This window comes from Gossypium hirsutum, chromosome A06 (assembly GCF_007990345.1).
Source record: "Gossypium hirsutum isolate 1008001.06 chromosome A06, Gossypium_hirsutum_v2.1, whole genome shotgun sequence".
Lineage (NCBI taxonomy): Eukaryota > Viridiplantae > Streptophyta > Magnoliopsida > Malvales > Malvaceae > Gossypium > Gossypium hirsutum.
Window position 1 is genome coordinate 24,181,529 of NC_053429.1, and position 72,089 is coordinate 24,253,617.

The following is a 72,089-nucleotide window of genomic DNA, read 5'->3' on the forward strand; positions in this document are numbered from 1 at the left end:
GCCACATGGGCAGGGCCAATTTGGGAGTGTGGGCCGTACGGGCATGCTACACGAGGATATGGACCCAAATTTCTGAATTTTTCCCCAGGGTCGTACACGTCGTTCTGATTGGCTGTTGGCCTTCCGTGGGATCAGTATAGGCTTAGATAAGCCATTAAAGCATGAGGTTTGATAAACTGTTTGTATGGTGTCTAGGATAAGAAATACTTAAATGTATGATATGTAATGATAAATGTGTGATCTGTTATCTGTATGCATGTTTGTTATCTGTTATACGAGCATATTAGATATGATAGTTCTGGTATTTGACATCTGGTAATTCTGTTTTATCTGATATTCTGTTGTATCTGATTGTGGGGCGGGATATGTGATATGTGGAGGAAGTATTCTGTGAGGCATTATATCGCTGATATACTGGCAGCACGGCTGCGATTACTCTGAAAAGTGTCATATAGACACTATGTGGTGTGTAGAGCTAGGTGGGTGTTTTACACCCCAGATGGTGTATTGAGATGGTCGGAGTTGGTGTGTAGAGGATATGGGTAGGACTTTGTATATCTATATTTGTATGAGTTTATTGATAATATGATTCTGTTAAAGGACTTATGTTTGTATCTGTTCTGTTATGTGATAAAATCTAGATTTACGTTTCCGTTGAGTTACACACTGAATTTTTTTTCAAAACCCACTTTTTGTCAGTTTGTTCTGTTCATGTAACCCTCAGATTTAGGTGGGTCAATACGACGGAGGCTTCGTTGTGGCCACTTGTCCGTAAACCATATTTACTTAAAAAGTTTACTTAATTTTCAGGTTTTCTTTTGAGATTTTTGTAATTTTGGGACTCTCTAGACTTTTGGGTTTAATTTTTGGATTTGAATCTAGTTTGAGATTTCTTACAACTTATGACAAACAAAACACAAAACGAACTGTTTTATGCGATCAAACGCTCTCGATAAAATAAACTTGATTTTCAAAATATAACGAATTTTAAACTTCCGCTGTAAATTATTGTTTAAATTGAAAGAAAAATCAATAGGTGGTTTTCACTAAGGAGTACAACAACATATTTTTAAAATAAAGCGGTATGATGTTTTTCATAAGGGGACGATTTTTGAACTATTCTTCGTAACATTCTCGGATTTAGCCATAACATCTGGGCCGAGTTTGGGGTGTTACAAGAAGCATCAACCAAACCCCTAGTGAAAGGTTATGTCTTTCCAAAGTGAATCAATGATGATTGTCTGTAGGTTTAGGGACACATGGTCTCCCATACGGGCGTGTGGACCACACGACCACCACATGGTCATGTACAATTGTAGAATTTATGGACTTCGTGAGCCACACGGCCTCAACTGTTACACAGCTTGCCACATGGTCATGTCCCTCTTGTAAGATAATTTATCATTTTCTACACAGCATTAAGCTATTACACGGCCTGGCCACACGACTATGTAACCCTTCTACATGGCAGTGTGACCTTTTTTTTATAGTTTTACCAAAAAAATTATGATATGTTTAGTTTAGTCCTTGTAGATCCCTTGAATTGTTTTTTAGAGTTTTTATTAGTTCAATTAAGTCCCTAATATTGTGCTTATTCTATAATATGTGATTTAATGACTAAATTGCTATTGTTATATCGTATGAGATGTGAATGTTACATGCCTACTGTCACTGTGATATTGATAAACTATGAGTGTTAATATTGTTATTGCCCTACTAAGTCCATGTTAAGCTTGTCAACTACCACTGTTGAACTAAATACATGTTAAACATGTCTAATGATCTTGCATTGTTCTGTTACAAGCATGTCACATTATATTGCACGGGGAGGGACAATATGTATAGAGGAAGAGTGATAGTTTAACAGTCTACAAACAAGTGGTGGCTCGTCCACAAACCAAGTGGCAGTTTATCTGCAAATCAGTGGTTGTTTATCCACAGCCCGATGTGTATGGATGGATGAGTTCTTGGGAACTCATAGTGTGGTGTGTAGCGGAGTTGGGTAGGACATTTTCTAATAAACTAAAATTGCATTGTCATTCATAAGCATGTGCATATAAAACTGTGAATTCTGAAATGTTGTAGTGATGTGCTGATTTGGAAAACTGATACTATGAATTGCTATATGATTGCGATTATTCTAAGAACTGTTATTTTGTATGCTTTGTCTATTGCTTTACATGATTTTCTTCAGATTGGACTCATACTGAGCTTCTTAAGCTCACCCTATTTATTTTTCATCTTTATAGATAACCTACAAGGTTAGGACATGGACTTGACATCTAAAAGGTCTCGACTCGTATTAATATTTTTCATTAAAAGTATTTTAGACTTAATATTATAATTTATGTTAATTAGAATTGTATTGTTTTATTTGAACTGTGGCATGGAACCTAAGTTTTGAGTTTATTTGGAATGCATGACATTTAAATTGATTTTAGGATATTGAGACATGGATTTTGAATCTATTAGGCATACGATTCTGGTTTAGCTTCAATAAAACTATTTTAAATATCACTTTCCGCTGTGATATCATGTAAATGAGTTTTTGAAAGTAAGTAAATTGGAAATGAACGTTTACTAAATAAACTTCAAAATCTATCATTTTTGTGAAAATTTTATCTTTTAGTTAAAAGAAAAGCATGCTATGTTTTTCTTCAAAAATAAGTAAATGTTTTAAATGGTTGTTTTATAGACTCCGATAGTGTTTTTAGGCCATTTCGGTGGCTATTGTAATCTTTCAAATTCAACTGTAACATCTAGGCCGAGTTAGGGGGTTTATAAATATTTTATTAATTTTTTTAAAATTTTCAATATTGTTTCTTATTGTTTTAGATTTGTTCCATTCATTAATAGAACAACACTATTCAATTTTTTTCAAATACATGATAATAAATAAGACTAACCTATTATATGTAACAAATATCAAACAATAATTTTATTTTAAAGGAGTAATATTTACAATATATATAAAAGTACGAAGTTATATTTTTTATTAATTATAATATTATTAATTATTACATAATCACTGTTAGAATGTATAATTATTAATTGCCATCCAACCAATCATTGAATGCTTTGGAATATGATAAGGAACCACAACAGCTTGCACCAATTTACCTTGGTTACTCTACCTCTATATCCATTGTAATTTTCACTTACAATATTTTTGTCTTGGGATAGTGAGTTCACCCGATTGAGGATCTCTAATCAACCCAATCCAACACCTTAATTTGAGAAGTTTCCTCCAGCTCCAACTACTCATCTAAAAAGGAGAAACTTTCATCAAATCCCTACCCCTAAGAACATAAGTTTGGATTTAAACAACCCAAAGAGATCTTGCTTGAATCAAAATAGTCCACAAATTTTGCATAATGCAAGCTTGATTCCAACTATCAAGCTCATTCAAACCTAACTCTTCCTCTGATCTAGGTTTGCGAATTGCATGCCATCCCACTCTTGCACCCTTAGAATCCATATTTTGCCCTTTTCAAAAAAACTTGAGGCAAAGTTGATTAATAGTTTTAAGAATACCTTTTGGGAGAATAAATGTCTACACAAAAAATTTTACATGTTGAATAAAATAGACTAAATGAGTTGAAATCTTCCAGGATAAGAAAGATGTTTAGCTATCCATCCTTTAATCCTATGATTTATCTTCTCAATCCATGGAGAGCAATCAACCACTACCAATTTTCTAGCTATTAATGGAACTTCTAAGTACCTTACTAGAAGCATTTCTGTTTTAAACCCAATAAGATTTCATATATGTTGAAGATCCTCTTCTAAGATTTTTGAAGAAAAAATCTCACTCTAGCCAGGATTAAATTGTTGGCCTGAGAAGAAATAAAGCTATTGCAAGACACATTGTATTCCCACTACTGACTCCAAATTTCCTTTAGAGAAAATTAATAAGTCATCAAAAAAGTTTAAATGAGACCACCTAAGATTATGGCATTTCCGATAGTAGCTAAACATCAAGTAATTTCGACAGAACATGCATGGCAATCACAAAAAGGTAAGGGGAAAGTGGATACCCTTTTCTTACTCTTCTAACACCTCTAAAATAGCCAATCAAACCCTATTTACTAAAATTGAAAATCAAGGCTTAGTGATGCACTTCTCTATCCAGTTAACAAATTGACTAGGGAATCCCAAAGTAGCCAAAACAACAAGAATAAAGTACCAATTAAGAAAGGCAAAGGCTTTTTGGACATTAATTTTCAAAATACATCTAGGTGACAAGGTGTATCAATTATAACCCCTAACAAGCTCTTGGGCTAACAGTATATTGTCACTAATGCTCCTCCCAAAAACAAAAGCACTTTGGTTTCTAGTAATAAAAATATTTAATTTTTTTGAGAAAAATACTCTAGACTAGTCCAAATCTAAGAAATTCTGAACCATAATAACAGGAGACTCAAAAAAATTAACTCTAGAGGATAAAGCTTCTTTCACCATACAATCAGCTACTTCATTTTGCCCCCTGGGAATATAATGCAGTACCCATAAATTATCTTGAGCCAGAATAGTCTAGATTTGCCGAATCAAAGTAGAATTCGATGTTGCTATAGTACTACCTTGAATGGCTTGAACAATGTCCAGACAATCCGAGAGAATTATTATACAACGTGACCTCTTCGTTGAACCAACTTAAGTCCTTCAAAAATGGCCCAAAGTTCATCATAAAAAATTGAGCACTTTCCAAGGTATCGATTAAAATCAAGAGCCATTGCCTATTCATATCTCTCACAACCCCCCAGCATATGTATTTCCGGTATCCAAACGCACTGCCCCATCAGTATTGAGGAAAATCTTAGAGCCATCAACTTGGTCTACCAAAGTGAGGCTCAAACCTCCACTTGGAGCCGCTCTAGAGGATGAAAAACTTTGATAAGCCCAACAATATGAATTGTTGACTATCTTTCTCGAGCTCCAAACATGACCTCGAAAAATAAAAAGGTTACTATTCTTCCAGAGGCGCCAAATCAGAATTCCAAAACGACAAGCCCAACTCGTTCCTTCTTCCGAGACCAAAGAAGCATCCTGCACATTAAAGAGAATCTAGTCTTATAAGTTAAGAGAAAATAAATTTGTTAAACGGTTTCCTGTAATAACCTGGCTCCACACATCCTTAGCTGCATTTTAATATCTGAGAATATGAAGAATATCTTCCGAATGGAAACCACATATCGAACATGAAGACTCAACTGCTAAACCTCTATTAATCCTTTCGACATTATTGATGAGACGCTGCTTAAGAACCAATCAAATAAAGAAATGAACTCTTTCTGGTCCTGGGGTCTTCCAAACGCTCTTCCATTTCTCATTCTTCAAATTCCAAGCATCACCCTTACAAATCTTATAAGCACTTTTATCCAAAAACTTTCCAGACGAAGTATGGCTCCAAGTGATTTTGTCTGGCCCCTCAGAAGAAAGAAGAGGGCGGATGCCCATAATCAACTTGATCACCTACTTCGGAAGCCAAAGCCTGAACAAATCTAGGTTCCATGAACCATCCTCAGTGACAATATCGCTAATACAGCACCCAGAGCCAATATTGACATTTGTCGAGATAAACTTGATCAGTTGTCCCACACTAGGAATCCACACATCTTCCCAACAGTAGATTTGGCACCCATTTCCAACAGACCAACATAAATTTTCTCGAAGTAACGGCCAAATTTCAGTAAAATCACTCCAAAGAAAAGAACTTCTTGTTTGTGTAATACAGTTAGGAAGAATATCACTCATACGGTATTTAGCCTTGATAACTTGAACCTAAACGGCCTCTTTGTCAGTCACGATATTATATCCTAGCTTTATTAAGAACGGGATATTCTGGTCTCGTAATTTCCATAAGCCAAGACCTCCACAACATTTAGGTTGACAAATGGAATCCCACCCAACCAGAGACATATTCTTTTTAAACTCAAAAGATCCCTAAATGAACTGCTTCACCAAACTCTCAATTTCATCGCAAACTTTTCTAGGAATCATCATGGGTTGTATAAAGTAGCTTGGAATAGACATGAGAACCAACTGGGCCAAAGTGATTCAGCCAGCAATAGATAGTCTTTTTGCATCCCAACTTAGGAGCTTAAACTTTTTCAACAACGAAATGCAAAGTACTGTTGGTCACCCTCCGATGAAAAAGCTGAACTCCAAGATAATAACCAAGATTCTGCACTTTTTGGAAACCAAATAGAGAACTAATTGAGGCTACCACAATTGCATCCACTCTTTTAGTGAAAAAAATGTTCGTTTTCCTAGCATTAATTTTGTGTCCAAAAAAGTCACAAAAACTGCCCAGAATATCTTTGATAATCCCACTATGTTCCAGATCTGCTTTGCTAAAAATAACTAATCATCTACAAAGAATAAATGAAGGATAGGACCAGACCGAGAAAGACAAATGGGGTTCCAATTACCCTCTGATATAGCTGAGTGAATCACCTGGTTAAGCCAATCCATACATAAAACAAAAAGATAAGGGGAGAGCGGCCATCCTTGTCGAATCCCTCTAGCTAGCTTAAATTTAGACACACGTACTCCGTTCTAAAAAGACTTGTATTGTAGAGTTAGAAATAGAGGACATAATAACATTAATGAGAAAGTTAGGAATACCGGCTACATGAAGAGAAGCTTTAGTGAAGTCCCATCGTACTCTGTCATAGGCTTTCTCTAAGTCTATCTTAATAGTCATTCACTTTCTTTTAGGTTGACTCCACATCGAGTGAATAACCTCTTTGGCAATAATGACATTGTTAGTGATATTCCTACCTGCAATAAACCCAACTTGCTCTGGACCAATAATCTTTGGAAAAATGATCTTGAAGCGATTTGTTATAATCTTCATCACAAGCAGAGACTAATTGGACGATACTGAGTAAAATCCTCAGGACCAGCAACCTTGGGAATGAGTACAAGTAGTGTATTGTTCAACTCAGTGTCGATATTGCCTCCATTGAAAATACTTCTGACCCAATTACAAACCGGTTCTCCAATAAAATTCCACTACTTTTAGAAGAAAAGTGCATGAAAGCCATCACTATTGGGAGCTTTGAGAGGAGCCATATCAAGAAGAGCCACCTTGATTTCCTCATTAGTAATCTGCTTTCCCAAAAAAGAAATATCATCATGATCAAGACAAGGAAATTTACTCGGAGGTAAACTTCTCATAGGGCCAGGATGCTCCCTGTACAGATTCTGGAAAAAATTATTAGCCTCAGCTTCAATAGCTTCTGAATCATACAACCAATCTCCACAATCATTGTTGATCGCTGTAATACGACTATTCTTCCTTTGATGCAACGTACGAGCATGAAAGAACTTAGTATTTTGATCTCTAAGATGAAGCCAATCACAGTGGGCCTTCTGTTTCCAAAAAAGTTCTTCATGTCTAAGAACATTCTCCAACTCATGCCGAATCTTTAACTCTACTTGAGCTAAACGATTAGAACTAGAGAAATCCATAATCCTCTGAAATGTAGCAAGCTCTCTAACAAGAAACTTTTTACGAGAAGTGATATGACCATAGACTGACTTATTTCATTCCTTAAGATCATGAGCAAACGTACTTAAGGTATCAGCCATATTACTCGAGAAGCCCTATTTATCTTCCACAAATTTTCCAAAATGAGTGTGTTCGACCCATCCTGTTAGAAAACGAAAAGGCCTACCTTTTGGGAGAATAGTCTTCTGGTTTAAGGAAAGGGGAAGAGGCCTCTGATCTGATTTAATTTTAGGCCTCTGTTTCCCATAGCCTGATCAAGCCTCTCGAAAAGCAAACCCCTGAGCCAAGTAAAGGGGGGCCTTTATAACCTAAATCATGAAGCTCTGCCTGCTCCACGAAATCTCCAAAGTAAGGGCATCTCCTACCTTTAGACATGCCACCTGATTTCTTAGAGGAAGAGAGAATAGCGTTGAAATCACCAATTGTAACCCACAGGGAATTCTCTATAGGAATCAAAAGTTTCAAATTATCCCACAAATCTTTATGTTTCTTCTTATTCAGACTTTCATAAACAAACAAGATAAAGACTGAAATTGAGGAAGATGTAGAACCAACTCAAGCCAGAATAAACTGAGAATGATTAAAAATGATCTCAAGACTGACAGAATCTTTCCAACCAATCCAAATACCTCTCGAAAAACTAATCATTTCGACATGGTGTGAATAAGGGAAACCCAATTTTGCAATAATATTATCAGCTTTGGCACCATTAACTCTTGTCTTAAGTAGACTAATAATATCAGGACTATGCACCCGATTATATTCTCAAAAAATGCGAGGAAACTTATCACTAGCACAACCTTGATAATTCGAAGAAAAAATAGTGAAATTCATAATAAAACACAAGAATAAAGAATGTACCATTACTGTCGAGAGACAGTATCCTTGTCCGTGATCAAGGCTGCACCTTCCAATCCATAATTGAGATCATTACTAAGCTTTGGATTGGAAATGAATTTAGCCATTTCCTTCATAGATTCGGCTAACGGTACTCTGGGACTTTCGGAAGCTTTGAAACGACTCCTCCGACCCCGCAACGTGTTGGAAGTTTTACGACTACTATGGCCCTTAGAATCCTTTCCTCTATGTCTTTCTTTAGAAACGAAAATTCCTTCTCCTAGCCTTCCCTGGGCAAGGTTAACTGAGCTACCATTTTCTTTTTTGTCACAATTATCTTTGAAGATTATTGTTGAATGTTTTCCGGGATACAAAACACCATCATAAATAGAAATAATGATAACCCCAGAACCTTGAAAGGCAAGATTAAAATTAGCTTTAATATTGGAAAAATTCCCAGCATTTAAATCCCTTTGGATCTCAATGGATAAACCACCATGATTTTCAACGTCCAAACTCACTTCCTTTCCCAAAGAGAAAAGATGTGAAGTTCTTGCAACATCAAAATATAATTTAGAATTAGAAGTAAAATTACCAATATTAAAATCCTCACTAAAATTCTGATCAGTAACACTACCTAACATAGGCATTTTTTTGAAAATTGTCCCAATCTGCCTATTGACAGACCGGCCCGATGAAGCTTCCTCCCTAAGACCCAATGATTTTGGCTTAGCAATCTCCACAATAGGCCCACCATATGTAAAAGCCCGATTTAGGGCCTAGTCGGAATAGTTGCCTTGGTACCACAAATTCGATGTTAAGAAAATTATTCTTGTATTATTTTAATGTATTAGCATGTTTTTAAGAGTATGTGAAAAATTTGGTGAGTCAATTTTAGCGTTTGGAAGCCTAATTGAGAAAAAGGACTAAATCACATAAAGTGAAAAAGTCTTAAATTGATAGCTAAGGGTGTTAAATTGCCATTAAACCTAAATTGGGGGTCTTTAAAGGGCAAATAGACCTTATAAAGGATGCTAGCTGGCCATAGGGGACATAAGAAAGAGAAATGGTCAAAATTAGGTGGGTTGGTGACTAATTTTTGACTAAAATAAAAAAAATAAGGAGAAAAAGATATCGTCTTTTCCTCTTCTTCTTCATCACCAAAAAATACAGCCATTAGAGGGTTATTGAGCTTCAAAATTTTCAGCCACTTAGTCTCTCTACAAGTAAGTGATTTTAATGAGTTTTCTTGATGATTTTACAATTTTGAGACCCTTGTGTCATGAGCTTTCTAATGAGGGTACTATTTTGCAAAATGATTAAGATTTTAGGGTTTTGAAATGAAAGAATTCGTGATGTTTCTGAGTTTTTATGGAAGAAAATGCGTCTTGGGTGTCTTATAAACAACTTTTGTGAAAGGTGTTAGCATGAAAACACCTAAAAGGACTACATTGCATAAGTTGTAAAATAGATATTAAATATGTGAAATAGTGGGAATTTAGAGTTGCGATCAGAGCAAAAAGAGTTTGGCTAGTCTTAAGAGCAGAAGAAACTCGATAAAAAAATCGATTTTCAAGCCTAAGGGTAAAATGGGCATTTTACCAAAGATGTGAATTTTCGATTGCTTAATTTTATTTAGTGACTAAATGAGTACATTTCAGTATTATAGATCAAGAATTACCAAATTCAAACCTAGAACAGGAAAAAGCCAAGCAAATTGACTAAATCGACTAGTTGCTATATTTTGTAATCCGATGTAAGTTGTACGTAAATAATACAACTACATCGCTAATGTATATGTGTTTAATTGTATTTGAATTAATATAGCATGAATTGCTTGATTTTGAAATTGACAAAATATGATGATAATAGAGATAGTAGAGTTCCCGTTCGAACCTAGGAAACATATCGGATATTCATGATATGACATATAGGTTATTGTGGGCTAGTGTAAGACATGTCTAGGACATGCATCAGGCACATTGTGAGAGCTAGTGCAAGACATGTCTGGGACATGCATCAGCTACATTGTGAGAGCTAGTGCAAGACATGTCTGGGACATGCCTTAGTTACGAGATTATACTCAGTGTAAGACCATGTCTGGGACAAGGCATCGACATGAGATATGAGCTAGTATAAGACCGTGTCTGGCACATGGCATCGGCACCTTACCCACCTTTGAGGCTTAATGAATATCCTGTAGTGTTCTGAATGGTTCAATAGTGAGTATTATAACTTTAAGTTAATGAGCATGGTATAACCGTATTGTGAGTGGTACAGGTACCCAATTGAAATGTATGAGATATAAGCTCAATATATGCTATGAGATTTATATGGATAGTGATGAGTAAGTTATGCTTGCGCCTACTTTTGTGTTATGAGCATGTTAATGAATGGTAAAATTGTTGTTGTATATTTATTTATATGCAACATACTAAGCTTTATGCTTACTCCTTCTCCTTTCCTTTTTCTTATAGTGCCGCCTATCTAGCTCAAGGATCAACGGAAGTCAGAGATATCGATTACACTATCAATCGAAGCATTCGATATAGTTTGATTTATATTTTTGAATGTGACATGTATAGGGAACTAGACTTATGTTTTGTGTTGATATTAACTTAGCCAATTGTGTTAGATTAGGATAAATCCATCATTTTGTATTAAACCTCAAATTATGGCTAATGTTAAATTTTGATTTGTATGGAATGAAGTTATTTTCATAGTTGACTAAAATGCGTAAATGGAATGTTGTTTATTGTGGATGATTTGGTTGCTTGAGATAGTCTTATATTGGATTGGGTGGTTATTGTGTAGGTTGTGTAAGTGGGGGTGGCAAAGAGGCTTGGTAAATAGCCTTATATCGTCTACACGGGTAGACACACAGGCGTGCGTATAGGCCGCGTGTGACACACTACCAGCCCCATGGGCGTGTTGTCCAGTCGTGTGTCCCCTGCACGTAAAAATTTCAAGTCAATATGCATCGTTGTAAAAACACGGGCAAAGACACGACCGTGTGTCTCAACCGTGTGAGGGACACGACCTAGCACACGGGCGTGTGCCTTGGTCATGTCACATTTTGGGTTTGCTAATGTCAGAAATAGAATGCCCATATTTTTGCACACGGGATAGGACACGGGTATGTCATGGCTGTGTGAAGGACATGGGCCAAGGACATGGGCGTGTGCCAAGCCGTGTGAAAACCCCTGTAGGCGTGCATTTAGAATTAATTTGACACGGGTGAAGGACACGGGCATGTCCCTGTTTTACTTAGGCTGTGTGAGACACACGGGCCATCAACACGACGAGGTCGAAATGGTCACACGGGTGTGTTGTCGTTCCACATGAGCATGTGCCCTTGTGTCAAGTGTCAATTTTTTATAGTTGGCTTAAGGGCCCAGGTTGATCCCAGATAGTTTCTTATGGTCGGTTTGAGGATCGTAGGCCTATGACAATAAGCTTAAAGTAGAAATTGAAACTTTTTTAAATTGAGCAGAGTTTTGGTGACTCGAAAATGTTTGTTAGCATGAATTTAAAGTTAGGTAATACCTCGTATTTCGTCCCGACGAAGGGTTCAGGTGTGGGGTGTTACATTTAGTGGTATTAGAGCTATGGTTTAGTCAGTTCTAGGACTAACCTAGCATGAGTACAAGTTTAGCTATTCATGCCATAACTGTTTATTGATAGTGTGATGACTCCTGACGATTAAATTATGTTTTTATATAGTAAATGGATCCTAATAAAGTCACAGCAGATGACGTGGAGAGTAACACGCCAGCTCCCACTGAATGGACGACGCCAGTAGAGAGTGAAACTGTAACTATGGGCCAAGGTGGAGGGGCTAGAGAAGCCTATCTCCGTATGATGGACGCTTGGTGCACGAAGTTCGTCCGTGCGAATCCAAATACTGCATCTCCCCCACCTCCCTTGATTCCTCAGTATGCCTCAGTAGCTCCGCAAGGCGTGGATGTGTTTAGGAGAGAGAAGCTTCCGGTAGACAAGATTCAAAAATAAGGGGCCGAGGAATTTCGGACTAACATAAATGACGACCCAGAGAAAGCAAAGTTTTGGTTAGAGAATACCATCAGAGTGTTTAATGAACTGTCGTGCATGCCTGAGGAGTGCATGAAGTGTGTAGTATCGCTCTTGCGAGATTCAGCCGACCAGTGGTGGGGCACTATCATGTTTGTGGTATCGAGAGAGAGAGAGAGTAACATGGGAATTTTTCCAAGAAGAGTTTCGAAAGAAGTATATTAGTCAGGGGTTTATAGAACAAAAGAGGAAGGAATTTCTAGAGTTAAAGCAAGGTCGTATGATAGTAGCAGAATATGAATGTGAGTTTGTGAGGCTTAGCAAGTATGCGCAGGAGTGCGTATCTACAGAAGCCACCATGTGTAAGATGTTTGAGGACAGACTCAATGAAGATATTCTAGTGTTTGTTTGTATCTTAGAGCTGTGGGAATTTGTAGCACTTGTTGAAAGAGCCTATAAGGCCAAAGAGCTGATTAAAGAAAGGAGGAAAGTGACTTTTGAGTAACGGGATAAAAAGAAAAGACAGATGGAAAGTCACATCAGTCCCCATCAAAAAGATTAAGAGAGTTCACGACCCGATCGAATGCTTCGGTAGGGTTCTCGAATAGAAACAAAAACAAACAGAACATGACATCTTGAGCCCAGACCGCTTCTATAGCGAGTGTCGGTAGTGCCCGGCCAAATAGGCCTGAATGTTCACAATGTGGTAGGCGTCATTTTAGCGAGTGTCGAGGTAATGAAAGGGGCTATTTCAAGTGTGAATCATTAGAACATTTCATCTGAGATTGTCCCGAAGTGGAAGAGAGAGAGAAAAACAGTAAGAAGGGAAAGCAAGTAGTGCTCCTTTGAAGGGTAGATCACAAAAGAACCCTGAAAGTGGGACTAGCGGTAGAGGCATGCCAAGAGATATTGCGGTAAGGTCCGAGGGCAGAGCACCTGCAAGGACTTATGCTATTCGTGCCCGAGAAGAGGCAGAGTCTCCCGATGTGATCACAGGTATGTTTTTTATCCATGAAATATCTGTTGTTGCTTTAATTGACTCGGGGTCTACCCATTCTTATATTTGTATGGATTTGATACCTCATATGAACATGATAGTAAAGTCCACTGAGTTTGTGATAAAAGTGTCCAACCCTTTAGGCAGACATGTGCTAGTTGATCAAGTGTGTAGAAATTGTCCTTTGACAATTAGAGGTCATTGTTTTCTTGCTAACCTAATGTTATTGCCGTTTAATAAATTCAATATAATTCTTGGGATGGATTGGTTGACCTCTTATAGTGTTGTAGTGGATTGTGGGAGAAAGGTTATCTAACAAAAATATGAAGACGGGAATATCCTTCGAGTTGGACCAGATGAATCGAATAATTTGCCTGTAATAGTATCATCTTTGACTACTGAGAAATATTTGAGAAAAGGATATGAGGCTTACCTAACTGTTGTGCTGAATATTCAAGTGTCCGAGTTGAAGATTGAATTGGTACCAGTGGTTTGTGAGTTTACAGACGCGTTTCCGGAGGAATTACTAGGATTACCTCTAGTGAGGGAAGTTGAGTTTGGAATCAAGTCGGTCCCCGAAATGGTACCCATCTCGATCGCTCCGTATAGGATGGCTCTGATGAAATTGAAAGAATTGAAGGTACAGTTGCAAGAGTTAACGGATAAGGGCTTTGTGAGACCGATTTTTTCATCGTGGGGTGCTCCAGTACTTTTTGTGAAAAAGAAAGATGTGTTGATGGGGTTATGTATTGACTATAGACAACTCAATAAAGTAACAGTGAAGAAAAAGTACCCTTTGCCAAAGATCGATGACCTGTTTGATCAGTTAAAGGGAGCCACTGTATTTTCCAAGATTGACCTGAGGTCTGGATACTACCAGTTAAGAGTGAAAGAGCAAGATATACTAAAAACTGCGTTTCAGACGAGAGATGGGCATTATGAATTCCTCATCATGCCCTTTGGTTTAACTAATGCCCCGGCGGTGTTTATGGAACTGTATTTTTTTATTGTATTTGGATAAGTTCGTAGTGGTCTTTATTGAGAACATACTGATTTACTCATGTGATGAGGGTAAGCATGCGTAGCATTTAAGAACGGTTCTACAAACTTTAAGAGATAAGCAGCTTTACGCCAAGTTTAGTAAGATTGAATTTTGGCTTAAAGAGGTCATATTTCTAGGGCACATTGTGTCGGGTGGCGGATCAGAGTTGACCCAAGCAAGATCTCGGCTTTTGTTGAGTGGAAACCGCCGAGGAATGTAACTGAGGTTCGAAGCTTTTTGGGTCTGGCCGGATATTATAGACGGTTTGTAAATGGATTCTCTATGATAACTACGCCGATGACAAGGCTACTACAAAATGATGTCAAGTTTGAATGGACAGAAAAGTGCCAATAGAGTTTCGAGAAATTAAAAGCTTTGTTGACCGAGGCCCTAGTGTTAGTGCAACCGGAGTCAGGCAAGGAGTTTGTGATATATAGCGATGCCTCCTTGAATGGTTTGGGGTGCGTGCTTATACAAGAAGGTAAGGTCATAGCTTACGCTTCGAGACAGTTAAAGCCACATGAGAAAAATTACCCGACGCATGATTTAGAGTTGGTTGCCATCGTATTCACGTTGAAAATTTGTAGACACCATCTGTATGGCGAGAAGTGTCGGGTGTTCACTGATCACAAGAGCCTTAAGTACTTAATGGCTTAAAAAGAGTTGAGCCTAAGGCAATGACGATGGTTAGAGCTAATAAAGGATTATTAGTTGATTATCGACTACCACCCAGGAAAGACGAACGTGGTCACCGATGCATTGAGTAGAAAATCGTTATTTGCATTGAGAGCAATAAACACCAATTTGTCCTTGTCCGAAGATGGTTTAGTTCTAGTAAAGTGGAAAGCTAGACCGATGTTTCTGCAAGAGATTCGGGAAGCTCAGAATAACGACAGTGATTTGCAAGCCAAGAGACTCAGTGTGAGTCAAGCGTCAAGTCAAATTTTTGTATTGGTACCGATGGATGTATAATGTTTAAAGATAGAGTTTGTGTACCCAAGGATAGTGAGCTTATTCGAAAGATTCTACACGAGTCGCATAGTGGTTGTGTGTCCGTCCACCCGAATAGTGTGAAAATGTACAACAACCTTAAGAAAATGTATTGGTGGTCGGGAATGAAAAGAGACATTTCAGAGTTTGTTTCTAAGTGTCTAGTGTGTCAGCAAGTGAAGGCTGAACACCAAGTACCTTTGGGTCTACTTCAGCCTATCATGTCCCTGAGTGGAAGTGGGATCAGATTACTATGGATTTTGTGACGGGTTTGCCGGTAACTCCAAGGAAAAAAGGATGTTGTTTGGGTAGTTTTGGATAGGCTAACAAAGTCGGCACATTTTATACCAATGCGTACCGACTACTCCCTTGAAAAATTGGCCGATGGAGTGCCGTTATCGATTATTTAAGATCAAGACCCGAGATTTTCCTCGAGGTTTTAAAAAAAGTTACAAGAGGCATTGGGAACAAAGTTGAGGTTTAGCACGGCATTTCACCCGGAAACTGATAGTCAGTTGGAAAGAGTGATTCAGATCTTAGAGGACATGTTGTGGTGTTGTGTTCTCGAGTTTCAAGGAAGTTGGGAAAGGTACTTACCATTGGTTGAATTCGCCTACAATAATAGCTATCGGTCAAGCTTGAAGATGGCACCTTATGAGGCATTATATGGCAAAAGTGTCAAACGCCCTTATATTGGACCGATCTCAGAGAAGGTCAGATTCATGGGGTCGATGTAGTCAAAGAGACTGAAGAGAAAGTTAAAGTGATTCGCAACTGTTTGAAGGCTGCCTTGGATAAGAAGAAATCCTATGCGAATTTGAAATGGAAGGAGATCAAGTTTCAATTCGGTGATCGAGTGTTTTTGAAAGTATCCTCGTGAAGAAAAGTTTCCAGTTTTGGTAGAAGAGGCAAGTTGAGTCCTCGTTTCATAGGACCTTATGAGGTTACTGAAAGAGTAGGGCTGATTGCCTATCGATTGGCTTTGCCACCGAAATTGGAAAATATTCACAAAGTGTTTCATTTGTCCATGCTACGCTGATATAGATCAAACTCTTCGTATGTGATTGCGCCAACAGAGGTTGAGATTCTTCCGGACATGACTTATGACGAAGAGCCAGTCCGAATTTTAGCTCGGGAAGTCAAACAGTTAAGGAATAAGAGTACTCATGAAAGTTTTGTGGCATAGACATGGAGTCGAGAAAGCCATATGGGAACCCGAGGAGAGTATGAGAGATCAGTTCCCGAACTTATTCACCAGTAAGATTTTTGGGGACGAAAATCCCTAAGGGGGGAGAAATGTAACAGCCTAATTTAAGGCCTAGTTAGAATAGTGGTCTCGAGACCACAAAATCAATGTCAGGAAAATTATTTTATTATTATTTTGATGTATTAGCATGTTTTTAAGATTACGTGAAAAATTTGATGAGTCAATTTTAGCTTTTGGAGGCCTAATTGAGAAAAAAGACTAAATCGCATAAAGTGCAAAAGTCTTAAATTGATAGCTAAGGGTGTTAAATTGCCATGAAAACTAAATTGAGGGTCTTTAAATGGAAAATAGACCTTAGAAAGGATTCTAGCCAGCCATAGGGGACATAAGAAAGAGAAATGGTCAAAATTAGGTGGGTTGGTGACCAATTTTTGACCAAAATAAAAATAAAGAGAAAAAGATATCATCTTTTCCTCTTCTTCTTGATCACTGAAAAATGCAGCCATTAGAGGGTTTTTGAGCTTCAAAATTTTTAGCCACTTAGTCTCTCTACAAGTAAGTGATTTAATGAGTATTCTTAATGATTTTACATTTTTGAGACCCTTGTGTCATGAGCTTTTTAATGAGGGTACTATTTTGAAAAATGATTAAGATTTTAGGGTTTTTCCATGAAAGGATTTGTGATCTTTGCTGAGTTTTTATGGAAGAAAATGAGTCTTAGGCGTCTTATAAACAACTTTTGTGAAAGGTGTTAGCATGAAAACACCTAAAAGGACTACATTGCATAAGTTGTAAAATAGATGTTAAATATGTGAAATAGTGGGAATTTAGAGTTGCGATAAGAGAAAAAAGAGTTCGGCTAGTCTTAAGAAATTAAAAAACTCGATAAAAAATTAAATTTCAAGCCTATGGGTAAAATGGTCATTTTGTCAAAGTTTAAGGGAAAAATGGTCATTTTACCAAAGATATGAATTTTCGATTGCCTAATTTTATTTAGTGACTAAATGAGTACATTTCGCTATTATAGATCAAGAAAAACTGAATTCGAACCTAGACCGAGGAAAAGCCAAGCAAATCGACTAAATTGACTAGTCGCCACATTTTGTAATCCGAGGTAAGTTGTATGTAAATAATACAACTACATCGCTAATGTATATGTGTGGAATTGTATTTGAATTAATATAGCATGAATTGCTTGATTTTGAAATTGAGAAAGTATGATGATAATAGAGATAGTAGAGTTCCCATTTGAACCTAAGAAATATATCTGGTATTCATGCTATGCAATATAGGTTATTGTGGGCTAGTGTAAGACATGTCTGGGACATGCATCAACCACATTATGAGAGCTAGTGTAAGACGTGTTAGGGACATGCATCGGTCTCGAGATGCAAGCCAGTGTAAGACATGTTTGGGACATGCATCAGCTACGAGATGATAGTTAGTGTTAGACTATGTCTGGGATGTGGCATTGACAGGAGATATGAGCTAGTGTAAGACTGTGTCTGGCACATGGCATCGGCACCTTACCCACATTTAAGGCTTAATAAATATCTGGTAGTGTTCTGAATGGTTCAACGGTGAGTATTATGACTTTAAGTTAATGAGCATGGTATAACCGCGTTGTGAGTGGTACAGGTACCCATTTGAAATGTATGAGATATAAGCTCGATAATTGCTATGAGATTTATATGGATAGTGATGAGTAAGTTATGCTTGCGCCTACTTTTGTGTTATGAGCATGTTAATGAATGGTAAAATTATTGTTGTATATTTATTTATATACAACTTACTAAGCTTTATGCTTACTCCCTCTCATTTCCTTTTTCTTATAGTGCCGCCTATCTAGCTCAAGGATCAATGAAAGTCAGAGATATCGATCACACTATCAATCGAACCATTCAGTATAGTTTGATTTATATTTTTGAATATGGCATGTATAGGGAACTAGACTTATGTTTTGTGTTAATATTAACTTGGCCAAATGTGTTGGCTTAGGATAAATCCCTCATTTTGTATTAAAGCTCAAATGATGGCTAATGTTCGTTTTGATTTGTATGAAATGAAGTTATTTTCATGGTTGACTAAAATACGTAAATGGAATGTTGTCTATTATGGATGATTTGGTTGCTTGAGATAGTCTTATATTAGATTTGGTAGTTATTGTGTAGGTTGTGTAAGTAAGGGTGGCAAAGAGGCTTGGTAAATAGCCTTATATTGTCTACGTGGGTAGACATATAGGCGTGTGTCTAGGCCGTGTGTGACACACGGCCAGCCCCATGGGCATGTTGTCTAGCCGTGTGTCCCCTGCAATTAAAAATTTCAAGTCAGTATGCATGGTAGTAAACACACGAGCAAAGACACGGCCGTGTGTCTCAGTCGTGTGAGGGACATGGCCTAGTACACGAGCGTGTGCCTTAGCCGTGTGACATTTTGGGTTTCCTGATGTTAGAAACAGAATGCCCATATTTTCGCACACGGAATAGGACAGGCATGTGTCATGGCCGTGTGAAGGACACCGACCAAGGACATCGGCGTGTGCCAGGCCGTATGAAAACCCCTGTAGGTGTACATTTAGAATTAATTCCACAAGGGTGGAGGACACGGGCGTGTCTCTATTTTTCTTAGGCCGTATGAGACATACGGGCTATCAGCATGACTAGGTCGAAATGGTCACACGGGCGTGTTGCCCTTCCACACGGGCGTGTGCCCCTGTGTCAAGTGTTAATTTCCTGTAGTTGGCTCAAGGGCTCGGGTTGATCTCGAATAGTTTCCTATGGTCGGTTTGGGGATCGTAGCTTAAAGTAGAATTTGAAAAATTTTTAAATTGAGCAAAGTTTTGGTGACTCGAAAATATTTGTTAGCATGAGTTTAAAGTTAGATAATACCTCATATTCTGTCCCGACGAAGGGTTCGGACGTGGGGTGTTACACCACATGCCCGGCCCAATTTCTCAAATTTCTTACTAACTGCAACAAACCCCATAGCAGTCCAATTCTCCCAATTGGGATTAAATCCTGTAGCAGCAAAAGACCTCACATCCCTTAAAGCCTTATCTCCAACCCTAACATTTAAACCTGTGACAGCCCGATTTTAGGGCTAGTCAGACTAGTAGTCTCGGGACCACAAATACAAAGTCAAAGAAATTATTTTATTATTAATATAGAGTATAGCATATTTATATTAGTGCATGAAAAATTTGGTGAGCTAATTTTAACGTTTGTGAGCCCAATTCAAAAAAAAGACTAAATCATATAAAGTGAAAAAGTCCTAATTTGATAGCTAAAGGTGTTATTTTACTAGAGAATCAAAATTGGGGGATTTTAAAGGGCAATTAGACCCTTTTAAAGGAGCATAGCCGGCCATAGAGTCAAAGAGGAGACAAAATTTTAAAATTTGGTGGGTTAGGTGGCTTATTTTGACTAAAATAGAAATAGATAAAAGAAGGATGATATTATCCCTTTTCATCTTCTTCCTCCACTGAAATTTTTAGCAAAGAATAGGGTTTAAGAGATTGAAATTTCAGCAACTTTAAGCCTTCACAAGTAAGTGATCCTAATGGCTTTTCTTAAATATTTTTGTACTTTTGATATCCTTGAAGCATGAGCTTTCAAATGAGGGTACTATTTTGCAAAATGATTGAGAGTCTAGGGTTTTTCCATGAAAGGATTTGTGATGTTTGCTAGTTTTTATGGAAGAAAATAGGTCTTGGGTGTCTTATAAACAACTTTTGTGGAAGGTGTTAGCATGAAAACACCTAAAAGAACTAATGTGCATAAGTTGTAAAATAGATAATAAATGTGTGAAATAGTGGGAATTTGGAGTTTCTATAAGAGTCAAATAGGTTTGGTTAGTCTTGACAAATAAAGAAATTTGATAAAAATTGATTTTCGAGCCTAAGGGTAAAATGGTCATTTTGTCCAAGTTTAAGGGAAAAGTGGTCATTTTACTAAAGAAGTGAATTTTTGATTTCCTAATTTTATTTAGTGATTAAATAAATGTATTTTGCTATTATAGATTAAGAAATACCGAATCCGAACCTAGACTGAGGAAAAGCCAAGCAAATCGACTAAATCGACTAGTCACCACATTTTGTAATCCGAGGTCAGTTGTATGTAAATAATACAACTACTTTGATAATATATGTGTTTGAATTGTATCAAAATTATTATAGCATAAATTGCTTGACTTATGGAAATGAGAAAATGTGATAAGAGTAGAGATAGTAAAATTCCCGTTGGAACCTTAGGGAAATAAATCAGATATTCATGCCATGACGATAGGGTCATTTGTGAGAGCAAGAGTAAGACTATGTCTGGGACATGGCATCGGCATTGAGACGAGTGCTAGTGTAAGACGTGTCTGGGACATGCATTAGCCTCGATACGTAAGCCAGTGTAAGACATGTCTGGGACATGCGTCGGCTATGAGATGATAGTTAGTGTAAGACCATGTCTGGGACATGGCTTCGACTTGAGATATAAGCCAGTGTAAGACCGTGTCTAGGACATGGCATCTACATCTTAGCCCACGTTTGAGGCTATGGTATATCCAATAGCATTCCGAATGGTTCAACGGTGGAAGTTCTGATTTCTCGTTAATAAGGAAAGTATAACCGTGTTGTGAGTGATATAGGTACCTATTTGGTATGTATAAAATGTGAGCCATATTATATGTTATATCATGTGTATTGAGTATTGATGAGTAGGTTTTCCTTATGCCCACTTGTGTATTATGATACTTGTTGATGAATGGAAAAGTATTGTTGTATAATTATTTATATGCAACTTACTAAGCTTTATGCTTACTCCTTCTCCTTTCTTTTTTCTTATAGTGCCATCTATCTAGCTCAAGGATCATCGAAAGTCAGAGATATCGATCACAGTATCAATCGAAGCATTCGGTATAGTCTGATTTATATTTTTGAATATGGCATGTATAGGGAACTAGACTTGTGTTTTGTGTTGTTATTAATTTGGCCAAATGTGTTGGCTTGGGATAAATTCCTCATTTTGTATTAAGCCTTGAATGATGGCTAATATTCGTTTTGATATATGAAAATGGTGTTATGTTCATGGATGAGTAGAATGTACAAATGAAATGTTGTCTATTATGGCCCTATGAAGGACACGGGCTAGGGACATGAGAGTGTGCTAGGCCGTGTAAAAACCCCTGTAAGTGTGTAGTTAGAATTAATTCCACATGGGTGAAGGACACGAGCGTATCCCTATTTTGCTTAGGCCATGTAAGACACACGGGTCATTAGCACGGCCATGTTGGAATGGTCACACGGGCGTGTTGCCCCTCCCACACGGGTGTGTGCCCCCGTCTCAAGTGACATTTTCCTATAGTTGTCAAAAGGACCCAGATTGGTCCCGAATGAATTTCGATGTGTGTTTTGGGCCTCGTAAGCCCATGTTAAGAATATATTGATAAGTTTAAGAAAGTTTTGAATTTTCCAAGTCATGAAGACTCGGAATTGGTTGTAAGAATGAGTTCAAGATAAGTAATGCCTCATGTTCTGCCCCAGCATAGGATACGGGTATGGTGTGTTACATTTAATAGTATCAGAGCATAGTTTAGTCACTTCTGGGACTAACCTAGCATGATGTACGAGTCTAGCTATACATGCCATAACTATATACTAATAGTGTGACGATTTTTGACGATTATAAATTATGTTTTTATATAGTAAATGGATCTAGATAGAACCATGACAGATGACGTGTAGAGTAATGTTCCGGCTCCCGCTGAAGGGACCACGCCAATTGAGAGTGAACACGTGACTATGGGTTAAGGCGGAGGGGCTAGAGATGCCTACCTTTGAATGATGGATGCTTGGTACACGGACTCCATTCGTGAGAACCCGAACACTCCATCTCCCCTACCTCCTTTGATTCCTAAATATGCCCTGGTAGCTCCGTAAGTTGCGGACATAATTAGGAGAGAGAAGCCTTCAGTAGGCTAGATCTCGAAACAAGGGGCTGAAGAATTTTGGGCAAATCTCAATGACGTCCCGAAGAAAGTAGAGTTTTGGTTAGAAAATACCATCAGGGTATTTGACGAATTGTCATACACGCCTGAGGAGTGCGTGAAGTGTGCCGTGTCGCTCTTGCGAGATTCGACTTACCAGTGGTGGAACACACTCGTGTCTGTGGCAACAAGAGTTTGTTAAACTCGGCAAATATGTACGGGAGTGAGTGTCTTCATAAACCGCCATGTGTAAGAGGTTCTAGGATGGCCTCAATGAAGATATCCGAGTGTTTGTTGGTATTTTAGAGATAAGAGAGTTTGTAGTGCTCGTCGAGAGAGCATTCAAGGCAAATGAGCTAGTAAAAGAAAGGAGGAAAGCGGCTATTGAGTCGCGGGATTCAAAGAAGAGACAGATGGGGAAATCACATCAGTCCTCGTCTAAAAGATCAAGAGAGTTTACTACTCGATTGAATGCTTTGGTGGAGTTTTTGAATACAAACAAGAACTGACAGAACGCAACTTCTAGAGCTCAGACTACTTCTGTTGCGAGTGTCGACAGTTCTTGGCCAAATAGGCTAGAATGTTCGCAATGTGGTCGACACTATTTCAGTGAGTGCCGAGGCAAAGAAAGGGGGTGTTTTAAATGTGGGTCACTGGACCATTTCATACGAGACTGTCTCGATGTAGAAGAATGAGAGAAAAAATAAGAAATGAAGGCAAGTAGTGCTCCATTGAGGGGTAGACCTCAAAAGAACCCCAAAAGTAGAGTTTCTAGCAGAGGTGCACCCAGAGATGCTGCAGAGAGGTCCGAGGGCAAAGCGCCTGCAAGGACTTACACTATTCGTGCCCTTAAAGAGGCAGAGTCTCCCGATGTGATTACGGGTACCTTTTCTACCCATGAAATATCTATTGTTGCTTTAATTGACTCGAGATCGACCGACTCTTATATTTATATGGAATTGATACCTCGTATGAAGATGTTAGTAGAGCCCACAAAATTTGTGATAAAAGTGTCTAACCTCTTAAGTAAACATGTGCTTGTAGACCAAGTGTGTAGAAATTGTCCTTTGACAATTAAAGGTCATTATTTTCCGGTTAACTTAATATTATTGTCGTTTAATGAATTTGATGTGATCTTTAGGATGGATTAGTTGACTTCTCATAGTGTTGTAGTGGACTGTGGGAGAAAAGTTATTGAGTTGAAATGTGAAGACTGAAATGTCCTTCGGGTTGGACCAGATGAACCGAATAAACTGTTTGTGGTGATATCGTCTATGTTGACTGAGAAACATTTGAGAAAAGGATATGAAGCTTATCTCACTTTTGTGTTGAATACTCAAATGTTTGAGTTGAAGATAGAACCAGTACCAGTAGTTTGTAAGTTTATAGATGTGTTTCCGAAAGAATTACCCGGACTACCTCCAGTGAGGGAAATTGAGTTTGGAATCAAGTTGGCACCGGGCACGGCATCCATTTCTATTGCTCCGTATAGAATGGCCCAGACAGAGTTGAAAGAGTTGGAAGTACAGCTACAAGAGTTAATGGATAAAGGTTTTGCGAGACCTAGTTATTCACCATGGGGCGCACCAGTATTGTTTGTGAAAAAGAAAGAAGGTTCGCTGAGGTTATGTATTGACTATAGATAGATTAATAAGGTAACTTTGAAGAACAAGTATCCTTTGCCAAGGATTGATGATTTATCCAATTAGATGAAGGGAGCCACAGTGTTCTCCAAGATAGACTTGAGGTCTGGTTATTATCAGTTGAGACTTAAAGAGCCAGATGTATCGTAGACTGCTTTTTGGACGGGATACGAACACTATGAGTTCCTTGTCAAGCCCTTTGGTTTGACTAATGCCCCGACGATATTTATGGATTTGATGAACCGTGTTTTTCGACCGTATCTGGATAAGTTTGTATTTTTTTTATTGATGACATATTGATTTACTCGCATGATGAGGGTGAACACGCGGAGCATTTGAGAACTGTGTTACAGACCTTGAGAGACAAGAAATTGTACTCCAAGTTCAGTAAGAGTGAATTTTGGCTCAAGGAGGTTGGATTTTTAGGACACATTGTGTCGGGTGATGGGATTAGAGTTAACCCAAGCAAGATCTCAGCTATTGTTTAGTGGAAACCGTCGAAGAATGTGACTGAGGTTCGAAGCTTCTTGGGCTTGGTCGGGTACTATAGAAGGTTTTTTCAAGGGTTTTCTATGATCGCTACTCCAATTACGTGGCTATTACAGAAAGATGTCAAGTTCGAATGGAAAAAAAGTGTCAACAAAGTTTCAAGAAGATAAAGGCTTTGTTGACAGAAGCCTTAGTGTTTGTGCAACCGAAGTCGGGCAAGAAGTTTCTGATTTATAGCGATGCCTCCTTGAATGGTTTAGGGTGCGTGCTTATGTAAAAAGGCAAGGTTATGGCCTATGCCTCAAGACGACTAAAGCCACATGAGGGAAATTATCCGACCCATGACTTGGAACTAATGATTGTAGTGTTCGTGTTGAAGATTTGAAGACACCATTTGTATGGTGAGAAATGCTGAGTATTCACCGATCATAAGAGTCTTAAGTACTTGATGACTCAAAAGGAGTTAAACCTACGGCTACGATGATGGTTAGAGCTATTAAAGGATTATGAGTTGATTATCGACTATCACTCAGGAAAGGTGAATGTGGTTGCCGATGCATTAAGTAGAAAATCATTATTTGCGTTGAAAGCATTGAACGCTAATTTGGCATTGTTAGATAATGGTTCGGTTCTGGCAGAGTTGAGAGCTAGACCAATGTTTCTACAAGAAATCCGTGAAGCTCGGAATAGTGACAAAGTTTTAGAGGTTAAGAGAACTCAGTGGGAGTCGGGGATTGAATCAAATTTTCAGATTGGCACCGATGGATGTCTAATGTTCAAAGATAGAGTTTGTGTCCCCAACAATAATGAGCTCATTCAGAAGATTCTACGAGAAGCACATAATGGCTGTTTGTCTGTCAACCCTGGTAGTGTAAAAATGTACAATGACTTAAGAAAAGTGTACTGGTGGTCGGGGATGAAAAGAGACATTTCAGAATTCGTTTCCAAGTGTCTAGTGTGTTAGCAAGTGAAGGCTGAGCATCAGGTACCTTTGGGTCTACTTCAGCCTATCACGATCCCCGAGTGGAAGTAAGATTGGATTACCATGGATTTCGTGACGGTTTTTCCATTAACCCCGAAGAAAAAGGATGTTGTTTGGGTTATTGTGAATAACCTAACAAAGTTGGTGCATTTTATACCAGCACGTAACAACTACTCCCTTGAAAGATTGACCGACTTATACGTATCTGAGATCGTGAGGCTTCATGCAGTGCAGTTATCGATTATTTCAGATTGAGACCCGAGATTCACCTTGAGGTTTTGGAAAAAGTTACAAGAGGCACTGGGAAAAAAGTTGAGTTTTAGCACGACATTTCACCCGCAAACCGATGGTCAGTCGGAAAGAGTGATTCAAATCTTAGAGGACATGTTGCAGTGTTATGTTCTCGAGTTTCAGGGAAGTTGGGAAAGGTACTTACCATTGGTTGAATTCGCCTACAAAAATAGCTATCAGTCAAGTTTGAAGATGGAGCCTTATGAGGCTTTATATGGGCGAAGGAATCAAACGTCCTTGTATTGGATCGAACTTAGAGAGAGTCAGATTTACGGGGTTGATTTAGTCAATGAGACTAAAGAAAAAGTTAAAGTGATTCGCGATTGTTTGAAGGCTGGCTTGAATAGGCAGAAATCCTATGCAGATTTGTATGGAAGGAGATCGAATTTCAAGTTAGTGAGCGAGCGCTTTTAAAAGTATCTCCATAGAGAAAAGTTCTCAGATTTGGTAGAAGAGGCAAGTTGAGTCATCGTTTCATAGGACCTTCTGAGGTTATCGAGAGAGTAGGACCGGTTGCCTATCGATTTGCTTTTCCACCTGAATTGGAAAAGATTCACGATATGTTTCATGTGTCCATGCTACGTCGATATAGATCAGACTCTTCGCATGTGATCGCGCCATCAGAGGTTGAGATTCATCCGGACATGACTTATGGTGAAGAGCCGGTCAAGATATTGACTCGTGAAATGAAACAGTTACGGAATAAGAGTATAACACTTGTGAAAGTTTTGTGACATAAACATGGAGTCGAGGAAGCCACATAGGAACCTAAGAAAACTATGAGAGATCAGTATCCAAACTTAGTCGCCGGTAAGATTTTCGAGGACAAAAATCCCTAAGGGGGTAACAGCCCGATTTTAGGGCTAGTCGGAATAGTGGTCTCACGATAACAAATTTGAAGTCAGAGAAATTATTTTATTATTAATATAAAGTCATAACATGTTTATATTGGTGCATAAAAAATTTGATGAGCTAGTTTTAACATTTGTAAGCCCAATTGCGAAAAAGGACTAAATCGTATAAAGTGCAAAAGTCCTAATTTGATAGCTAAAGGTGTTATTTTACTAGGGAATCATAATTGGGGGATTTTAAAGGGCAATTAGACCCTTTTAAAGGAGCATAGCCGGCCATAATGTCAAAGAGGAGACAAAATTTTAAAATTTGGTTGGTTAGGTGGCTTATTTTGACTAAAATAGAAATAGATAAAAGAAGGATGATATCATCCCTTTTCATCTTCTTACTCAACCAAAATATTCAGCAAAGAATGGGGTTCAAGAGCTTGAAATTTCATCAACTTTAAGCCTTCACAAGTAAGTGATCCTAATGGCTTTTTCTTAAATATTTTTGTACTTGTGATATCCTTGAAGCATGAGCTTTCAAATGAGGGTACTATTTTGCAAAATGATTCAGAGTCTAGGGTTTTTCCATAAAAGGATTTGTGAAGTTTGGTAAGTTTTTATGGAAGAAAATGGGTCTTGGGTGTCTTATAAACAACTTTTGTGAAAGGTGTTAACATGAAAACACCTAAAAGGACTAATGTGCATAAGTTGTAAAATAGATAATAAATGTGTGAAATAGTGGGAATTTTGAGTTTCTATAAGAGTCAAAGAGGTTCGGTTAGTCTTGAGAAATAAAAAAATTTGATAAAAATTAATTTTCGAGCCTAAGGGTAAAATGGTCATTTTGTCAAGGTCTAGGGGCAAAATGGTCATTTTATAAAAGAAGTGAATTTTTGATTTTATTTTTTTAGTGATTAAATAAGTTTATTTTGCTATTATAAATCAAGAAATACCGAATCCAAACCTAGACCGAGGGAAAGCCAAGCAAATCGACTAAATCGACTAGTCGCCGCATTTTGTAATCCGAGGTAAGTTGTATGTAAATAATACAACTACTTTGATAATATATGTGTTTGAATTGTATCGAAATTATTATAGCATAAATTGCTTGACTTGTGGAAATGAGAAAATGTGATGGGAGTAGAGATAGTAAAATTCCCGTTGGAACCCTAGGGAAATAAATCGGATATTCATACTATGACGATGGGGTCATTTGTGAGAGCTAGTGTAAGACCATGTCTTGGACATGGCATTTGCATTGAGATGAGTGCTAGTGTAAGACTTTTCTGGGACATGCATTGACCTCGAGACATAAGCTAGTGTAAGACATGTCTGGGACATGCTTTGGCTACGAGATGATAGTCAGTGTAAGACCATGTATGGGATATTGCTTCGACTTGAGATATAAGCCAGTGTAAGATCGTGTCTAGGACATGGCATCTACATCTTACCCCACGTCTGAGGCTATGGTATATTCGATAGCATTCCGAATGGTTAAACAGTGGATGTTCTGATTTCTAGTTAATGAGGAAAGTATAACCGTGTTGTGAGTGATACAGGTACCTATTTGGTATGTATAAAATGTGAGCCACATTATATGTTATATGATGTGTATGGAGTATTGATGAGTAAGTTTTGCTTATGCCCACTTGTGTATTATGATACTTGTTGATGAATGGAAAAGTATTGTTGTATAATTATTTATATGCAACTTACTACGCTTTATGCTTACTCCTTCTCCTTTCTTTTTTCTTATAGTGCCATCTACCTAGCTCAAGGATCATCGAAAGTCAGAGATATTGATCACAGTATCAATCGAAGCATTCGGTATAGTCTGATTTATATTTTCGAATATGGCATGTATATGGAACTAGACTTGTGTTTTGTGTTGTTATTAAATTGGCCAAATGTGTTGGCTTGGGATAAATTCTTCATTTTGTATTAAGCCTTGAATGATGGCTAATATTCATTTTGATATATGCAAATGGTGTTATGTTCATGGATGAGTAGAATGTACAAATGAAATGTTGTCTATTGTGGCTGATTTTCTTGCATGAAATAGTTTAAAATGGCTTTGGTTGCTTTTGTGTAAGTAAGGGTGGCAAACAGGCTTGGTAAATAGCCTGATTTTGTCTACACGAGTAGACACACGGGCGTGGTTCTAGGCCGTATGTGACAAGCTAGCACCATGGGTGTGTTGTCCAGCCATGTGTCCCCTGCACGTGAAAATTTCAAGTCAGTATGCATGATAGTAAACACATGGGCAGAGACACAGTCGTGTGTCTCAACCGTGTGAAGGGCACTGTTTAGCACACGGGCGTGTGCCTTGGCCGTTTGCACACGGGTGTGTGCCAGGCCATGTGAAAACCCCTCTAGATGTGCATTTAGAATTAATTCCACACGGGTGAAGGACAGGAGCGTGTCCCTATTTTGATTAGGCCGTGTGAGACACACGAGCCATTAGCACGACCATGTTGGAATGGTCACACGGGCGCGTTGCCCCTCCCACACAGGCGTGTGCCCTTGTGTCAAGTAACATTTTCCTATAGTTGTCAAAAGGACCGAGATTGGTCCTGAATGAATTCTGATGTGTGTTTGGGCCTCGTAAGCCCATGTTAAGAATATATTGATAAGTTTAAGAAAGTTTTGAATTTTCCAAGTTATGAAGACTCGAAATTGGTTGTCAGAATAAGTTCAAGATAGGTAACACCTCATATTCTGCCCCGACATAGGTTATGGGTATGGGGTGTTACATTAAATGGTATCAGAGCATAGTTTAGTCAGTTTTGGGACTAACCTAGCATGATGTACAAGTCTAGTTATACATGCCATAACTGGATACTAATAGTGTGACGATTTCTAACGATTATAAATTATGTTTTTATATAGTAAACTGATCCTGATAGAACCACGGCGGATGATATGGAGAGTAATGCGTCGGCTTCCGCTGAAAGGATCACGCCAATTGAGAGCGAGGCCGTGACTATAGGCCAAGGCGGATGGGCTAGAGAAGCCTACCTCCAAATGATGGATGCTTGGTAAACGGAGTTCGTTCATGAGAATAATCACTCCACCTCCCCCACCTCCTCCGATTCCTTAATAATCCCCGGTAGCTCCGCAAGGTGTGAACATAATTAGGAGAGATAAGCCTCCAGTAGATAAGATCCGAAAACAAGAGGCTGAAGAATTCTAGGCAAATCTCGATGATGACCCGGCTAACTTAATGTTATTATCATTTATTGAATTTGATGTAATCCTTAGGATGGATTGGTTGACTTCTCATAGTGTTGTAGTGGACTGTGGGAGAAAAGTTATTGAGTTGAAATGTGAAGACGGGAATGTCCTTCGGGCAAGACCAAATGAACCGAATAAATAGCTTGTGGTGATATCTTCTATGTTGACTGAGAAATATTGAAAAAAAGATATGAAGCTTATCTCGCTTTTGTGTTGAATACTCAAATATTTGAGTTGAAGATAGAATCGGTACTAGTAGTTTGTGGGTTTATAGATGTGTTTCTGGAAGAATTACCCAGACTACCTCTAATGAGGGAAATTGAGTTTGGAATCGAGTTGGCACTGGGCACGACATTCATTTCTATTGCTCCATATAGAATAACCCCGACAAAGTTGAAAGAGTTGAAAGTACAACTACAAGAGTTAATAGATAAAGGTTTTGCGAGACCTAGTTATTCACCGTGGGGCGCACCAGTGTTCTTTGCGAAAAAGAAAGACGAGTCAATGAGGTTATGTACCGACTATAGACAGCTTCATAAGGTAACTGTGAAGAACAAGTATCCTTTGCCAAGGATTGATGATTTATTCGATCAGTTGAAGGGAGTCATGGTGTTCTCCAAGATAGACTTGAGGTCTGGTTATTATCAGTTGAGAGTTAAAGAGCAAGATGTACTGTAGACTACTTTTCGGACAAGATACGGAGAATATGAGTTCCTCGTCATGCCCTTTGGTTTGACTAATGCCTCTGCAGCGTTTATGGATTTTATGAACCGTATTTTTTGACCGCATCTGGATAAGTTTGTAGTTGTTTTTATTGATGACATATTGATTTACTCTCGTGATGAGGGTGAACACACGGAGCATTTGAGAACTGTGTTACAGACCTTGAGAGATAAGAAATTATACGCCAAGTTCAGAAAAAGTGAATTTTGGCTCAAGGAGGTCAGATTTTAAGACAGATTGTGTCGGGTGATGGGATTAGAGTTGACCCAAGCAAGATCTCGGCTATTGTTCAGTGGAAACTATCGAAGAATGTGACTGAGGTTCGAAGCTTCTTGGGCTTGGCTGTGTACTATAGAAGGTTTTTTCAAAGGGTTTTCTATGATCGCTACTCCAATGACGAGGCTATTACAGAGAGATGTCATGTTCGAATGGACAAAAAAGTGCCAACAAAGTTTCGAGAAGTTAAAGGCTTTGTTGACCGAAGCCCCAGTGTTAGTGCAACCGGAGTCGGGTAAGGAGTTTGTGATTTATAGCGATGCCTCCTTGAATGGTTTAGGGTGCGTGCTTATGTAAGAAGGCAAGGTTATAGCTTATGCCTCAAGTCAACTAAAGCCACACGACGGAAATTATCTGACCCATGACTTGGAACTAGCGGTTGTAGTGTTCGCGTTGAAGATTTGGAGATACCATTTGTATGGTGAGAAATGCCGAGTATTTACCGATCATAAGAGTCTTAAGTACTTGATGACTCAAAAGGAGTTAAACCTATGGCAATGACGATGGTTAGAGCTATTAAAGGATTATGAGTTGATTATCGACTACCACCCGGGAAAGGCGAATGTGGTCCCCAATGCATTGAGTAGAAAATCATTATTTGTGTTGAAAGCATTGAATGCCAATTTGGCATTGTTAGATGATGGTTCGGTTCTGGCGAAGTTGAGAGCTAGACCAATGTTTTTGCAAGAAATTTGTGAAGCTCATAACAGTGACAAACATTTGTGGGTTAAGAGAACTCAGTGTGAGTCGGGGATTGAATCAAATTTTTGGATTAGCACCGATGGATGTCTAATGTTCAAAGATAGAGTTTGTCCCAAAAAATAATGAGCTTATTCAGAAGATTCTATGAGAAGCACATAATGGTTGTTTGTCCGTCCACCCGGGTAGTGTGAAAATGTACAATGACTTGAGGAAAGTGTACTGGTGGTCAGGGATGAAAAGAGACATTTCAGAATTCATTTTTAAGTGTCTAGTGTGTCAGCAAGTTAAGGCTGAACATCAGGTGCCATCGGGTCTACTTCAGCCTATCACGGTCCCCGAGTGGAAATGGGATCGGATTACCATGGATTTTGTGACGGATTTTCCATTAACCCCAAAGAAAAAAGATGTTGTTTGGGTTATTGTGGATAAGCTAAAAAAGTCAGCGCATTTTATACCAGTGCATTCTGACTACTCCCTTGAAAGATTGGCCGACTTATACGTATCTGAGATCGTGAGGCTTCATGGAGTGTCATTATTGATTATTTCAGATCAAGACCCGAGATTCACCTCGAGGTTTTGGAAAAAGTTACAAGAGGCACTGGGAACAAAGTTGAGTTTTAGCACGGCATTTTACCCACAAACCGATGATCAATCGGAAAGAGTGATTCAGATCTTAGAAGACATGTTGCGGTGTTATGTTCTCAAGTTTCAAGGAAGTTGGGAAAGGTATTTACCATAGGTTGAATTTGCCTACAACAATAGCTATCAGTCAAGTTTGAAGATGACGCATTATGAGGCTTTATATGGGTGAAGGTTTCGAACGCCCTTATATTGGACTGAACTTAGAGAAAGGCAGATTCACGGGGTTGATTTAGTCAAGGAGACTAAAGAAGAAGCTATAGTGATTTGCGACTATTTGAAGGCTACCTCGGATAGGCAGAAATCCTATGTGGATTTGAAATGGAAGGAGATTGAATTTCAAGTCGGTAATCGAGTGTTTTTAAAAGTATCTCCGTGGAGAAAAGTTCTCAGATTTGGTAGAAGAGGCAAGTTGAGTCATCGTTTCATAGGACCTTATGACGTTATCAAGAGTGTAGGATCGATTGCCTATCGATTGGCTTTGCCACCAGAATTGGAAAAGTTCACGATGTGCTTCATGTGTCCATGCTACGTCGATATAGATCAGACCCTTCGCATGTGTTCGCGCCATCAGAGGTTAAGATTCGTCCGGACATGACTTATGGTGAAGAGCCAGTGAAGATATTGACTCGTGAAATCAAACAGTTGAGGAATAAGAGTACAGCACTTGTGAAAGTTTTGTGGCATAGACATGGAGTCGAGGAAGCCACATGGGAACCTGAGGAAACTATGAGAGATCAGTACCCGAACTTATTCGCCGGTAAGATTTTCGAGGACGAAAATCTCTAGGGGTAACAGCCCAATTTTAAGGCTAGTTAGAATAGTGGTCTCAGGACCACAAATCTGAAGTTAGAGAAATTATTTTATTATTAATATAAAGTCATAGCATGTTTATATTAGTGCATGAAAATATTGGTGAGCTAGTTTTAACGTTTGTAAGCCCAATTGCGAAAAATGACTAAATCGCATAAAGTGCAAAAGTCCTAATTTGATATCTAAAGGTGTTATTTTATTAGAGAATCAAATTTGAGGGATTTTAAAGGTCAATTAGACCCTTTTAAAGGAGCATAGCTGGCCATAGAGTCAAAGAGGAGACAAAATTTTAAAATTTGGTGGGTTAGGTGGGTTAGGTGGCTTATTTTGATTAAAATAGAAATAGATAAAAGAAGGATGATATAATCTATTTTCATCTTCTTCCTCCATCGAAATTTTCAGCAAAGAATGGGGTTCAAGAGCTTGAAATTTTAGCAACTTTAAGCCTTCACAAGTAAGTGATCCTAATGGCTTTTCTTAAATATTTTTGTACTTGTGATACCCTTGAAGCATGAGCTTTCAAATGAGGGTACTATTTTGCAAAATGATTGAGAGTCTAGGGTTTTTCCATAAAAGGATTTGCGAAGTTTGGTAAGTTTTTATGGAAGAAAATGGGTCTTGGGTGTCTTATAAACAACTTTTGTGAAAGGTGTTAGCACGAAAACACCTAAAAGGACTAATGTGCATATGTTGTAAAATAGATAATAAATGTGTGAAATAGTGGGAATTTGGAGTTGCTATAAGAGTCAAAGAGGTTCGGTTAGTCTTGCGAAATAAAGAAATTAGAAAAAAAATTAATTTTCGAGCCTAAGGGTAAAATGGTTATTTTGTCAAGGTCTAGGGGCAAAATGGTCATTTTATCAAAGAAGTGAATTTTTAATTTCTTAATTTTATTTAGTGGCTAAATAAGTGTATTTTTCTATTATAGATTAAGAAATACCGAATCCAAACCTAGACAGAGGGGAAGCCAAGCAAATCGACTAAATAGACTAGTCACCACATTTTGTAATCCGAGGTAAGTTGTATGTAAATAATACAACTACTTTGATAATATATGTGTTTGAATTGTATCGAAATTATTATAGCATAAATTACTTGACTTGTGGAAATGAGAAAATGTGATGAGAGTAGAGATAGTAAAATTCCCGTTGGAACCCTAGGGAAATAAATCGGATATTCATGCCATGACGATGGGGTCATTTGTGAGAGCTAGTGTAAGATCATGTCTGGTTCATGGCATCAGCATTGAGACAAGTGCTAATGCAAGACGTGTCTGGGACATGCATCGGCCTCAAGATGTAAGCCAATGTAAGACATGTCTCGTACATACGTCGGCTACGAGATGATAGTCAGTGTAAGACCATGTCTAGGACAAGGCTTCGACTTGAGATATAAGCCAATGTAAGACCGTGTCTGGGACATGGCATCGACATCTTACCCTACATTTGAGGCTACGGTATATCCGATAGCATTCCGAATGGTTCAACGGTGGATGTTCTGATTTCTAGTTAATAAGGAAAGTATAACCGTGTTGTGAATGATACAGGTACTTATTTGGCATGTATAAAATGTGAGCCACATTATATGCTATATGATATGTATTGAGTATTGATGAGCATGTTTTGCTTATGCTCACTTGTGTATTATGATACTTGTTGATGAATGGAAAAGTATTGTTGTATAATTATTTATATGTAACTTACTAAGCTTTATGCTTACTCCTTCTCCTTTCCTTTTTCTTATAGTGTCGTCTATCTAGCTCAAGGATCATCGAAAGTCAGAGATATCGATCACACTATCAATCGAATCATTCGGTATAGTTTGATTTATATTTTTGAATATGGCATGTATAGGGAACTAAACTTGTGTTTTGTGTTGTTATTAATTTGGAAAAATGAATTGGCTTGGGATAAATTTCTCATTTTGTATTAAGCCTTGAATGATGGCTAATATTTGTTTTGATATATGCAAATGGTGTTCTTTTCATGGATGAGTAGAATGTACAAATGAAATGTTGTCTATTGTGGCTGATTTTCTTGCATGAAATAGTCTTTTACTGGCTTTGGTTACTTTTGTGTAAGTAAGGGTGACAAAGAGGCTTGGTAAATAGCTTGATTTTGTCCACACGGGTAGACACATGGGCATGTGTCTAGGCCATGTGTGACACACGACCAGCACCATGGGCGTGTTGTCCAGCCGTGTGTCCCCTGCACATAAAAATTTCAAGTCAGTATGCATGATAGTAAACACACGGGTAGAGACACGACCATGTGTCTCAGCCGTGTGAAGGGCACGGTCTAGCACATGGGTGTGTGACCCTTATGAAATGCTGACGTTAGAAACAGAATGTCCAGGTTTTTGCAAACGGGCTAAGACACTGGCGTGTCATGGCCGTGTAAAGGATACGGGCCAAGGACACGGGTGTGTGCCAGGCCGTATGAAAACCCCTGTAGGTGTGCATTTAGAATTAATTCCACACAGGTAAAGGACACGAGCGTGTCCCTGTTTTGCTTAGGTCGTGTGAGACACACGGGCCATTAACACGGCCATGTTGGAATGGTCACATGGGTGTGTTGCCCCTCCCACACGGGCGTGTGCCCTTTTGTCATGTGACATTTTTCTATAGTTGTCAAAAGGACTCGGATTGGTCCCGAATGAATTCCGATGTGTGTTTTGGGCCTCGTAAGCCCATGTTAAGAATATATTGATAAGTTTAAGAAAGTTTTGAATTTTCCAAGTCATGAAGACTTGGAATTGGTTGTAAGAATGAGTTCAAGATAGGTAACGCCTTATATTCTGCGCCAACATAGGATACGGGTATGGGGTGTTACAAAACCATCATCTCCCCCAATAGAAATTTCAGCCCCACTCATCGACAAAATCCCACCAGCAGAGTTAGCGTGATTAACGCTTGTCTCTCCTACCTCTTTTAATGCCGAGAATCAATGACCCAACATCTTTTTGCGAGATTTCGCATCATTTTTTGCTGCGACGTTTCCTCTAACACTCCTTTGACCACGCCGAGATCTTCTCTCGACCAACATCCAGGGACCAAACTCCGATTCCGTTCCTTTAAATGCTCCACTAACGACAGAAATAGAATCAACATTTACCACTTCAATAAGGCGTTCAGAGGACCGATCCTTTGCCACCGTCGGACAAAGGTCTTTGACATGCCTATATTTACCACAACCGAAACAAACAGTTGGAAGAGCCTCATACTCCACCCTCTTAATGGCACCATCAACCAAAACTTGGGAAACCAAGGGCTTCTCGAGATTAATGAACACAACAAGACGAGCAAATTGGCCCCTAGTTCGATTGTTCGTCTAGAAATCTAACTTGACGACCTTCCCTATGTGCCCCCTAATAGCCTCCACAATTTGTTGGTAGAACAAAAATCCCAGAAGTCTCAAAAACTGAATCCAAGCCAAAACAACACTAGAATACAGTTGCAGAGGGCTAAAATTCTTGGTCCAAGGCTGAACAGTGAGATATTGTCCAAAAATAATCCAAGGTCCCTGCGACAAAATACGATCATAGTCAGCCCTATTCAAAAACCAAACCAGGTAATACCCATTTTCAATATCCATGAGATGAAAAGGGAAATTAGGTTTCCATAGGCTAATTATACGATTTTGTAAAATATTGTAACCAACACTCCGCCCTAAAAGTTTGATAACCACTGTTAATTCCATTTCTTTGAATAGAATTTCTTTAACCCGATCAGAAAATTGATGGTCAAAACCCTGTTAAAAATAGTTGTTTGCACATCACCAGTTAATAAATCGAAATCTCCATCAGTTCGCTATCTCTTCCAAAGGAAGAAGCAATTGGATCCATCACAGACAGAACAGGATTGCCATCCAAAAGCTTATCCTTCCACGAAGGTGCTGAAGGCAGATCAGGGTCCACTACCATATCAGCTGATGTTTCATTAAATCAACCTTTGAATCTCACTTTTTTTGTGGTCCGATCCTCAACAAAATGAGAATCCCCACCATCTCCGTTACCGGATTGTGGCAAAGAAAAAGAGCGTTCTTTTGACATATTTCTCCTTATCTCTAAACCTTTACTTTATTTGATCTTTCACTTTTCTTTTTTCAATGGAATTATGGTATATTGATCTCTTTTAGATAGGTTTTTATACAAATATTTAATTATTAACTATATATATAAACACACTAGATTTCATTACTAATGTCAAACTATTTTTCAAGCTTTTTATATGTCAAAGATCCCTATACTTTTTAAAAAGTTAAAATTTAGTCCATGTATTTTAATTTTGAGTTATTGAATCTTTATACTTTTTATTTAAAAATCTTAATCCCTTCATCTAATCTTGCAATTAGAAAAAGGCGGAATAACTTTTTTTACCATCAACGTTTATTTTTTTTTTTTGTCAATTTGATTGTTACTCTTCAAAAGGACATAAAATTAAAATGTTTATTTATATTTTCAATAAAAAATATTAAAATTCTATTAAAAATTATAATTTTTAAAACTTTATTATTAATGAAAATTTAAAAAATTTATTATAAAAAATTTAAAATCAAGTATTTTTAAAATATATATTTTTATAAAGCTTAATTAATAAAAATATTTAACCAAAAAATGTCATAATTTAAGTGGGGAAAAGGAAATCTTTTAATAATTTTTAAATGTATTTTAAAAGTTATAATTTAAAAAGAAAGTTAGGATTTTTATTGAAAAATATATAAAAAAATTATTTTATGTGTTTTTAAAGAGTAAGGATCAATTTGACCAAAATTATAAATATTCACAGTTAAAAAGTCATTATGCTTTTTTTTATAATTGCAAACAGGACAAAAGGATTAAAATTTTGAAGTCAAAAAAGTATAGAAACACAATATCTCAAAATTAACATATAAGAATTAAATTTTAAATTTAAAAAATATACAAAGACTTCTAACATATTTAATACTTTCTTATTTTTAAAATATATTTCCTACTTCATTTTTTTTCTTAGAATTGTTTCATTCATTGGTGGGATCTAGAAGCTGATATTGATAAGACCAATATGTATACGTTGACTTGAAAACTAAAAAGAAAAAAAAAATGAATAGCTGAGAGTATTCATCCACGATTTGTAAACTTTTTAATATGATACAAATATTTTATGATTTGAACTTTTTGTAATATCTAATACTAAAAAAATATATTTTAATTATTTTCAACCATTTAAATAATAAATATTGTATTACATTAATTATATTAATTAAAAATATATTATTTAATAAAGCAATTAAAAGATGTGAGATATTTTTATTATTATTAGATTTTATATATTATAAAATATTTTATATTTTGAAATACATTTTACATTCATGTTAAAATATACTTTCACCCTAAGTTAAATTATCCAATATTCGAGTATATTGTTGTGGGTATTTCAACTATAAGACTTACCAGCTATAAATGAATACATTTTTTTGGGCATTTTCAATCAAATCGTACTTGCTAAAAGAATCCAAAAGAGTTCGACTTCCATTATTATTTTTATTAAATCTTTAATTATGGTTTAAAGTTTAATTATTTAGACAGTTAATATATTTTTATTACATGAAATAAAAATATATTGTTTAATAAATTAAAAATAATCGCATATAATTAATGCAATATATATTTAATTATGGTTCTTTTTCAAGGCACAGGTACTAAAGGGTGACGATTCAAAGTAATTATTTGGAGGTAGTCAAAGTTATTTAAGATACTCTATCGATAGCATCAGGTTCTGCTTTGAGCAAGCATATCCAACAACTTTTAATATGTGTCAAGTATTAATATTTAAAATACGTCTCAAAGGAAAAGAACTAAACTACTGACCATATAGTTAAAATGATCTTGAATGAAAAAGAGAACTTGTAGGTGTTTGATGATTATCTTAAGAAGATGCTAGCAATCCTTTACTTCAATAGAATAAATGGTGTTTTTGCTGAGCTTAATATAGTATAATTCCACTGTTGTGTTTTTTTTTAAATAAAAACTTTGGATAGAAAGAAGGATATGAATATGATAAATAAGGAACTTGAGTTTACCTGTACAAAGTCAATTCCAATCGGTACATTGTTGAGGAAGAACAATATTGCTGCATATTTATTTAATAAGTCAACCGGCTAATTAATAAGAACATATTTTGCCCTTTAATTAATTTATGTTAGACCATTGTCTCTAAGATCAAAATTCGTATAATCTTTTTTTATACATTGACTTCAACCCACACATGGTTTAAATTAATTTGATGCTCATTTATATTTATATATATAGATATCTCAATGGAAACACAAGAATTCAAACCTCTTTTACTAACTAATCTATTAGAATTGATGCCCAGTCCATCGTTCATATTCACAAATAGACCATTAAAAATATGTAATTAATTGAGAAATTAATCTAATAATTTCAAAGAAATATAATGGATGACAAGTAGGACGACTAGAATTGATACCCAGTGCAATATACATGCAATTCAAAACATTATTAATGGGATTAATTTCAAAATTTTAGAAATTTTTATATATTTTTTTAAATATAAATTCAATACCCTAAGAATTTAAAATACTATATGCCAGCAAATCAAATAATTATCTTAATTATAATTAAGATTATTGTTCAATAGTTACCCTGACAATTAACATTGTTGGCGTTGACAAAATGAAATTAAGGATAGGAAAACATAGGACACTGTTGAACCTAACAAGTTTGGCATATATTATAAACTTAACAACTTACCAGGAAAATCCCATAACTCAATCCTCTTTCCTTTATAAATAGTGGGCTAGTCTCTGAGTTTGGGCACACCAATACATTGGCTAGGAGCTCGTGTCACTTTTTTTTTTTGCTTTATTTTTCTTGCTCGTAGCATTATTCATATATTAATTTTTCTGCCAACATGGCCTGTGAGCAAATTAGCTACCGTAAATCAACGAGGGTTGGGATTATCGGGGCTGGTATCAGCGGCATCGCTGCTGCTAAACAGCTCTCCCATCATAATCCCATCGTTCTCGAGGCCACTGATTCAATTGGTGGCGTTTGGAAACATTGCTCATTTGCTTCCACTAAGCTCCAAACTCCTCGATGCGATTTCGAGTTCTCGGATTACCCTTGGCCTCAAAGGGATAACTCCACTTTCCCTTCTTATCTTGACATCCTCCACTACTTGCATGCTTATGCTACACACTTTGATGTGTTGAAGTTTGTTAGGTTCAATTCCAGGGTGGTTGAGATTCGCTACATTGGCGGCGGCGACGGCAGAGAAACCACTAACTTGGATGTGGCGGCTGGACCTGGAGAGTTTGGACCTCTTTTGAGTGGCCATCCTGTCTGGGAAGTCGCTGTGGAAACACATCCATCAAAAACTGTAGAGGTTGTTCCTTAAATCATATCCTATATATCACTAATTAAATTTGAACCCACTTTTTATCCTACAATTTTTTTTTTATAAGATACCATAATAAATTTATTAAATCTTGATATCAGTATTCCTAAACCTTAATCTTACCATTTGTGTTAAGACCTACACCTATGTTTTTCTATTTTGGTATTTCTTTATTCTTGACTTGGGTTGCTAGTTAGTTCCAATTAGAAATCTTGCATGGTTTTTGATAGGGACCTGAGGCTGCTATCTTTTCATTTTATTTATTAAATTTATTTTTGATATATGTATTTTCCTTTTTGGTCAACCCTATTTGATATATGTGATAGTATATCTGATTTATACATGTACAATCATATAAGCCATAAGATGACTCTACAACTAATAATAATTGAATTTTTAAGAACAAATATTATTAACCTCATTTAATTTTAATTAAATATCAATAAAAATTATTTGTTTTAATTATCAGCAAAAAAAAATGGTTCATTGATACACCTTAATTAAATGAACAAGTAGCACAAATGCATGACGGATGTCCTTGGTTAATTAAACACAAAAGTGATCTTCTAGTTGTACTTCCAATAATTTATTATTTCTGACATGTTATATTTGATCAGAGTCTGAACGGTTTCAAAAAAATCTAAGCTAGACCAAGACCCAGTTGACCCCCAGAATGTTTATATTAAATGCTTGATACCAATTTATTAGTGATTACTGTTAAAGAATGATGGGAACTGAGGGAAAAATATATGATGATGCACGGTGCATGCAGAGATATGGGTTTGAACTACTGGTGGTATGCATAGGGAAATATGGGGATATACCGAAAATGCCAGTTTTCCCTCCCAATAAAGGCCAAGAAGTTTATGGTGGTAAAGTTATGCACACCCTCGATTATTCTAAGCTCGATAAAGAAGTCGCCCGAGAGTTGTTGAAAGGCAAGAAAGTCGCTGTCGTTGGCTATAAGAAATCTGCCATTGATTTAGCTACTGAATGTGCCCAGGCAAACCAAGGTATATACATCCATATAAGATTAACTATGACCAAATATATATTTATCTTTTTATCATAAAGCTCCATCGAATTGTCTGTTAAACATTTTTCACGTGTACTTTTTCAACCACCCATATCTAATATATAATGCATTGACTAGTAGAGCATTGATCCAACATAAAATATTGCATTTCTTGCATGCTTCCGACATACTTAACTAGGTAATAGAAACAACTAACTACTAACCACACAAGTGTTTTTTCCCCCTAAATTAGCCACTTAATTAAGGTTAACTTCATGTGACTTCCTTTCTAAATTTAAAGAAAATAAATTGTTGTTTTGCCCCTCTAAATAGTCATAAAATGCATGCTAGACATTGGGGATTGATTTTTCTAGAAAGTGCAACGTGATTTTGACTAACTAGCTTAGTTACCTTGTATCTTGACTTTTTTGGTTCGCCTGCTTTTGTGTTAAAATAAAAAGGAGCAGATGGACAACCTTGTACAATGGTGATAAGGACACTACATTGGACGGTTCCAGCTTACTGGATTTGGGGTTTGCCCTTTTTCTTGTTTTATTCAACAAGGTCTTCTCAGATTCTCCATCAAAGGCCAAACCAGGGGCTGGTCAGGAATTTGCTTTGCCCTCTTTTGTCTCCTGTGGTAATACTTTGATTTACTCTTAATCACTGCTACAGTTACTCTTCTTTTTATTTTTATGTAAAATACGTTGATTCACTTCTTTCTTTTTCTTTTCTTTTCTTTTTTTTTTACTGAAGAGAAAAGCAGTCTCCAAGTTCATAGAGTCTTATCTGGTGTGGAAGCTTCCATTAGTGAAGTATGGACTAAAACCAGACCACCCCTTTGAGGAAGATTATGCATCTTGCCAAATGGCTATCCTGCCTGAAAATTTCTTCTGAGAGGCAGACAAGGGAAAGATCATGTTCAAAAAAACACCCAGATGGTGGTTTTGGAATGGGGGACTCGAATTCGAAGACAACACCATGTTAGAAGCCGACGTGGTGCTCCTCGCCACCGGTTTCGAAGGCAAAAAGAAGATCCAAGACCTGCTGCCTCAACCCTTCTCGAGTTTAATAGTCGACTCGTCGGGGATCATGCCCTTATATAGGGGCACAATCCATCCATTGATCCCAAACATGGCGTTCGTGGGGTACATCGAGAGTGTTTCGAACCTGCAGACGGCTGAGCTAAGGTGCAAATGGCTGTCGAGACTGGCTGATGGACTGTTCAAGCTACCTAGCATCGAGAAAATGCTAGACCAAACCAGCGAAGAAATCGAGATCATGAAGAAAACGACTCGGTTCTACAAGAGGCATTGCATTTCTACATTCAGTATTAACCACAGTGATGAGATTTGTGAAGAGATGGGATGGAAATGTTGGAGGAAGAATAATTGGGTGTTGGAAGCTTTCGCTCCTTACAGCAGTCAAGATTATGGAGAAGAAGACTAGTTAAAAAGAAATATTTTGATTAATTAGCTAATGAATAAAGCAGTATATCTATAGATATATGATAATTTGCCTTGTTGTAGTGACTATAAAATAGTTTTTCATCCATCTTCATGTATGATTTGCTGATTAATAATGAAAAAGTTTAGAATAAAGGATTTAAATGCGTGGTTGATTTACATTTTCTGGTATACGTAAGACCAAATTTTCGCGTATATATATTCATGTATTGCACATCATATTACTTCAATCTTGGTTAATGAGAAAATACACTTAAAAACATTCTAAGTGAAATTATGATATTAGTTACCATGTAAGTTAAATTTTTTAAATTATTTTTTATTATTAAATTTTTTATTGCATATAAGTCTTAAATATAAATTTTATATTTTTATATTTTCAAAATTTGAAATTATGGTATTGACTCAAATAGTAACTATTAAATTTGTTAATTAATTATGTGACTTTTTTATGAGTATTATGTGAAAATAGAAAGTTAACATAGTATTACGTATGTGATAATATAGTTGCCACACTTTCAAAAATATTATGTAGTAAACATAATATCACATGCGCAAAATGCTATGTAGCTTGCTATTTCCATGTAATATTCACAATTATGTCGTTTTAATTAATAGATTTATTAGTTTCATTTAAGTTAAGATTAAAATTTTAAAATTAAAAATTGAAAACTAAAAATAATTAAGTTAGATGACATGTACTAAATCCACAACTTATATATAAGTCTAATAGATTTAATGGCTATGATGGGTCAAGAAAAAAAATTATAAAAGCTAAATATGTAACTTTATACGTGGTATAGGTACTCGTAGAAAATTTGAGCGAACATTTTATTGGACAACGTTTTCATGAATTAGATTGGAGTTTTAATTGACGGGGGAGGCGTCTTGACTGATTTGGTCTTTCACAAAATAGAAATTTGAAGATGAGTTTGTCCAAATTTCTGACTGAATACAATGAACTTGCAGAGTAATATAATATATAGTTGGTGCAAATAATAATAATTAGAAGAAAAGTAAAGCAAGTGGTTTCATTGGAGCCAAGACTCGTAATAATATTCATATAATTGGGTTCATGACGACGTGATGTTTTCTTCTTTCCTCAAAACGTGCATGCCAGACCACCTTCCCAGTAATTTACTTTAACCCCCCATGATGGACAACATAATTGGAACCATTGCTGTTTTCCATATTTTAACTTAATAAAATTATTTTAATGAAGAAAGAGGCCGTATAGAACAAAATTAACCTGTCATATTACCCATAAAAGGGGAACCTAATAAGTCCCTTTCAAGCTCAGTTTGTATTCCAGAGAGAGTATGCGGAAAAATAAAAACATGATCATCCATGGTTGCCATCTTTATCATGTCATCAGCTACCGCATTAGTTTGTCTTCAAATGCATTAAAATTTGTTATTAACATTTTATTTTTTAAGATAAATAATATTGTATTCCAAAACAATTGTATTACCAAGCTACTAAAACAAGTAGCATCATTATTTCATTTATAATATTTCTTTCGGAGTAATAACTCTTGTCTAAAATAGTTGTTGTTGGAGAATAGTTATGTTTATAATAGAACTTTAGTTAGAACAATTGTCATTCAGTATAGTTATTCGAGAGCAATTAAAGTTCGAAACAATTCTTGTTTAAGATAATGGCATTTCAGAAATAGTTATATTTAGAACAATCATGATTTGGAATAACTTGTATTTAGAACAATTGTGTTTTTCTAGAAGATCCTCTAACATCCCAATTTTTCAGTGGTGTCAAAAACTGCAATTTTGAAACCCCATTTCTGTAGTCCTAGTTCGTAAATATTAATATTTAATATTTATAAGGTTAATATAAAAATTAATTAAAGTTTGGTCTAACACCCCTCACCTGTCCCCGTTGTCGGAATTGATTTATGGGATGCTGCAATAATCAACAGAATAGTTATAAACAATCAACGGTCAAAATTCAATTACTTTAATCAATTCAATCATGAGATACAATTTAAAATTTTTCACAAGTCTTATATGAGCTTATGTGAGCTCTAGACTTGACTTGAGAATAAACAATGATCAAATTACAACAATTTCATAAGACAAAGACAAACATGCAAAACAGGGGTCATATGGGCATGTAACTCTCAGAAGTTGTGTGGAAGTATAAATGGCTAAAACTGCAGTACTCACACGAGCGTGTAGCCAACCCAAGTGACAAACAAGAACCGTGTACTTCTAATGCACCATATCTTTCAGTGGCACATAGTCGTGTCACTAACTCATATGTGACACACTGCTATGTCACTAGCCCGTGTAGCTCAAAATATGTCATTTAGTGCCTATTTCATGCCAATCATAATTTTTATTTTCAATTGCACGATTACACCTACTCAAAACTTGTATAAACTAAATAAGATATATACCAATTTACCTCATTTAAACAATATATCAATATGCCTCAAATGGCCCCTAATTTAATCAACCTTCATTTAAGCATGTCATGCTAATCAAGTAATACATAATCCTTCAAATTTACAACAATTCAATTTTGATAAACCAACTTACTAATCTACTTCAAATGTTACTTAATTTGCAATCACATTCATATTATATATACTAATATTATATATACTAAGAGGATTATGCATAAATTCAATGCACATTCTTTTCTCTACTAACCAATTATACATCAAGCCATACACCATAACATTCAAGCATTGGCATTCTTCACTCTCAAACGCATACCTTGAAATGCAAGACATATATATATACATTTCATACCAAATTATCAATACCAAAATCATTTGTCAATCTACCACAATTAGTACTTAATCATATCCTTATATTTCGTGGTTTCCACTCACATATCCATGTCACTTAATTTAACCATTCATATGCTTGTTTCATAAATTACCATGTTATCATTCACCTTGTAAATATATCTTATAATCACTTCACAATCAAGCAATTCATATAGATCAAAACCATTTCCACATAAGATGAACACTTATACCATTCAAGCCTAATATACATAAGCTTACCATTTGACACCATTTTAATACAATTTCCATATGCCAAAACTTATACTACAAAACCATATTCAAAGCTAAACAAACCTATTAATCCAAACATGTTATATCAACTTATGGAACATTATAACTTAGTCATTCACTTGTCTCAAACATGGCTTACCACAATGCCAATTTACACACACACACACACACACACACACACACACACACATATTTGCACAACTTACCAGACCATCTAAAATCAATATCATCATTAGGCCAAACTTATAATCATTCAAGACAACCTAAGTACAAATCCACTGCTATATACATGCCACATAACTGAGTCTAGAACAAAGAAAAGACTATCGAATCAAAGACTGGATAGTGTGAACACTGGGTTGATCTGACCTACGCGTTTCGCAAAATAACCTATACATAGACCAAAAAGCAAACAAGACAAGCATTACGAATGCTTAGTAAGTCCATATGAGAATTCACTTAAATTATCCTAATAAATAAACATTTAAGCAATGAAAACATAATGTAGCTAAGTACGAAAATCTTTTGGCATCCTGTTACTTTCATATACATTTCCATAAAATAATCAAATTGTTAGTTTACTCATATGATATCCAATTTGCACTCGATTTATAAACATATATACTAAAGTTCTTATTCATATCACAATTAATCTTTTTATTCATTCATATTCATTTAATTATGGTTTTTGCCCAGAGAACTATAGCAAAGGAATTTCAGATACGCAGAATAAAATTGCTCACACGAGTTATGAATGAAATTGCTTACAGAAGCTGTGGGTCTAAAGGTAACTTTACTCGATGTTGCTCATACAAGCTATGAAGGGTCTACAAAACATGTTGGACCTTAGCCATCAGTAAAACATCCAAGACTAGTACCCGATACTATATACATCCTAATGACATGTCATTTATATTCTAGTCATTCACTAAATTCGCACGGGCCACTATTTCACATTCATTCCATTTTCAATCTCTGTAACTGAATAGTTGCTTTTTGTATTTCACGGTGAGTTTTCATTGTGTACACATGATTCAATCATATCACATCTCTTTACTATTATAATTTATATTTCTAATTTTACAATTTAGTCCGACTGATGCCAGAACATTTTATACTTATCGTTACTGTTATAGGCCAATTTTGGGCTCATTTACATTAAACCCCATAAGCCCATTTACATTACAATACCCGGAGCCCAATAAGATAAACCCAATTACCCATTTACCCCTTTTAACTACCCAAACCCGAATGGCCCATTTACACCCAAATCCCTTGACCCATTTACAACTATTACCCCTAACCCTAAGCTAGCCCAACCGAAACCCTAGTCCCTAAATTCGGCTGACTCAGCCACTTGCCTCTCCCCAATCTCCCATGTTGTCTGCCACCAGCACCATCACACACTCCCACTGCACCTGCAAAGACAGAGGAAGGAAGCAAGCACGCAACAATAGTAAAAAATAATAGAAAAAGAACTTCTAAAGGCTATAAAAGCCAAATGAGATCAATGTACAGGGGGCTGTTTTGAGAAATAAAAATATCAGATCTTTGAAATAAAAGCCAAACAATGTGTTAGTACACAAAAATAAACAAAGCAGTCCAAAGAAAAAGAGTCAAAAACGCCAAAACAGTAGCCGAAACCTTAAGGTGATTTTCCTTTTTTTTTAATCGGTTTCTTTTACTCCTTTCTCGTTTACTCAATCACATATACATATATATATACATATATTATTAAGCAAAAAAAAATTACCTTTTCCGACCACCGTGGACGGTGACCGATCCATGGCCGGAAGTCCTCCTCCCTCTCTCTTCTCTCTTCCTTCTCTCCCTTTTTTTTTCTTCCTCTCCTCACCAAATGATTTTTTTTGTTAATTTTGGCCTTTATATAGCCTCCCAAAACAACGTCGTTTTGGGGGCTGCCATTTAACCCCAAAACGACGTCGTTTTGATGTGACCCGGTCCGACCCAACCCGACCTGCCTCAGGATCCGCGTGTTTTTGGAAAATGGGGAATTTGCGCGTACGATCCTTCCGCGTTTTCAAGCTTTTGCAATCAAGTTTTTTTATTTTAAAATTTTCCCCATGAAGTTGTCGCGCTTTTCAATTTAGTCCCCACTGATATATTGTGTTTTAATGGGAAGGAATATTTGCTATTTTAGTCCTCCCAGGTTATGCGCGTGTAGCATTTTGATCCCTCTTCTTTATTTCTCTTTAAATTACCCCAAAACTTTGTTTTGTTCAAATTTAGTCCTTTTTAGATTTTAGTTTATTTTCGTATTATCTTTGTTATTTTATTTCATTTTAAATATTATTCAATTATCGTTATTATTATATTAGTGTATATTTTATTTACATACGTATATGTATTTATATCTACATAGTATTTTTTAAATTATTTTATTTTAATATTATTATATTATGTTTAGTTTTTTTGAATTTCTATATTATTATTATTATTATTGTTACTTATTATTATTACTATTATGTACATATTATTTATACTATACTTAATATTATTATTATTATTATTATATTTACTATTATTATTTATAAATATTAGTGTATATTTTATTTTAATATCATTATATTATGTTTACTTTTTTTTCTATATTATTATTATTATTATTGTTACTTATTATTATTACTGTTATGTACATATTATTTATACTATACTTAATATTATTATTATTATTATTATTATTATTACATTTACTATTATTATTTATAAATATTAGTGTATATTTTTATTATATATGTTTATATATACTCTTTATGTATGGTATTTTTTAACATTATTATATTTACTATTATATTTATATATCTAATATATTTTATTTTATTTTCCTTACCTCATTATTACGTCATACTTTCTTTTGTATTTTTACTATTATTTCTATATTATTATTATTATTATTATTATTATATTTATATAATATTATTAATAGGTACTTTTAACATTATTGTTTCTAATATGTAAATGCAATGTAAATACTTTTAATACCATATTATGTATGTATGTATTATTATATCTATTTTTATCCCTATTATATTGTTAATATTAGTATATACATTTTATTATACGAGTATATATACTTTTATACATAGTATTATTTTCATATATCATTATATTTATTACTATACCTATTATTTTCACTGTCATCATTTATTATTTTATTTTAATATTATTATGTATATATTTCTCATATACGTTATGTACATACATTTTCAATATTTATTTTATATATATATGTATATATTATATATATTTTAACATTACTAGTTATATATTTTTTACTATCTTATGTATATACTTCAAACACTATATATAGTATATTTCTAACACTATTACTATATATATATATTACATACATACTCTCAATATCTTTATTATGTATATATTCATTGTTTTTATTTCATGTTGGATGCTATTATTACGTTTAATATATCGCATGCATTGTTATTGTTTTAATATTTTTGTCATATTTATTATTTGTTTCAATGTATTTCCAACTCGTTTATTTTTTGTCTCCCGCCCATTTTATATCATTCTGTTGTTCATTACTTTAAAGATTTTTATTCATGTTTTTACTAATTTCAATAAATAAGGCAATGTTTCGCATTCTGGAACGTCGAAGAATTGTGCCCTAACTTACGGGGTTTCGGTTCTCTTGTTTGTTCTAAATAGCTAAATATCCTTTTTAGTTTTGAAATACACGGATTTCCAATATAAATTAAAAGATGACCTTGTGCTCGGGAATTCATGATATTGTGTCCTAACTTAGGGGATGTGATACTCCGATATCTCGAGATAAGGAAATCTTTAAACAAATCGATTTAAGCCAATTCAAGAATTTTAAAATCAGTATTAATAAAAAAGATCGTATTTCAAGTCCCTTCCCGATTTTTAATTTTCGACATTAAGACACTAACTAATCAATTCGGTACCAATTTTTGGGCGTGTCGAGGGTGCTAATCCTTCCTCGCACGTAACTGACTCCCGAACATATTCTCTCAAGTTTCGTAGACCAAAGGCCCTGTTTTAATAAACTAAAATTGATTTATTAAAACAAAGGTGATCCGATCACACCTGATAAAAGATTGGTGGCGACTCCCGTTTTAATTTTCACTTTCAAACAAAGTCGATCCCCGTTTTCAAAAGAATGGTTTCGACAGTTACTAACTAAAAACAAAGTAGATTAATCCAAACAAATTTAGAATTACTAGAGTAAGTCCTATATGAACTTACCTATTAAAAGCAACAACCAACGAGAAGTTGATGACTAATCTGTAGTTTCTCCTGTTTCTCGATTTTCATATGATTAATCCAAATCCCGATATATAATAATTCATTTCAATTTATCAATTCTAAAATTATTTTAAAAACTTATCACAACAATATATCAATTCTATTTTGATTTTATAGGAGCTCCCTAAAGTTTCATATTTTATTCAATTTAGTCCCTAAAATCGAAATAGCTATATCTTTCAATTTTAAGCTTCGTTTTTCAATTTGATTTCAATTACATCCGTGTACATCTCTAAATTCAATAATTATAGAAATTTCACATAAATTTTGAAATATTTCCATTTTAGCCCCTAAAATCAAAACTAACAAATTTTACTTCACAAATTAATCTTATTACATTTCTAAGCTTCAAATCCTACCATTAAACATCAAAAACCTCAAAAACCATCAATGTAAACATTTTAAAACTTTAACTATTTTACGATTTAATATCCTAGTTAGCTAGACTAAGCTATAATGATCTCAAAAAGTATAAAATTCATAAAAACCGGGCTTGGAATTACTCACCATGCAAGATGAGAAACTTGGTTGAACTTCCCTAAGTTTAACAATGGTGTTTGAGAAAAAGAAATAAAAACATGAAGATGACAATGTTTCTTTCCTTTATTTTTGTTTTTAACTTTTTTATTTAATTATTAACTTTTTTTATTTAATTATTAACATTTTTAACATATAGTTCTTTTAAGAAATAAGCATTAATCGTCCCACTTACCTTAATAAGGGTCTATTTGTCATATTAGTCCTTGGAATAATGTCATAATTTAATCCATTTAACTAGTAAAATCAACAATAATAAACTTTTTACTTTTTTTATGATTTAGTCTTTGTACCTTAATTAGTCATTAATTTCACAAAATTATCTATCCAAAATTCAATTCACCTATATAGCAACTCCGTAAATATTTAATAAAAATTTACGGACTCGATTTAAGGAATCAAGGTCCCGATGCCTTATTTTCCCAAACCACTGACTTTAGGATCAAACCACTTTTACTTTAACTAATTGTCCAATTAGCATGTTTACCATATCAAAATCCAATATATCACCATATTAAACCAATAAATATTATTAAATAATATTTACTGACTCGATCATCGAAATGCAGGGTTTTGAGACCATCATTTTTGGTACCACTAAAAAATGAGTTGTTACAAATTTTGTTAAAATGATATTTAATTAAGGTATAGGGACTAAATTGTAAAAGTTTACCTCTATAGATTTTCAAATGGATAAAGGAATAGATTTGCAATTAGACCATTTTAATTGCTTCAAACGGTGGTAGTGGATGACATAATCTACTAACTTTTGTTAATCATGCTTAAGCTTAATTAATTAAGGGTTAATTAAGTTAATTGTGATTAATTAAATTTTAAACAAGGTATATAAGTTAAAATTAGTGCTTGTCATCTTTAATTATTCTTCTCCTTCATTGAAAGAACATTCATAAAAACCTAAGGAAGTCATTTTAAGTTTCAAAGCTTTTGGTCGCTAAATTCCAAGGTAATTTAAGTCCTTTTCTTATATATATATATATATTTATGTTTTTAAGGTCATGGGAGCTTGATTTAGCTGGCCCATGTACCAATTTGCAAAAAATTTAATCTTTTTGAAAGTTTTCATTGATGATTTTTTGAAGAACTTGGTATTAAATTGTTAGATATTAAGCTTATATGTGAAAAATGACAAGATTGTAATATTTAATTGTTAGTTTTTGAACATAAGGACTAAAGTGTATAAATTGTGAAATTAATGTGTCTGTAATGATAGATAATAAAAGGTCATAGAAGGATGTAATTGAGGTCGATTTTAAATAAAATGAAAAATTTTAGGGGCATTTGAAAAATAAAATTGAACTGGTTCATGCATATTATGGGATGTTATTGTAGGTAATCGGGGTAAAGCAAAAAATTTTGATTAGTCCTTAAAGTCTCGTTTGTTGTTGTTTTTCTAGGTAAGTTCATATGAAACTTACTATTTTTTTCATGTTGTATTGAATTGTATTTATTCTATTGATTTGTGTAGTTTCAAATGAAAATTAATGAATTGTGGCAAATTTGGGCATTAGTTGGACTAAATTTTAAAGTATGAGTATAATGCTTAATATGAACAGATACAAGGTACCAAAATGAATATAAATTATTTACAGGATTTCTATGATATGTGAATATTGATACAAGATATGAAATGGTACAACTAAGACTATAATGCCTGTGTAAACTTAATAAAAGATTAGGGTACGTATGACGTGCCATTAGGGTCAAATATGGAATCGATTAGGGACTTACATGGTATTTTGAGATCCAACATTTATTTCAAATTCTCTATTTATATGTATCATTGGTTTAGCCTAAGCTACTAACCTCATTATGATATCAGCTTATGTGAGAAAAATATTCTCGTGCATCTGAGTTCGATTTACTAAGGTTTTTTTGGGCAAAAATGTAATTTAATAGAATGGAATTATTGAAACAGTTAAATATGAATTGGTTTACATATGTTTTCAAATTGATTATGAAGTAGTTGGTATATGTTACTAAATTGAATTTTTGTATATGGTTTGTAATATAAGCTCTTGATATGTAAATTGACTAACCATTGATTGTATATGATGATTTGCACATGATACTATAAAGAATGCCAATATATTTTAAATGCTTAGTTTCTTAAAATGTCAAGGTAAGTTAAGTAAATTTCATATGAACTTACTAATCATTCAATATGCTTACCCGTTGCTTCCCTTTTCTTGTAGCTTGTCACTTTGTGGAACATGTTAAGCAGATCATACGGAAGCTCAGACTATCATGTTTTTGAACTGATAGCTTTTTGATCATTTTAAGTTCAAAATTGTGAGATGTACATAGGTGTTTTGTAAACGCTAGCTTTGAAAGTTGAACATAGTTGAAACTTACCTAATGCATGATTTTGGTAAAGCAAATGCCTAATTAAATAGGTATGTTCCGGTAAACATGTTAGAGACTTGGTTGTGGAATTTGAAATGGCATATATGGTATGTAGTTTCGTATGTTTTAGGAAGTTTTGTGATAGATAAATGTTGGCTATTGGCAGATGGTTTGGTATTTATTCTTGAGTAATCGAATGATATTTTAATGGTTAAATAAATGGAATAAGTTGATATAAGGATGATTGTGGTTATTTGTAAATGTTTTAGTATGTGTTTGAAGTGTTTTGGTGCAGGTAAAGTTAGCCAATTGTTCACAAAAATTACAAGTTGTGTGGAAGCTTGAAATAGGTATCAAATAGCTCAAAATTTTACCAAAACAAAGTCCATGTCTCGACATACAACTTAGCTTGTCTCAACGTAGGCCAAACAGTGAGTCACGTAGCGACATCGAGTGGCCTGAAGTTATAAGGTGACATACTATTTTCATGATGTCATGACGTGGAGAAAGTGATGTCGCGACACCGGCCCTGAAGTTTTAAAACTTTACAATTTGGTCGTACTTCAATGCTCGAGGTAACAAAAGAGCGTTCATAAGCTCGATTAAAGCTCGATTTTATTTGTTTAATCATAAATGAACATGATTGGCGTTTATTTGCATGTGCTGTAACACCCCATACCTGACTTGATCACTGGGCCCGGGTACCATATACCATAAGATCCCATTAATCTTTACTATTCATCCATATTAAGTTTACATTCAAAACAACTTATTCACCTAAGCCTATTTGCGACTAATACATACACTAAGAAAATTCATGATAACTTCCTATGGCCTTAATTTCTGTGTACAGTTTCATTATTCAAATATGGTTCTACAAGTTTTATGTTTGCCTAAGCCCACAAGATGATGCCTCTACAAGTGCCACTCTATACACGTATAGCTTCTTCTACGTTACACTAATTAGGTAATGGCTGGCTTGGTCCCTCCACTCAATTCTCTTGTCATGCTTTATCTTGCGATTCAGCAGTAAACCTATTAGTTTTGATGAACTTAGTGAGAATATGCTTAATAGTATTATATAGTCAATTTGCAAGAGAATGATAAGAAACAAGTTTTGGGCAGAGATTTCAACTCCTTGTATTCCCTTGGTTTATCGTAGAGCTTGCTTGAGATGTTTTCCCTCTATTTCTCTTACAGCTTTTAAATGTCTCGACTCAACATTACTATGAGACATATGCGCATTCCTTCATGATTTTGATCACTCGAGGAGGTCACCTAACTCTACCATACCTTGACTTTACCTTATTACTCATTCTTCGCTATATTTGGTGAACTATTACCTACTAGGTAGTCAGTAGACTTATTTCACCTCTGCGGATTCACACCTGTGGATCCCTTATGAAATCTGTGGCTTCTCTGACGAACTTGATTTTCATACTGTTGGCCTCACTTCGCATTTTTCCTTGGCACCTCATGTATGCATACATAAAATTCATCGTGTCATTTATGTTATTCTTTCAATCTTAGTCCATGGCGTACCTTTGGTTTAGAGAATTTCCCCTTTTGAGGTCTCACATCTTACTTCTTGGTGGACCTTTTCGTATTACCGTTCTGGTGGACTTCCTGTAATTTCATAACATCATACCACCATTGTTTGAATTAGCATAATCCTCATGTTTTATGTTCTGGTGGATTATCTGTGCTTGCGTACCAGTGAACTTCCCTTTGGTTTCCTTAACCTTGCTAAGCTCTTACACCCTTCTTTCCCCGTATTCCCTTAGTCTTGGCGGACCACCCTGTGTTTGCTGTCTTGGAGGACTTACTCTGTTCCGTGTTTATTGTCCTGGAGAACTTACTCTATTCTGTGTTTACTGTCCTAGAGGATTTACTCTGTTCTGTGTTTACTATCTTAGAGGACATACTCTGTGGATGCCATAGAGTTTTTCATCCATGGTCTTATACCACTTTTCCATCCTGTCATATTAGCTTATGATGCCATGGAGTCTTTCATCCCTGGTCTTACTCATCATACCTAGTTGTCATAGCATCTTTTATTTACAATTTTATTACACCGTATACCTTATACCTTGCTGCCATGGCGTCTTTCATCTATAGTCTTTGTAACGCCCCTAACCCGTACCCGTCGCCGGAGGGTTAAAGAGTATTACCTTATACAAAAGAGTCATATCAAGAATAATTAGGTAAAGTGATTCATTCTTAAGTTCAATTCGCATCAGACATTGAAAACTTTAATCAAATCTCAACCACATATTCACATTAACCATTTGGAACACATATAGTAATTTATCAAGCCATTTTCGCATGGCTATACATATACACATATCATCAAAAAGATAATTATTTAACAACAAATAGTCAAGCCTATACATGCCATTATCGAAATTTAACTACTAGAGTACCAAAAATCTTAGATAGTATGGACGACTTCGACTTTGAGATCCCCGAGACCGTAGCTGACGAACCAAATCTATAAAATAGAGGATTAAAACAACAAGTAAGCATTACTAAACTTAGTAAGTTTTAAGCATTTCAACATTCAAAACATGTCATTTAAATCGAACAATAAATATTACTAAATTCGTATTCTAATTACAATCACTAGGCCGAATATACACAAGTATACCACACATAAAGGTTATTGGCCGAATATATTTATACATAAGGAAATTTTCAGCACATGATTCACATTACTTTATGGCTCATACAATTGATTTAACTCGCACATTTTCATATAATGACAAACATCGACCGAATAGAACATTCTCTGTTTATAGATATAATAATCTTCCACACCAATATATATAGTTATTTGATACTAATAACTCACCTAGAAATCAATTTACATATAAGTACATAATGCGTACCTGGACATTATCATGTATCATACATAATCAATAATAGTTTGCTTCGAACATTCGCATTTGTGATCTTACTCGATTCACCGGCGTTAAGCCTGCTAGGTTTATAACCCGGATATATTTTACCAGCACAAAGCCTACGGGATTTAACCCAGATATATTTTACCAGCACAAAGCCTACGAGATTTAACCCGGATATATTTTACCAGCACAAAGCCTGCGGGATTTAACCCGGATATATTTTATATTATATATCGAATGCTAAACATATTTATCCATGTGATAACTCGGCTCACATAACATATCACATTTATACTTCATTTGAATATAAACACAAAAAGAAAACACACCTTCAATATAACATCGGTTCAACACTTATACGCAAGAACACATAACCATTTATTTGTCTTAGCCTAACTCCTACTATCCATTCAGTTATATGCCATATATTCAATCTATTTATCATACTTATTTCATTATATCAATTATCTAATAACTGTAATTACTCAAAACTTACCTCGTATATTTTTGAACAGTTGCAGATAGGGTATTTGGTTACTTTCTCCTTTCCCTTATCGGATCTAATTCCTCTTTGCTCTTGAGCTTGATTCAAACAAATGAATTTGTTTTAATCATTTCGAACATCAAAGGAAATTTTAAAGCACATAACCTTTATACTCAATAATGAAACCAAACCATATACCTAATTATTTTAATACATCACTTTAAGCACACATATTAACTATCATACACCCATTTCACATGCCAAGTTACAATGAATAGAAATACATACACACCAATAATTTAATTACCCATTTCGATCTTATAGGGTAACTTCAATACATCATGTTTATACAATTTTCCATACACGTACCGCATATTCAACAACCCAAAATTACTCTTACATATAATCCATTATAACCATTCCATAGGTATAAAACTTAGTTGTCCTTAGCATAATTGCATATAGTAACACCCAAATCATCAATTATTTTAACACACATAACATAAAGGGTTAACTAAAACTCCATTCACTTATAAGATATTAACCTTGATAAGCTCATACCATGAACATAGCTAACCGAATTCAAGTAGAGAATTAATTACAACCACGTATACACTAATATATATTTATAGCATGCTTTAATATCTTATATATCCCATTCGGCCCTAACCGCTCAAACTTAGCTTTTATATACAAATTCCATCTCATGATCAAATGTAACAATTTACACATAGGTTACATTATTGCCAAACAATGACTGAATATGCATATCAAATAATTAGATTACTTAACACCTAACTCACATAACCAAAGTATATATAACCTTAATGTCCAAATATGAATACCACCCAAAATTCTTATGATTTAACCCTTAACCCCATTTTGCCGAATATTCATTAAATATTTAGTTCACATACAAATACTTAAACGATTTGAAAATTTCCTTTAACCAAGCATACATTCGGCAATGGCCACAACGACTTAACAAGTCTTAGAAACATTTTTTATCATTTTAACTTCATCTTATTACCCCCAAAGACCGAATGTATATATATATAATAATAATAATAATAATGCTGAATGCCATTAACTAATAAAGCCACACATACAACTTATATACAACATTCATCCTTACATAGCCTATAGCTCATTCGGCCATTCCTCACTCAAACCTAACAAAGCTTCATATCACACTCCTATGACCGAGCACACATATACTTACATTCCAATACTCATAACATTTAAAAATCACATTCTAAATAAAAGAATCATAACAATGCCGAATCCTTAGGTGTTCAAATATCTAATTTATTCAATTCAACACATGTAAACAACATTAGTTCAAGATCTCAAACATCTTCATTTTCGACTATTACACCAATACACAAGATGATTTATTTATTATTCTTCATTCATCCAAACTACTTACAAGCACCTTAAACTTCAAGATAATCATGTAACCCTTTCATTATCTACCATGGCTGAGAGCTCAAATCCTTCCTAAAATAGTAATTTTAATATGGGTTGAATAAAGAACTTGGTAACTAACTTAAAATTAACAAAAATTTTAAGAATTAATAACAAGTCTTACCTTGATTCAAGCCTAAGGTAATCGAATGGAGTTTTCTCCCCTTTCCTCTCTTACAATTCGGCCAAGAAGAAGAACAAGTTGAAGCTTTGTTTTCATCACCAATTATTTTCTTATTTTTATTTTATTTCTCTTTATTATAAAGTATAAAGCCCTTTTTACTAATGAATAATTTACATATATTTAATATAAAAGCATCATCATGGCCGGCCACTAATTTCAAAAAGGGATATTTGACATGCAAGTCCCATCTTTTAATAACATGCATTAATAGACCACTTTTAAATTTAGCTATCACATTTCACCATTGTCTCACATAAGTCCTATTTAATAAATTTCACATTCAAATGAAAAAATTAAAGTATGAAACTTTCACACATGCATGTTCACATACAATAAGCATAAAATATAACGGTTAATTATTTTTATGACTCAGTTTTGTGGTCCCGAAACCACTTTCCGACTAGAGTCAAATTAGGGCTGTCACAGTCTTATGCTACGTACCTCATATCAGACTACCATAGCATTATTCATTTATGACCTTACGCAATATAATGTTGTCATGGTGTCGCCTCGAAGGACTAGTCAATAACTTTGTCACGGTAAATACCATTCCATAATTTCATTTCTCGAATCTTCCTCTATTACCTATTTTACACCCCCTAGCATTGATGCTCAAACACCACAGTGTTCCATTAGCAAGGTCTGAAGCTTCACTTGAGGTAATAACTAAAGGTTCACTGATTATTTCCCATCCTGCTTCATCTATCCTGTACATGTTTTTCCTAAGATATCATGCAATATATGCATCTAATCATCAACTTTCTTAAGGAAACAGAAATAAGTCTGTCATGGCACTACAACCCTACTCATCACAGATTACTCATGCATTCCTTAGTTCATGCAAGCAACATAACATTATTCATCACCGAGAAGCAAGGTGCAGAAACTCGCCTTATTTCCTTATCCTTGTCACCATTGCTTATCTGGATGCTAGTGTTTCCTTAGACCTAGCAGCTTCCCTCGATATTTTCTTCCTTCTAGACATTCATGCCTATGACTACTACAACATGCAAAGTCTCCCACAATTAGAGTCTCTTCTCCTTCAAGATGACTAAAAAAGAAAAAGATAATTTAATAGGGAAGAAGGTGTAAACAAGCTTAAAGAATTCCCCCATCTCTCATCCTCCTACCTATATATATTCTCATGGCTCAATCTTCACAGACTATCACCACCATACAGTCCTAATTATTATGTTTCCCACTATGTAACTAGCTGATTCCAATCAAACCAAACCGGATTAGGAGTCCAACTTTCTCCTAACCAGCCACTGGATTCTCTAAATTTCTTGCTAATGCCCCCCAAATCCAATTACTTTTCAATCAGCTCCCTGACTCTCACTTGAGTTCGGGTATTTTGGGAATTTGGGTGTGACATATGCTCTCAGATATTCTTCTGTAAATAGAAAGTAGTTGCTCCGACAATGACTGCAGCATCTGGTAGCTCAAACCCAACAACTGAGTTGGGCGAGGGGTGTTACAGAACCATTATTCAGACAAGCTTTACTAAGAAAAACATAACCATGGAACAACTTTTGCTTAGAACAACTTCTACATTGAAAACAACTATGTTACGAACAACTCATATTAGAGCCAATCAAAATAACCATTATCCAGGAACAACTCTTATCCAAGAACAACTATCATTTTACATTTTAAGAGATGTTCCACAAAACATGTTTCATATGGTGTCGCTTTACCAAAGTAGAAGAAATGAAAGTTCCAGGAATATGGTAGGGTTCTTAGGTTATCTTCACTCTTGGGATGTTTCAAAGAGCTTGGCTTGGTGGATTAGATATGGAGATATTTAAAAGTTTTTATCTTAACCTTTTCCTCTAATATTGAGTATTTCTCCATCCTTTCACAAATGTTGTGAATTCTTATTCAATATTTACTATCACTTAAAAAAATCTTTTCATAATAAAAAGAACCATTAATGCCTTTGTAACTAAAAAATATCTATAATTACTCTTATTAATTACTAGATTTGTATGTCCTATTCTTGAAACACTATAAATAAGTGCCTTTAACAATTGGTGAAAGGAATTTGGACTTTTGCATTCTAACTCTTAAAGGTCTCTCTCAAATTCTCTTAACTTGTTTTATTTGTTTAACCTTATCATCAGCCACATTTCTTTTTCTCTACCTTACCAACCACCACTTTCCGTTGCATTCAATTTACTGAATCTACTTCAGTCTTCCTCTCTGCCTTCTTCCAATGTATCCCATTCACTTATTTGCAACACTTCCTCTCTCTATCAAAAGAACCCTCTACAAAATTATCTTGCTAATCTCCAAACTTCATCTTGGCACACCAAAGAAAACAAATTGGAAGTTACATTTAAGGTTGTAAGTAACTTGACCACACTCCGATTGACACTTAAAACCCCTGAAGCCAATGTCCTCCGACGGGATCACTATAGAGTACCCAATATTCTTGTAAAAATCTACTAGCCACCTCCCCAAGGATTTACAGATCACCCCACCAATTGACTCAGTCCTCCAACTATTGGAAATTGCCCCATTCGTATTCAAATTTATCTAGCCATCCTTTGCCTTTTTCCATTTGATATGAGCAACCCTTCTCAGTCTTCATCCAAATGATAACAAATAAATTTCATCAATTTTAGCACTGAGTTACAAGAATTAAATGTAGCACCCCATATCCAGACTGATCGTCAGACCTAAGTTACAAGATGCTACAACAATTATCGGAACATTATAACACATTTTATAACATTTAATTAAATCATCAATCATTAATCGCTTTAATTACATGCACAATAGAGATTATGAATACATCAAGGATTATATCAAACATACAAACATCAATCTAAACTGATATAACAACATAAATTATCAAACAATTCATAGTATAACATAATTACAATCATTCATTAAAAATCAAATATAACCGAGCTTAGATTCAGCATAAATCTATTAAAATAAAATTTAATACAAATATGATGTGATTGTTGCTCAAAATCGAGCATTAATTGAGCATACAAGACCCTTAAATCAAATTAGAATCAAATCAGAACTAATTTAAAACTTTTACAAAAATTCAATTAAAAGTGAAAACAGGGGTCACACAGCCGTGTGATAGGGATCAGCCCGTGTATCCCAGAGACATTGTCGTGTGACCAAACCGTGTACAATTTAAAAATAGGGTCACACGACCGTGTCACAAATCGTGTGCCCACCCGTGTGTAAATCAAAATAGGGTCACCACAGTCGTGTCGCAGATTGTGTAACAACTTGTGATCGTGTGTGATAAACCTATACCAAAATTAAATAGTCCACATGGTTGTGTGGTGTGACCATGTGCCAACCCGTGTCCCAGGCCATATGCACCTAAATTAGCTTCCAAAATAATGCAAAATAATACAAACTCCTTAGGTACCAGGCCAAACCAAAATCAACCATTAACATGCCTTCAAAAACACATCCAAATAAGTTTAAAACATATCAAAACATTCAACTTAAGTGCCAAACCAATATGCCTTCATTGGCACCACATTTCATAAACCAACCAATTCACATTCAAAGCCTACAAGTTCCTACCTATTACACATGCCAAACATACCATTTCATTCATACCCTTCACAATCATTTCTCCCATGTTTTCACCACATTCATAGGGCATCAGCCAAATAGCCAAATCAATAACAAGCATTTAAACATCTTCAAACACATTCATAAATAAGATAAATCCTATTACAAGATAAGTTCATTACCACATTTAGATTTTCACTTCAAGTTATAAACAACTACAACAATAACCTTAAACATATAACCATCATACTAGCATAAACATACCACTTGAATTAAATACTTATAATATATAAAGACACTCCTATTACATACCACATACCCCAAAAGAAAATATTTTCAAAATCTACCGAAAGATATTTGGATAGTGTGATCTCAAGTTGACCCGTTCTTCTAATTCCAAAAATTGATATCTACAAGGAAACAAAAAAAAACGACACGAGTAAGTTTCAATAGAGCTTAGTAAGTTCACAAGTCGAAACGCTAAAACTTATTGAACAAACTTAGTAAATTGTATAATAATGTTAATAAACATTACTCCTATCAGCCACAACCATTCAACAAGTGAGTTTTATAAATATACAAGTTACAAAATCTATTCAATCGTTCAAAGATTATTTGATACCAAGTCACAATATAATATCAAAAAATCATGCAAACATTTGTATTTAACCATTGAAAAACTTCCTGATGAACAATATAAACAAATACGAATATGCGGTTATCTACCCAAAACATGCCAAAAAGCTCCAACGAGTCAAACCAACCGAGAACACGCTTGGACACTTAGTGCCTAGCCCGTAGGCTAACATCGCTATAGAAACCCACCTGGGCACCAAGTGCCAAGCCCATAGGCTTTAAATCCGGCCCCAGTAACACGTTAGAATCATTGTAAATATAACACGATAGTCCACAGCAAATGCTGGGCTCCGGTATATTCAGTGGATAGTAACAAGTCAATAATCATCATCTCATCACAAGTCAATTCTGTACCGCGCGCAATATAACCTATTGGCACGTCAATTGTATCTTATCCTATGTTCATTCGAGCTCAATACAAATAATCACATAATATCTTACAAATCAATTACATTACTCACCTTGAATAAAATTTATGATCATTACATTATATATATTAATATTCAAAAAATTATAATTCACAAGTCAATATAATATTACAAATTATTCCAATTTAAACCGTATGAACTTATTATGGTCAAATTGTAAAAGTAGCAATATCAGGGACAAGTCAACAGTTTTCTCTTTTCCACAATTTTCTACTTGTTCTTGATTTATATGATAATTTATTTCAATTATCAACCCTAAATACTTTAAAAATTAATTAATTCATATGACTTCTTTATTGATATTTTTCACAATTGCCTTAAACTTTTACACTTTCTTCAATTTAGTCGTTAAAACCGAAACTATTAAAAATTTCACATTTAAGCCCCAATACACATAACCAAGTCTAATTCCATCCATAATTAGCCTTCAATCACTAAAAAAATTACAATATTTTCATGCTAAATTTAACAAATCTACATATTAATCCTTAAATGCAAAACTAACAAAATTTACTTAACAAAATAGCTCTAACATTTCCAAGCTTCAAAATCTTCCATTTTACATCAAGAACATCTAAAAATCATCAATGGTAATTTTAACAAATTACATGTCATTATTTACTATCATGATAGGTTAGCCCAAATTAAAAATGATCTAATTTGGGTAAAGTTTTATTGGGCTTTAATTATTAAATAAAGTATAAGTCAAATATGTGTAGATACTCTAGTAATTAACTTCTAATTAAATTTTAATTAATGATGGGCTAATTAAGAATTAGGGCTAATATGTCAAAGTTATAAATATTAGGGTTATGGTCCCCAAATTACATACAATATATCTTTTCAAATATCCCATCTTTAGGAAAGAGAGAGCAAATATTCTCTGAATTTCTTGTGTGCTAATTTGGAAGGTCAAATCCCCAAGATCCATAAAAATTTCAAGGAATTCATGAATTCAGGTACGCTTTCGCATCTAGTTTTGTTCTTAATTTATTCTTAATGATTTGATATGATAGATCCTGGTTTACAGCTCTAATTTTATATTAAATATTATTTATGGTTCTAACATTCCAAGCTTCAAAATCTTTCATTTAACATCAATAACATCTCAAAATCATCAATGGTAATTTTAACAAATTTTAACGATTTCAAATTAGTTGGATCTAATTACAACGATCTTAAAAATATAAAAAATTTGAGAAACAAATAAAAAATGGCTTGCCATACAAGAATTTTGAACTTGGCCCAACCTTAAGCATCCAAATATGGTGGTCTTATGTTTTTCTTTTCGGTGGAAGAAAGAAAGTGGGAAAAGATGATGTTTTAGTTTATGTTTTATCATATAATATTTTTATTTTCATTATATATTTTAACATAATTTCTTTAAAATAAGACCACTTAACCGTCCACTTTCAACTAGGGTGGTTTAATTGTCTCTTTGGACCCTTACAAACCACCATTTTAATCTTTAGGTAATTGAATTCCATAACTTTTAATTTTTACGATTTTTACAATTTAATCCTTTTCTTTAATTAACTATTCAAACACCAAAATTTTTGGACCAAACCTCAATTCATCTATACAATAACTCCATAAATATTTAAAATATTTGCAGGCTTAATTTATGGAAACAATGTCTCGATACCTCATTTTTCAAAACCACTAAACTTTAGGGACAAACCACTTATACTTTAATTAGTCATCCAATTAACACAATTTATCAAATCAAAATTCACTATATTACTAGATTTGACTCGTAAATATTAAATAATAATATTTAGAATTCACTTGTCAAAATTGTGATTATGGAATCATTATTTTCGACACCACTATAAAACGGGTTGTTACATTAGATCTGTTAGGTAAAATTTTGTTGTTGATCTTGTATTATGCGTAAGTTGTGGTTTTAATATTTATTCTCTATTTTAACTTTTTTAATTTCTATATTTTTTTTTCAAATTTTAAAATTTCAATTCTAATTCAAACATTACCTATTAAATTTATTAACTAAAATGACGTAACTTTTTTAAAGCATTATTGTGAATAAAATTTATATTATTCCTTCTCTATTTCTTTATATTTATGCTTATACAACTTATGTAAATAAAATTTAAATTATTCCTTCTCTATTTTTTTTTCATATTTATGCTTATACAACTTATGTCCTTCTAATTTAAAAGATAATCAATAAATCAACTATTATATCTTAATTATTTTTATTATTTTTATTGTCATTAAGAATGAAGTCTTTTACTAAAGTAAAATTCTTTAATTTATTTTTATTTTTTATTTTTTCACATTGATGTATATTTATAGTTATCTAATATAACCCAACAATTACATTTCATTTCATTAGAATAAAAATTAAATTATTATTTTATTTATTTTTATTACCATTAATCAACCATAAAGTTCTTAGAAAATGATTGTTTTTATCAAATTAAATATAAATTAATATTTTATATTTAAATTAATGTACAAATAACTTATTGTAAAAAAATTGAATTGTCCATCCTCCGTTACCTTTTATTTCTCGTTATAATATATATTTTTTTACAATACTTACTTCTACTTAAACCTTTTTCAGCTTTTACATTGAAAGGAAAACATTTAAACACACCCCATTATAATAACTTTCAAAATCATTATAAACTAAGGTAATTTATTTTTAAACTAAAGATTTTGTGGATAATATCAAAATAAGACATGTTTTATGACATATTTGTCTTTGCATTATAATAAAGCTTAATATATAATTTGATATATGAGTTCGACATATTTTTTTATTATGGTACTTGTATTTTTATTTTTGTCCAATTTAGCACCTATATTTGACAAAACTTATATTTTTTAGCAACCAAAGGTAACAGTGTTAACTTTTTTGTTTTAATTCAGATTTTAGGGTTGATTTGATGAAAATACATAATTAGCTAAAAATATTAGCAACTAATTTTCATCAAATCAACACTAAAACTTGAATTAAATAACATCCATCAACTAAATTTGACAAATTAAATACAAAATTAAACATATTCATGATTAACACTAAATTTATTCTATTGAAAAAAAATCATGAAAAATTCAAACCTAATAATATTAGTAAATTTATTCTATTGAAAAAAAATCATAAAAAATTCAAACCTAATAATATTAGTAATTAACTTTCATTAAATCAACCTTAAAACTTGAACTAAACACTAAAAAGTTAACATTTGCACCTGTACCAAAATATATAACTTTTGTCAAATCTAGATACCAGATTGGACCAAAAAAATAACACAGTTACCACACTAAAAAAAAATGTCGAACTTTAGTAACGAATGATATATTAAGCCATCATTTGTTTTTAATTTGATGTTTTAGTTAAATATAATATCACTAAAATTAATAGTTTATGAACATATTGGTGATATTTTATAGTAATTATTGAAACAAACAGTTAATAATTGCCAAGAGAACAGAGTGTTTGAATGGAAGTGATGGTTGTAGTGGTCACTGAAGGTGACACTGTGATAGGAGCAAACAAAACACGAACACAAATTGTTTACACAGTTTGATTTCCCTATGTCTACGGAGCCTAAATCAGTGAGTAAATTCACTATCTTTTAACCCAATACAACAAATGATTCAAGTCCTATCACACTCCAATATATCAACCTCACATTTGTGCCTAAAGATCTAGATCACTCACCTTTAAGTTCTTCCCTGAGAACTTAGGTAGTAAACCGAGAGACAATACTTGGTTACTCTATCAAATGCACTCAAAAAAATATGTTCCTTAATAAATAAATAAATGCTTTCAATATTATCTCATAGATGGGCTTTCATACTTCCACAATATCAGAATCGTTTAAAGCCCAAATATTTTGTTTCAAAAAATTGCCAACTCCAAACATGACAAGTTACTAAGTATGTCATTGTGCTAGTCGTAGTGGCCACTACCATTTGGCACTTTGCTGACCACTTGCCTCAATAATGACAGTAGTGGTTACAAAAGTTGGAACAACAAGGGAAGAACTTATACAAAAAGATTGTTAGTACGATTTGAACTTAATCTATTCCCCAAAAAACCAAATCATTATGATAATCACATTACAGAGGACAATAGTTTAAGCCTAATCCCAACATTCACAACTTACAACCTTAACTTTATATTTCAAAGTGTACATTGTTCTCAACCTACTATATCAATACCAGTAGGCAAACCAAATCAAAGATGATAATCACTCTCAAAGGTAATTCCTAAGTTGAATATATCAATGCAACACTATGTGTTGGAAAATGTGCCCATATTGTAATAAACATGTAACTGTTTTCTATGTAATTGAACCATGGATAAATAAATAAAGTTAATTTCACATTTCACTATTATATTTTTTGTGTTTGTCTTTCATGTTTTGCATACATAGAAAAATTATGATAGGAAAATATTAGCTCGTTGATTGTATAAGTTCAAACTAATGATAAGTGGCACTGTAAGGACGTTTGCATTGCGAGAAAGACAACTTACTTCAGTAGATAATCTAAACGAGTTCGTAATCACGTAAAATAATCAAAGTGAGTATTTGATTCAAATATTTAGAAGTATCATTATGTTGTCTACAATTCCAATTTGGGAGATGGCTAGTCTTGGCTATTAGAGCAGTTGACTCCATGGGTAGAGACGTAGATGTACTCATTAGAAGAATAATGCATTGAATTGAATCCAAGTTGAATTAATTCTGATTCCATTTGTGGATTAATTCACTTGTGGCGTTCATGGTGTGATTTACCTGAGTCCTGAGTTAGTCACTAACCATGCGTATGTAAATCATGTGCTTTGATATAAGTGGATGCTTATGCTCTAAAGATAATCAAGCCCATAGCCGGAATGTTGGGTACATGGTTTGTGTTTGGCATGGCTTTACTAGTGAAAGATGGATTCATAACTTGATTAAAGAGTTAACGATATCCTTTCAATGGCATTGTGTGAATTAATAAATATGGAACATATCCACGGGTTGCTTGTTCTCAAACGAGTAATTTATCACAGTCATTTCTTGACAGTGGTCATATTAATCATAAAGAACACACAATGGTGACAATGATATAAAATAGGATTGTATTGAGTGAACGGATTTAATTCAGAAATCAAGGATATCATATTAGGTAATGCACACGTGACGAGGTCATTGGACAAAACAATTGGATGAATTGCTTTCGTAAAGAGTATAAAATAAAGAGTTTTCAATCATGTTACTTCTTCTGGACTAAATCCATGATTAAGTAGCAAATTATCGGAGCGATGCTTCTGGACATAATTTCAATGATTGAGCCTAATTGTATATGTTTAATTTAATTGAGTCGATTTATTCGATGTGGAATTAAATTGGGCGGTTATGAAAATTATTCAACTAGAAAATTTGATTAAATAGTTTTCTTGAAAAATTAATTTTGGAAAATCTTAGTGATTTTTGGGAAAATTAATTTTGATAAAGCAAAACTAAATTAATCAAATTAATTAAAATAAATATAATTTTTTGGAAATTAATTTTCAAGTTAGACAATTGACCCAATGGGTAATTGAACTTGAAAATTGGACTTGAGATCGAAAATTGGAACCGAAAACCAAAAACTAAGACCAAGATAAAAAATTGGTCGAACCCGGTCTGGTATGTGAAACTGGATAGATGATCCAACTGGTGATTGGACTGGACTGGTCAGGTCATCACTAGCCTAAACCAAACCAGCTCGGGGTGCCATGAAGGTGTCGTGCTTGTGATGACACCATCAGGCACGAGTGTGATGGCGACATTCTAGTGGCTAGCGGATGGTTGTTGTTACACCCCTCACCCATTCCCATAATCGGAATCAGATTACGATATGCTACAGCAAATAACAGAACAAGAGCTAGTGATTTTAGATCAAAATTTCTAAAAAAAATAATCATTTAATTCTCATACATGATATAAATCATGCATTTCAAACAAGATCGGGATTAAATCAAGCTTACAAAAGCTCTAAAATCAATTCAGAATTAAATAAAGATTGATTTAAAACTTCACACAAAAAGAATGACAAAATTACAAAATAAGGGTCACACGACCATGTAACCAGACTGTGTGACAAGTTGAAACTGTGTACTATTGAGTCATACAGGTGTGTAGCCAAGCTGTGTAACTCACTCAAGTTGTATGTGTCAAAAGTGTAAAAGTTTCAACAAAGGTCACACAGCTGTGTAGCTAACTATGATCGTGTAACAATCTAACATACCATGTCTATAGAATTCACACGGAGGTTTGGCCGGCCCGTGTGACAAACTAAAACTGTGTTAGCTAAAGGCTTCCTAAAAATACTAGTGGCACACGACCGTGTCACCAACCCGTGTGTGACGCACGACCGTGTGGTGAGCCGTGTAACACAAAAACATACCATTTAATACTTCAAAAAAAAAATCAACCATTATGGTACTTTAAAATACATCTTGATAAATTGAAATCTTGTTCAAAACATCCAAAACTATGCCAAGACATGTCAAATAACATCCTAATAGTTCCTAACCAATATGCCATCTTGGCACCATCACAAACAAGTTATAAATATTACCAAAACATTCAACTAAATTATACCAAAATGCTCCATTCATAAAGTTCAATAATGCATATATGCCTACAATACATTGGCATGTTCTTGTCACATTAAGCATGCCAATTCTCACCCTTAATCATGTCAAAACTCACCTTAACACTTATCAATCATGACCAAATAAATCTCAAACCTAGCAAATATTATTTAACATGCATACCTTAAATTTCATTCAATCATCAATTATAATCAAAATCATTCATAATTCCAAAACCAAGAATGCATCAACTAGACATATATACCATTCATTCCATCAAAGCATACCATATAAACCTTTAAAGGCAACATTACATATAAACCATTACAACAACTTCCCAAATACATCATTTAATCACAAACACATATTCACAACAAAACCTATATACATGCCACAAAACCGAGTTTTAAAACAAAAAAAAGGTCTACCAAGGCTAAAGCTTGATAGTGTGAGCTCTGGAGATGATATGATAGACTTGTTCCATAAAATGCCAACTACAAGAAAATAAGAAACAAAATAGAATAAGCTTTACATAAGCTTAGTAAATTCATAGGTAAAATATACTTTAAATTACCTTAACATGTAAGAAATTCACAAATATAATCAAATTATATAACATTTTCAATCCTGGCATTACCTTTCACAAGAAACAGATGAGTATTTCATAACACCATATAGCAAAACATTTCAGATATGCATACCATTCTCTTCAATCCATTTATTCAAGTTCCATGCACAAGATCAAGTCATTCACTTCATTTACATAATTAGATTAGCCCGACGAACGATAGTAAAAATGGTTCGGATACTTGGATACCTACACTACACCAAGGGGCAACACAATGCTATACAGGGGCACCGAAGTGCAAGCAGAGGCACCGTAGTGTAAACAGGGGCACAAAAGTGAAAATAGGGCACCAAAGTGCATAACAAAGGCACTGAAGTGCAAACCCGTACAAGTGCACAACTAACCCTATTGGCATACCAATCATATCCTAATCGTTTACTAAGTTCAAACGGGCATTAATATAGAAATCAAGATCTTAACATTTCAGTAGTATTTCAATAAGTCATATCATACATCATGACCATTTCGTATTCATTTGTCCTTCTACATGAATTATAGTTAACACATATACAGAACTTTACAATTCAGTCTGTACTCAGCTTTTTGTACCAATTTACTAGTTGTTCAAAATATATTTATACTAAAATGTACATTCACCATACAGACTTACTAGACTAAAATGGTAATGAAAGAAGTATAAAGGACTATTCCATAATTTTTTGTTTTCCCTGTTTATCAACTAATTGTTTTCAATTCTTAACCTAAATAATAATTAAGTTCAAAATATCAATTCCATATACCTTATATTATTCAAATAAATGCTTATGACCTTTTAATTTAATTTTACAAAATTTCCTTGAACTTTTACATTTTATTCAATTTAGCCCCTAAAATTGAAATCACTGTAACTTTCACATTTAGGCCTTTTTTATTCCCATTTTTATTTCCATCCATTTATAACTCTATAGAAACATATTTCACATAAATTTCATGTCAAGTTCATCATTATAACATTTTAGTCTCTAAACTCAAAATTAATAAAAATCACTTTATATATTAGTCCTTAATCACTTCTAAGCTTACAAATCTACCATTAAACATAAAAACTTCCATAAATCAGTAATGGTAACTTTTAAAACATTGAATAGTTTTATGATTTAATACTTGGATTAGTTAAATTAAACTACAACGATATCAAAAACACAAAATTAATGAAAAACTTACCTTGGGAGTACTTACATGCAAAGAGCTAAAATGGCAGAATCTAAGCATAAAATATAAGGGAAATTTTTTATAATTATAATTATAAATAGTTTACTTACCGGCACGATTTTGATTGTATCAATTAAAATATATTAAAATTATTTTATAATTTTTATAATTATCTAAATGATATATTGCACTTTGTTGAAAAAATAAATTTAACTATGATAATTTATAAAAATGTTACTTTAGGAGCATTTTCTAATTTGATTTAGTTTTATAAAATAGTAAACATATTTTTAAATAATAATATTAAAATACTGAAAATGCTAAATTATCTTATTAAACAGTTCCAGAATTATAAATTTTTAATGCTAAATTATCTTTAAAAAAAATTGTGAAACATTTTTGAAACCGTTTTAAATTTTATACATTTTTAAAATTTTTGTTTTTAATTTAAATAATATCATATAAATAAAATTCATTAAAATATATATAAAATCAAATGTTGGTCGATTATTATTGGGTCCACATTTATTTTAATATGATGTGTGAATTAATTAGGATGTCCAGTTGTTAAAGTTTTAAGGCATCACGTAATATTGTTTCTAATTTGCTTGTGTAATTTAGGCGTGTGATGATTGAGTTTAATTTATTTAATAATTAAATTAGTTTGCATAGAGTTTTTTAGAGTTTACAAATAAATCAA

General features: G+C 34.4%; 1 pseudogene; it reads left to right on the forward strand.

Moving 5' to 3' along the window:
- Positions 1-40,094: 40,094 nt before the first annotated feature.
- LOC107963363 (probable flavin-containing monooxygenase 1) lies at positions 40,095-43,209 on the forward strand (annotated as a pseudogene).
- The last annotated feature ends 28,880 nt before the right edge of the window (positions 43,210-72,089 follow it).